General features: G+C 33.2%; 5 protein-coding genes across 12 annotated transcripts; 1 reads left to right on the top strand and 4 right to left on the bottom strand.

The window, feature by feature from the left end:
- The first annotated feature begins 10,295 nt into the window (after positions 1-10,295).
- LOC144573506 (adenine/guanine permease AZG1-like) lies at positions 10,296-13,554 on the top strand. Its single transcript, XM_078323290.1, has 4 exons — positions 10,296-10,955; positions 11,731-12,118; positions 12,447-12,697; positions 12,884-13,554. Exons 1-4 carry the CDS (start codon positions 10,370-10,372, stop codon positions 13,336-13,338), a joined length of 1,680 nt encoding a protein of 559 aa, XP_078179416.1. The 5' UTR covers positions 10,296-10,369; the 3' UTR covers positions 13,339-13,554.
- A 3,093-nt stretch (positions 13,555-16,647) lies between these two features.
- On the bottom strand, positions 16,648-23,425 carry LOC144573377 (DNA topoisomerase 2-like). Of its 8 annotated transcripts, XM_078323149.1 has the most exons (22): positions 23,020-23,425; positions 22,521-22,730; positions 22,216-22,329; positions 22,015-22,128; positions 21,735-21,899; positions 21,472-21,657; positions 21,215-21,370; positions 20,982-21,115; positions 20,722-20,890; positions 20,447-20,635; positions 20,146-20,332; positions 20,000-20,049; positions 19,487-19,909; positions 18,938-19,082; positions 18,787-18,851; positions 18,555-18,651; positions 18,299-18,460; positions 18,026-18,199; positions 17,772-17,933; positions 17,519-17,680; positions 17,263-17,424; positions 16,648-17,167 (listed from the first exon to the last, which is right to left on the bottom strand). In XM_078323149.1, exons 1-22 carry the CDS (start codon positions 23,287-23,289, stop codon positions 16,839-16,841), a joined length of 3,825 nt encoding a protein of 1,274 aa, XP_078179275.1. In that variant the 5' UTR covers positions 23,290-23,425; the 3' UTR covers positions 16,648-16,838. The 8 variants fall into 8 exon arrangements, with proteins under 8 accessions (XP_078179275.1, XP_078179280.1, XP_078179276.1 ...); XM_078323154.1 differs by lacking the exon at positions 18,026-18,199; XM_078323150.1 differs by lacking the exon at positions 18,299-18,460.
- Positions 23,426-28,902: 5,477 nt separating this feature from the next.
- On the bottom strand, positions 28,903-31,851 carry LOC144573509 (proteasome assembly chaperone-like protein). Its single transcript, XM_078323292.1, has 7 exons — positions 31,687-31,851; positions 31,548-31,595; positions 31,417-31,463; positions 30,618-30,684; positions 30,492-30,535; positions 29,966-30,023; positions 28,903-29,182 (listed from the first exon to the last, which is right to left on the bottom strand). Exons 1-7 carry the CDS (start codon positions 31,735-31,737, stop codon positions 29,132-29,134), a joined length of 366 nt encoding a protein of 121 aa, XP_078179418.1. The 5' UTR covers positions 31,738-31,851; the 3' UTR covers positions 28,903-29,131.
- A 5,477-nt stretch (positions 31,852-37,328) lies between these two features.
- LOC144573513 (EPIDERMAL PATTERNING FACTOR-like protein 5) lies at positions 37,329-38,373 on the bottom strand. Its single transcript, XM_078323296.1, has 3 exons — positions 38,201-38,373; positions 37,919-37,953; positions 37,329-37,604 (listed from the first exon to the last, which is right to left on the bottom strand). The coding sequence occupies exons 1-3, from the start codon at positions 38,307-38,309 to the stop codon at positions 37,389-37,391; spliced, it is 360 nt and encodes a 119-aa protein (XP_078179422.1). The 5' UTR covers positions 38,310-38,373; the 3' UTR covers positions 37,329-37,388.
- Positions 38,374-51,982: 13,609 nt separating this feature from the next.
- On the bottom strand, positions 51,983-52,570 carry LOC144573616 (transcription repressor OFP17-like). Its single transcript, XM_078323394.1, has one exon. The coding sequence runs from the start codon at positions 52,568-52,570 to the stop codon at positions 51,983-51,985; it is 588 nt and encodes a 195-aa protein (XP_078179520.1).
- Between the last annotated feature and the right edge of the window lie 1,633 nt (positions 52,571-54,203).

Here is a 54,203-nt window from a genome sequence, read left to right as displayed (position 1 = left end):
TAAATATAACCTATGTAAATATTTCTTTGAGTAAATAATAATACATGGTGTTATATTGATAAAATAATTATTTAACGAACGTAATAATAATTGAAAAAACGGTTATTAAGTAAGAAACTAAAATTAATGCACACGTTTTTCTATAGTTTAGATGTGTTGTGTTTCAAACATGGTGTAATTTGAAATTGATTGTTACTCTAGAAAGTGATTTAAATAATTAATAGTTCAATTTTATCAAACAAAACAGTTCCTAATATATAATTTTCAATCTACTTTTTATTTATTTATTTATGTAAATATATGTTGTAATGGATAGTGAGGCTAACTCTCATGTTAAATAAACTTTGTTTTGATAGATAATAAGAAAAAAGATGAAAGGGAATGAAGAATAAGAAATTCAAGAATACTTTTAACTTAATTAAAATTAACAATCAAGCACACAAAAATAAAAATTAAATGCATTTCAACAGTACAATAATAATTGAACAAACACAAAACCAAAAATAATTAAACAAAACAGAATCTAAAAGTACAAAAAAAATTAAATGAACAAAACACAAGACTATTTTTTAAGTTAAGTTCATATGCTGATCAGATATGACCAGTAACCATTTGAAATATATATAATTAGTATGTTATACTTTCTCTCTTAAAAAATGTGTGTTGTTCATCTCTCAATCTTTTGAAGATTCACGCATTAATAATGTTTATAATTTTTATGATAAAGCTTAATTTTGATAGTTACTTTGAATATTGAGTATTCACCCAGCCGAAACCCAAACCGATTTTGACTAACTTTGAATAAATATATTCTAAAATCTAATTTATAAAATATAGATGCTTAGCTACTCTCCAGTTGCTTAGTTTCAATTGAAATAAATAAAGTTAATTGATCTGATTGGTCTTTACTACCTCCGCCTCTGGTTTTTCCTCATTAACACTTCTTTAGTTTTCTTTTATTTGTACTCAATATATAAATAAAGAGGAGGTTTCCAATGCCTCATTTTTTTTATACCTCATCATACTTCATATTTTATATCTTCATTTTTTTCATATTCAAAGTCTAAATTGTCGATCCGAACCGTTCAACATGATATCCATACTAAAATATAGTTAGGGATGAAATTTTATATTTTTTGAAATTTTTTTGCTATTTTTTAAGATGGGTAGAAAATCACTGTTTTTTGAACGTTTCAAAAACAGTGATTTTGTACCTATCTTAAAAAATAGCAAAAAAATTTCAAAAAATATAAAATTTCATCTCCATGCATATTTTAATATAAATATTTTGTTGAACGGTTCGGATCGACAATTTGAACTTTGAAAACGAAAATATAAAATATGAGGTATGAAAAAAATGAGGTACTGAAACCCTCCTCATAAATAAATATACAAACATATAAAAATTCTAGAATTTATAAGAAACTAGGAGATAAACCTTCCTCTGTTTATTAATGTATTAATGCACTCATAATTAATTATCAGGTTTGATGCGAATGAAAAAAATAGCTTGCTGAGAACCGAGGGTCACAATTCTTTGGTTCCACCGAAAATTGTTCATAAATAAATTGACAAATTTAAATCAAAGAATTTCGCGGGTAGAAAAACAAAATTAATGCGGGATTGGGTTCCATGTCTGCTGGTTTGCTGCGTGTCAGTTTGGACACGGTAGGATAGCATAATGCTAGACAGGTAAAAGTCAAAAGAAAAAGAAAAAGTTATGACACCGGTCGGATTGCACCGTTCTGATATTTTTAAAGTAAATAAGTCTTATCATTCAGTGACATGTCCTATGAAACGCTTCAACATGTCTTGAGAATATTCATGCACTTAAATAGAACAAAATTGTTCCAGAAGTGGTTGTTTTATTGTCTAGATTTGCAACTGTTTGACATGCTTCAGTATTTTGGTCATTTTTGGCTCATACGAACTCAGATTAAGGTGATTCAAAGTTCTATGAAAAGCTGACAACATTATCTACAACTTTGGTGTTTTATGTTTTTTCCATAATCACAAGTCATCATAGTAAAAAAAGCGTGTCAAGAGAGTTTATCAGTTTTGGGTTGTGTGTTATAATTAATTAATTGGTTGTGAGTTGATAGTGGGTTTTAAATATAGTCAAAAGTATGTTCGAATTATGTTTATTTGTGGGTTTCTAGGAGAGTTTTTTTAGAGTCTCTAAGAGATTATTAAGTGTATTTTGGTATTAGCAAAAGTAGTCGAGAGTTATAATAATTGTTAGATAGCTTCTAGATAAAGGAATATGACTATATACAGGAGCGGAATCAGGATTTGAATATAGATCATTTAAAAAAAATAATAAAAAATAAAAAATTTATAAGACAAAATCTTTCACTATTTGAGTTCATAAAAAGATAGAATAAATAACTAGCATCAATAAAATATCATGTCTATCAAAACTAAATTAAAAACATGAAATTCATATATTATTTAAATTTCGACCTATGATTTCCTAAAAAATCAAATTCAGCAATAATCTCATATGAAATCGGTAAGATCCCTTAAGTAAGTAAAATTTTCTAACTTTATCTCTTTCATTAGAAAGTGATAGGCCTAAATTATATACATATTTGATCTGATTTTTATCACGAAATAACACCAAATATCTTGTATTTTGAATATAAAGTGAATAGAATACACCTAAGATCAAGTTACTGCGTTTGTTTGTTTTAATTTGCAGAAAACGAAGAAAAATATCCAGTGCGGACGCACGGTTTGCGATACGGCTGCACTAAGTACTTAGATGGATTTCTGGACGCGCGCCAATTTTAAAAATATATAATAAGTTATGCATCAAAATCCGTGCGGACGCATGGATTTCGATGCAGCCAAAATCTGGTCGCACAGAAAAGGTCCGAGCCGCGGACGCACTGTAGCAGCCAGTGAGAATGGCCTGGCCGCACTGTAGCAAAACACATAACTGGAGCTTGAACTTAAAATAGTCATAACTTTTGACTCGTAACTCCGTTTTGGGCATATGACCACTTTTCGGAAAGCTAGCAAAAAGATCTACAACATGAGAAACTAAAAAAAGGAAATTTGGGATTAGTGCGGACGCACTGGACCCGCAGACAACCAAAATTACACGGTTTCTATTTTTAGCGCACCAAAGACGTGTTTTGACAGTCAAATGTGGACAAGACAATCTGGCAAACAATCCAAATATAGCACCCACTAACTTCACTTCCTAGTCTCTTAATTGGACATGGCCCTTGGCTATAAAAGATGAGGTTCATTTCCATTCAAACACAAAACTCTCATCTCTTTCTTTCCCCCTTGGTGCATGTCCAAGAGAACACACACTTATCCTAAAATTCTACAGCCAAGGAAAGTTTTTCAAGGAGGGAGAAGAAGGAGATTCGAGGAAGAAGTCGACAAGATTAAGGATTTTGATGCAAGAAAGGGTGTAATTATTTCTTTATTTCATTTCTTCTTATTTTTGCCAATTTTTGTAATGGATCTCTCCAATATGGAGTAGATCTCTCTCTAGGGGTCTAGGTTAATGCATGAACTTGTTTAAATCTATTTTATTGGGATATTTGTTTTTGTTATGATTGTTTTATGGGATTTGATTGTTAATTTTTGTGATTTATCATTTGTATTACATAATTAGTGTTTGAATTGTAGTTATCCCGTTTTGGATTCGAAAGAACCAAAATTGACTAGGATCAATAGGATAGTACCAAATTATGAATGCAAATACCTTAGGTTTGGATTAGGATCTAACCAATTTGTAATCTAAGCCGGAACTACATAAATTAAGGTTAGGGACTTGGTGTAGGACCTAACCGTGAAGTCAAACCCTAATTAGGACATCTCAAATCGAATCGGATATTGGTATGATGGACTTTATCATCAAGTACCAATATTTGAGGAGATGAGAGACTAACAAGAGCTTATGGTCTAGGTAGCTAGGGTGAAGGACCTAACCGTGAAGTCCGAATTACTTAGACACGTTATTAATTCACGAAAGTAACCCTTAATGACATATTAGGTTAGAAACCTCATCAAATCATACATGAACTTAAACAAATACCGAATAGATGGAATTAAAGGGATTGTAGACCGAATACCCCTCGATCTCCTCAACTTGAAAACAAACCAATCTTATTTTCTTTATTTTATTTTCATTTATTGTTTTAAACTCCTTTCTTCGGGTATTGAATCCAACTTTAGGATTGATAGAATAAAACCCCCCAATTTACTTTACTTTCTTTTATTTTCTGAAATTAATTATTAAAGTTTAAGCTAAGTATTTATCATACTATATGTGGTTCAGTACCCAAAGTACTACAAAAATAGGTTGTGCGCTTGCAACTATCCTTTCTTTGAGTATTTAGGTTTATAAATTTAAAAGTCTAAAGAGTATAAAAATAATCACAATTCCCTATCTCCAAAATACTCATCAGAAGGATAATCTGGCAGTTGGAGACGCTTACCTAGATCTCTTTCATATTTAAATGATCTTAAAAAACTATGTGAAGGCTGCTCTTGATCAATATTCATCACATGTAAAATTGGTTCAGAAATCTGATTATCAAAACTTGAAATTTTAGTCGGAATTTGAGAATTTGAATTGATTTTCTTTCCTTAAAATAAAAATTTAATGTCTTTCTCTTAGACATAATTTATTTACCTGTGTACAAATTATACATAAAAAAGTGAGACAGATAAATGTCTCACTTTTTATATTTGTACACAGATGAGATAAATTTGTACATAAAAATGTGAGGCATTGAATATAAACCTCCTCATCACTTGTCTGAATTTCTTCTTGAAGAGGAGGTGAGGCATTTAATTGAGGCAGTTTCTGGTGAAGACAAAAAGTAATAAGAAAGTAGAACAAATCACACAATCTTTTACCTCTGATCCGCCAGATTCCTCTGTGACATTTCTTTTCTTTTTTTATTTGGTTAACTTTCCAAATTCCAGTAACTGCAAGAAGTTTCCTATTTTTTAATATTGATGGTATGCAAATTTAGGAGTTAACAATGCAAATGGAAAATTTAAAGGTGGTCAAAAGTTGCTCCTCACAATTTAATTTTAGACCATATAAATTTACAATATTAGATAGGAGGGGCTATCATGTAAAAAAAATAAAATTTACTTGAACTTCTATGTACTTGATTAAAAAAAAATTGAAAGGGTGACTTAGTACCCTTTGCAATGAACTATGTTCCGCCACTGAATGGTGCACGGCCAAAATTTGATCCGGATTTTTATTAAGGAAAGAAAAAAAAATTATTAAGGAAAGAAAAAATATTAAACTGGTGATCTGCCGTGAATTAGACATTTCTTAAGGAAAGAAAACAAAATTTCTCATAGCAGAAGGAGATCAAATGTGAATAAAAATCAATCATATAAATTTTGTATGTTATAAAAGGGGTCAATTTTACAGTATAAATAACACTTTATTCCAAATTATATAAAAAAATCACATATAAATATACAAAACATTGAAAATAAATAAAGTTAATTAGCCCGATTGGTCTTTACTACCTCGGGCTCTGGTTTTTCCTCATTGACACTTCTTTATTTTATTTTTTTATTTGTACTTAATATATAAATAAATATACACATATAAAAATTCTAGAATTCGTGAGGCGCATAAAATGAATACTCAATTTGTTATTAATGTATTAATGCACTCATAATTAATTATCAGATTTGTGACGAATGAAAAAATAACTTGCTAACGGAGGCTTGACCTTCATCTTTCTTTCAAAAAAAGAAAAGAAAAAATAGCTTGCTGAGCACTGAGGGTCACAATTCTTTGGTTTCACCGAAGATTATTCATAAATAAATTGACAAATTTAAATCAAATAATTTCGCAGGTAGAAAAACAAAATTAATGCGGGATTGGGATCCATGTGTTCTGGTTTGCTGACGTGTCAGTTTGGACACTGTAGGATAGCATTATCACAGTTTTTAATGAAAACCTATTACATGGACCGTTACCAATAATTAATAAAAATATTATGCTCAACAGGTAAAAGTAAAAAAGAAAAAGAAAAGGTTATCACATCGGCCAAATTGCACTCTTCTGATATTCTTGAAGCAGATAGTTTTTATTATTCAGTGACAATGTGACATGTTATATGAAACACTTCAGGAGGTCATGAGAATATTCATGCACTTAAATAGAACAGAATTGTTTCAGAAGTGGTTGTTTTATTGTCTAGATCCGCAACTGTTTGACATGCTTCAGTATTTTGATCATTTCTGACTCATACGAACTCGGATTAAGGTGATTTAAAGTTATGTAAAAAGTTGACAACATTATCTACAACTTTGGTGTTTTTTTTAAATATGGTCAACAGTGTGTTTGAATTCTGTTTATTTGTGGGTTTCTATAAGAGTATTTTTAGAGTCTCTAGGAGGTTATTAAGTGTATTTTGGTATGAGATGGGCTATGGTGCATTGCAATGCATGAACCCCCTTATGCATTGCACTATAAATCACGGATTTAAAGTCCAAACGACCGATCCGAACCGTTAGATGTTTAATCCATATTAAAATGTGTTTGGAGACCAAATTTTATATTTTTTGGAATTTTTTTACTATTTATTAAGCATTTTTTAAAATTGCTGTTTTGCTTTGAACAGTAAAAAACAGTAAAATTTTCTGGACCATCAGATCAGCGACTTTCAAAATTGCTTAATAAATAGTAAACAAATTCCAAAAAATATAAAATTTGGTCCCCAAGTACATATTAATATGAAGAACAAGATGAACGGTTCGGATCGGTCGTTTGAACTTTAAATCCGTAATTTATAGTGCAATGCATAAGGGGATTCATGCATTGCAATGCACCATAGCCCATCTCTTTTGGTATTAGCAAAAGTAGTTGAGAGTTATAATAATTATTAAATAGCTTACAGAGGAAGACATATGACTATATAAGATCCCAAAGTCATTTTGTAAGAAGATTATTGAGTTATTACGAATTTTATCATTTGATTTTATCTCATTTTTTGTCATTCGTTGAGTTGAGCTTTATTTTTCTTTGAGTGATTTATTAGTTGAACCTATTCTTGTGAATCTCCGTAGCGACCATATTTGTACGGGGATAGAGAAAAAGAAAAAGAGAATGAAAGAAAAAAACACAAGGACGATGCTATCCAATTTGTAAATTATTAATTGCACTAATTAATTAATTAGTGAACGAAGTACCTTGTACTTTCTCTCTTAAAAAAATGTGTGTTGTTCATCTCTCAATCTTTTGAAGATTCACGCATCAATAATCTTTTTTTAGTATAATTGATAGTTACTTTGAAGATTGAGTAGATTTTTATAATTATTTTCTGAGAGAAAACAGAGAAATAAAAAATATGGATGGAATTTTAGAATGAGATATAGTTTTATAATTTTTAAATTTGAAGTACTTTTTATATATATTTTTTTCTAAAAAAACACATGAAAAAAAAACTTATTTTGAATTTTTTTTTTTTTTAGTCAGACAAGTGTCCATCTAGCTTCCGAAATTTTTAAATATACCATAAAGTATCAAAAAAGATAAACTAAACCACCATGTTTTCTAAAAATTTCAAATTTTGACACGGCCGCATCTCCTCGATGCTGCCACTTTTCTACGAGCAGCATCCCCTAGATGCGGCTACCTTTTTTTTTTCGTGCAGCAGTTTAATCTGAATGAAAAAGAAAAAGGGGTGGCCGCATATAGGAGATGCAGCTATGGCCTCATCCCCTAGATGCGGCCCGTAAAAGGGTGACTGCACTTAGGGGATGCGGCCGTGTCAAAATTCAAATTTTTCAGAAATCATAGTTGTTTGGTTTATCTTTTTTGAGAATATGGTATATTTAAAATTTTCGAATATAACTTCACGTGGCTCTTCTATCTCTAAAAACATACTCTGCACAATATGAGTAATAAATTCATCTTCTCTGTATTCTAATTTAGGAAAAAAAAAATCGTTAATTTATACATGATGTTCACTTCCTTCTATTTCTCCTTAAATTTTGTTGTTTTAAAATAAATAAACGAATCAAATTCAAATTCATTCATTCATTCATCCTTCTACTTCTCCTTAAATATCGGGTTTTATAATAATATTATAGTTATTAATATATGTTTTATCCAGTATTTATACGGGTATCGGGTTAGGTTCGGTTATGGATCATATAAGTAAATCAAACCCATATCCTATTACAATATCGATTTTGGTTCTGATCCGAATCGGATATTTAATTATTAATTTTGTAATCGTATTTATAATTTAAGCAGTTATATTTTCTAAACCATAATCTATCCAAATTAACCGGTTCGAGTTAGTTTCGAGTCAGATCCGGATCGGTTTTGAGTCGGATCCGGGTCAGTTCTGAATCAGATCTGGATAATCGAGTAAAATTAGCTCCTTTAAATATTCGTAATAAATTCATCTTCTCTGTATTTTATTTTAGAAATATAAAATTAGTTAAATTTATACCTGATGTTCATTTCCTTCTATTTCTCCTTAAAATTCTGTTGTCTTAAAATATAATAAACGAATCCAATCAAATTATCAAATTCTTTTTTTTTTTTTTTAGAAACCAAATTATCAAATTCATTCGTACATAGATCGTGCTGCGCTGCAGACAAGCAAGACTTCTGAAACCCGTACCAGAAAGGAGGGAATTTTTTTATAAACCATAAATAGAAAAACAATTTTTAGGGAACAGCATAATTGTTTTTTTTTTTTGAAAAACCACAAAGACCGAGTGGAGCATTCGGTCTCCACTTTTTTTTTTTCTCCAGACCGAATGCTCCACTCGGTCTCACTCTTTTTTCAACTTTTCCGTGCGGCAAACGATGTTTTATGTATATGTATAGAGAGTGACTTGAAATTTCAAAATCCAAAAAGTCGATCCGAACCGTTCATCTTGTTTTCCATATTAATATGTGCTTGGAGACCAAATTTTACATTTTTCTGAAATTTTTTACTATTTATTAAGTCACTTTGAAAATTGTTGATCCAACGGTGGCTTAACAAAACAGTAAAATTAGCAGCCACCGTTGGATCAACAATTTTCAAAGTGGCTTAATAAATAGTAAAAAAATTCAGAAAAATGTAAAATTTGGTCTCCAAGCACATATTAATATGGAAAACAAGATGAACGGTTTGGATCGACTTTTTGGATTTTAAAATTTCAAGTCACTCTCTATACATATACATAAAAGGATTATTCGGATCTTATGTGGCCGAATCTGTGAAAAATTGAAAAAAATGGTGAGACCGAGTGGAGTATTCGGTCTGGAAAAAAAAAAAAGTGGAGACCAAATGCTCCACTCGGTCTTTGTAGTTTTTCAAAAAAAAAAAAACAATCATGCTGGTTCCCTAAAAATTATTTTTCTATTTATGGTTTATAAAATTGATCCAGAAAGGAGCGAGCAACTGTAAAGTGCTCTAATATGACCAGGGAGCCCATATACCCCCAGGTACCTGAGGTACAATTTTCAAAAATAGACGGTCCAGATTAATCCAGTTGGACCAAACTCAATCCGGAGTCAGTTCAGACTTAGGGGGTCTGCTTTGAGATTCGTTCCGCACGAAAAGAACGGTTCAAATTTATGGCTTGCATCTCAGGTACCTGAGGTGATACGGATTCGGAGCGAAGACCCACCGCAGGGCGACAGATCAGCACTCTACAGCGCGCGAACAGAGAACTTAACAAAGAAGACAAAGATAGACAGCGACCAATCAAAATATCTATTTGAATATTCAAATTTTTCGTCCAATCTGAACCCGAACCCCAGCCGAAACCCAAACTGATTTTGATTTTTTGACTTTTGGATTAGAATCTCTTCTCTGAGTACGTATCCTCTGAGGTATCTCAACTTTTGCGTGACCAACGTGTCCGGTGCCTACTCGGGGAAAGCACAGGGACCAGTATTATTTGAGCTTCGAGATTCGTGTAGAACGTATTTGAACAGTTCAGATTTTTCAAAAAGTCATGCAAAATATGAGATATCTCAGAGGAAGCGAATTCCTCTTCTATTGCTTCTCATTTGAGAATTCGTATCCTCTGCATTAACCAAAAAAAAATCTGTTGAGTTAATGCATCTGAATCGTCCGATTCACTTTAAGATTCGTGCAGATTAGATCCGCACTGATATTAAAGAACCCCTAGAATTATTGGCTGTGGCCGAATTGCCTCCGTTTAAAATCAGACGGTCTAGATGCATCAACTTAAAAGATGCTTTTTTGAGTTAATGCAGACGATCCGGACTTGTTGTTTGACCCCAAATTCCGCACTCGCTAAGATCCCAAATAAGTCCTCACCCCCTCAGAATCTCTCTCTCTGTTTTCCTTCTTTTTAGAAAGAAAAGAGAAACAGAGGAAGACATCCATCAATGGAGGTTGAGGCAGGAACAAGGGGAGAGAGGTCACATAGCCGGCTGGGTCGGTTAAACATAGCTGTGAACCGGTCACCGGTCGGTAAATACTTCAAGCTAGCAGAAAGGGGCAGTAATTTCACCACCGAGCTCCGAGCCGGTACTGCCACCTTTCTCACCATGGCTTACATTCTAGCTGTGAATGCTTCCATTCTCACAGATTCTGGTGCCACTTGTACAATCAATGATTGCATTAACCCGTCAGAATCATGCAAGTTTCCTCCGGTAGACGCCGGTTATTCTCAGTGCCTTGACAAGGTTCGCCGGGACCTGATTGTTGCCACTGCCGTCTCGTCTCTTATCGGGTGCTTTATCATGGGTTTATTTGCAAACTTACCGCTTGCACTTGCGCCCGGTATGGGAACCAACGCATACTTTGCGTATTCGGTTGTTGGGTTTCACGGTTCAGGGGGCTTGAAATACAAAACCGCACTTGCAGCTGTGTTTCTTGAGGGAATCATATTTCTAATCATATCGATACTCGGGTTTCGTTCGAAGATAGCCAAGATGGTACCAAAACCCGTGCGTATAGCTTCATCAGCTGGTAACTATTTTGCTCTTTTAAATTTAGAATATCTGGCCTGAAGGTGAGCTGAATAAATTTGATTTTTATCTCATGTTAAAAAGGAGCCTAATAAACCTAAATTGGTACGCATCATATATAGTAAAAGGACGGGACGAGTAAGACATCTACGACTTTTCGTGCCTTCTTTTTTTATTATTTTGAAGAACTTATATTAAATGAATATGCCATAAAATAATTGTACACTTAGACTCTTTTTGTGTGTGTGTGTGTGTGTAATAATAAAGAAGGCTCTAAAGACCGAGTCATATTTGTATCCACGAGGATTTGAAGAATTTTTTTTATAAACCATAATTAGAAAAAAGATTTTTATGAAACCAATATTATTACTTTTGTTTTTTATTTTACAAAAACCATAAGAACCGGAATGGATTTTTATGCAACTAACATTTTTTTGTTTTTATAAAAATCATAAGAACCGAAATGCTATTTTGGTTCCGAAATTTTTTTTTTTTTGGACCGAAATGGCAATTCGATTCAATGTATTTTTATAATTTTTCAACGTATTTTTTTCTTGAAATCTGTGAAATTCAGTCCCAAAATAAAAAAGGGGACCGAAATGGCATCTCATTTCTTATGATTTTTGTAAAAAAACAAAGCAATCAAGTTGGTTTGATAAAATTTATTTTTTTATTTATGGTTTCTAAAAAAAAATCGATTTCAACCTCTATTTTCATTCAAGTGATTATAATGCATATTTAATCTAACTTGATAACATTTATATGTGACATGCTAGGTATTGGTCTCTTTCTGGCCTTCATCGGTTTACAAAACAACGAAGGAGTCGGCTTGGTTGGCTTCAGCTCATCCACACTAGTCACAATCGGTGCATGCCCTGCAGCCAACCGAGTAGCGGTGGCACCAGTCATAACATTTGACAACGGAACGGTTACACTCATGCCTGGTGGATCCGCATCGAGTGGTATAATGTGCGTTGGGGGAAAGATGGAAAGCGCGACATTCTGGCTCGGATTTGTTGGGTTTGTCATCATTGCATATTGTTTGATAAAAGGAATCAAAGGTGCCATGATTTATGGGATTGTGTTTGTCACGGCTGTGTCGTGGTTTCGCAATACTGATGTCACTGCCTTCCCTCACACTGCTACTGGGGATGAAAATTACAGGTACCAGATATACATCATGGCTTTTTTGCCTTTTTGTCATAGGATCCCTCCTAGGTACAGTTTAATTAGTTTGATATACATCAGTAGAGTAATTATAACAAACAAAAGCACTTTTTTATTTACTCAGAGTACTGGTATAGAGTAAGTTCAATCATACACCACTTTTAGGCCTTCTCTTTGATTAACAGCTTTTTTGCCTTTTTGTTGTTGCATTGAGTTTATGATTACTCTACTGACATGATTAGTTCAGAATTTTTTTTTCAAATTTGGTTTCGTAAGTACCAGATATACATCTTTTATAGATCAATTTCTGGTTTTCCTGAAACAGCTACTTTAAGAAAGTTGTAGACGTGCACAAAATTGAACACACTGCGGGAGCACTAAGTTTTGATGGAATAGGAAGAGGTTATTTCTGGGAAGCTCTTGTGACCTTCCTTTATGTAGACATTCTCGACACAACTGGCACGCTTTACTCTATGGCCCGTTTTGCCGGTTTCGTTGACAACAACGGCGATTTTGAAGGTCAATACTTTGCGTTCATGTCCGATGCTACTTCAATTGTCATAGGATCCCTCCTAGGTACAGTTTAATTAGTTTGATTTTGTTGTTTTATTATTTTTGTTACTCAAATTGAGGTGTCTACATTATTTAGGCACTGGTACATTGTGTGGAAAATGCTTAGGAGAGAAAAGTATTTTCTTAATAGTTTGATTTTGTATTTAATTGCAGTGGAAGGTTAATTTCATTGTTTTGTATTTTTGACAGGTACCTCCCCTGTTACTGCCTTCATCGAATCCTCAACTGGTATCCGTGAAGGCGGCCGTACCGGTCTGACTGCCTTGACTGTCTCAGGATACTTTTTCTTATCATTTTTCTTCACGCCTCTTCTTGCATCTATTCCGGTATGGGCAGTGGGGCCACCTCTGGTACTGGTTGGGGTTCTGATGATGAAGTCGGTGACGGAAATCGATTGGCATGACATGAAACAGGCAATACCAGCATTTATCACACTAATTGGGATGCCGCTAACTTACTCGATTGCATACGGTTTAATCGGAGGCATTGGAACTTACATTGTTCTCAATTTATGGGATTGGGCTCAGGCCGCTTGGATTTGGATTAAGAAAGAGAAAACGGTTGCAGTGGTGGCCAACGATGGTACCAACAATGGTACAAGTGATACCGGAATCGAACCAGAAAAAGATGATGTGGTTGTTTGATAATTTATGCCAGACTTAGTTTATCTTCTTCTATCTTTTTTCTTCTTTTTTTTTCTTTTTGTAAATTCATTCAAACTTTATAGTTAAAAAAGAAAAAATAGAATGCTGAAAACATGCATAACAGGTGAATATCCTAAATTGCATAGCATGTTATGATCCAATCAAGTTGTTGACAAGTATAACTCAATAAAACATGTGAGGACTCAATTTGTTACATGTGTGAATTGTGATGATGTGTTCGGTTCATGGGAGAGGGGTAAAGAATTTAACAGAGCAATTTTTAGCTTCATGCATCGTACTAACCATATGCACTGTTTTGATTGTATACTATGTGCGCTGCATAAAGCCAAAAATGCTCTGTTAAAATCTTTACCCTGGGAGAGATGATGGACGTAAGAAAAAGGAAATTAATTTTTGTGAATGAAAATAGGCGAAAAAAAATGATGTGCGGAGAAAGTACAACTTGATATACTGATATAGACTTAACTTGTCTTGTCTGAATTTGTGGAAATTATTGCTTTTTTGTTTTAGTTATTGGTTGCTTGTTTGTGGATGTGAAAGTGGACAAAGAAAGGATTGGATTTTTCATTTGTAGGTGGTTTGTCTTTGTATTGACCCAATAATTTAGGAGTGTTGGTACGTGGTGGGGACCTCTGTTGTTTTATTATTTTGCTTTGTCACAATATTATATTTTCTTTGTGTTTCAGACTTTCAGCATTTTAATTTTGTAAATGTTGAGTGCTACTTTTAATGTTATCGCCTGATTCATAGTAAATCATTTTTTCAAAGTAAAGTTAGAGGTCACGCAACTCAACTATTTAATACTCTTGTTATTATAACAAAAGATTTTTTTCAATTTTGAACTTATGATCTCTCACATAAAAACTATATGTCTTTGTCACTAAACCAAATACTAGTTTTTATAGTAAATTATTTTAATGAACTAATAATAAAAAAAAATTGAATGGTAATACTGATAAATTGAATTTGAAGTACGCGAATTAATTAATTTCAGACGGAATTAAAAAAAAAATGAGATTAAGAGAGCTGAATAAAAGTCATATAATTTTATTTTGTAAGGAGACTAATAGTCATCCGAACCACTCAACAAAGATAAGAAATTTAAAATATGATTGGATAACAAATTTTATATTTTTTAAAGAAAATTAGTATTTTTTTTAAATAGATACAAAATTATTGTTTTGAATGGTCCAAGATATTTTGAAGTCACTTTCTAATAAAAAGTTTTCAAAAATATAAAATTTGATCTCCAAACACATTTTAGTATGGAAATCATTTTAGCAGTTCATAACATCTGTTTGAATTTTAGAAACAAAGATAAATATAAGACATAATTGGAACAAGAAAACAATGACGAATTAAGCCGCCTCCTTATATATAACAAATATTCAGATTTGGCAAGTTATATATTAATTACCTATTCACATGACGTTAACATCAAATGGTATGAACTTATTAATTATCGGTAAGAATTAACAACCTCTAATTTGATATATATTTTCAAATAATTATTTGTACATTTATCTTTTGAAACGAAACGTTTTTAATTGACACGACGGTATATATATATATATATATATATAGAGAGAGAGAGAGAATGGCTAAGCTCAAATCGTTTGTTCCTAGGCTCAGGAACAAACGATTGGGTTCTCCAATTTTCGAAGTTCAAACGGCCGATCCAAACCGTTAGATGTTTAATCTATATTAAAATGTGCTTGGAGACAAAATTTTATATTTTTTGGAATTTTTTTACTATTCATTAAGATGGTTTGAAAGTCGCTGTTTTTTTATGGTGCAGAATTTTAATAAAAACAGCAACTTTCAAACCCTCTTAATAAATAGTAAAAAAAATTCAAAAAATATGAAATTTTGTCTCCAAGTACATTTTAATATAGATTAAACATCTAATGGTTTGAATCGGCCGTTTGAACTTCGGAAATTGGAGAACCCAATCGTTTGTTCCTGAGCCCAGGAACAAACGATTTGAGCTTAGCCACTCTCTCTCTCTCTCTATATATATATATATTGTTTGGATTGTCAGATACGTTTTCACTGAAAACTGTTTTCTTTTAATTAAATTCATCTTTAGTTATCTTTTGTCATATTAGGATCTAGTGTATTGATTTTGCCCGCCTAGGGCAGCCCGTGCCCTGCCCGCCCGTACCCTATGCCCGGGGTATCCGTGCCCGAGTCCGGGTATAGGTCGGGTAAACGGGTACGGGCAAAAAACGGACCGATCACGCTTTTTTGGGCAAATACCCGACCCTATCCGGACCGACCATACCCGTACCCGACCTTACCGGGACCCGACATTACCCCTACCCGCGTACCCCTGTACCCGTACCCGTGCCCTGCCCCTATACCCGACCCACTTTAATTTAAAAATCAAAATTCAAAATTCCCCCCTTCCCTCCACTTTAATTTAAAAATAAAAATAAAAACAGAAAAAAAAATAGAAAAAAAAAATAAACCGAACCGGACTGCCCTGCCTCTCAAGGGTACAACAGGCACGGGTATAGAACGGGCAGGGCATGATTTTTGAAAAAAATACCCGAGATACCCGTGCCCGACCTCTACCGTATCCGTGTCCGGGTATGCCCGGTCCGCCCTGCCCCTGCCCGAGATTAATACACTATTAGGATCGCATATATGGGCCCCCAAATCTCCAAATTGGAAAAGAAACACGAAAATATATTAAGTGACCTCTTTTTGCAATTCTTGACCTTTTAATAGTCTCGGAACCTCTTTCTGAGGTCAATATATATATTAAGTGATGATGTGCGCTTCTTGCGCATTACCCTTTCTATTGCTGTTATCAACCCTAGAGCATTATCTAAAGCCAATAGCACGAACAAAAAAAAGGGACATTCTTAGTTTGAAAGATTTAGATAAAGGCATGAAGCCACCCCCCACCCAAAAAAATAAAAATAATACCATTTAAGGAATTAAGCTAGCAGTCCAAGTAAAGAGGGTTAATCTGACTTTAAAGCATCTGGAAGCAAATTCCAAATTTGAGTGAGGCTATAATATCTGAATACATAAATGTCGGATTTTAAATTTATTTTGTAAGATTATTAAAATGATCAAATAATTATAATCTATTCAACATTCAAATGGAGTTGCGCCTTGAAAGTATGAAAGGCTTGCTCCAATTTACGCCTTGCCACGCTTGTTTTCCATGATGACTTTAAATAATTCTGTTTATCTTTTTATGACTACTCATTTCATTTTTATGCAATTTAAATAATTCTGTCCATTCTATATCCACAAGTGAATTCATTAAATAGAATTTACATCCATTATCACCAGAAAATCTTATGCGAAGTAAGATCAATTTTTTTTTGCTCACATATCAGCATTTAGCTTACGAAAAAGTACAAGCAGTGCACTGAAGCACAAGCAGTGCAATCGAACCCCCCACCCCAACTAAAACAAAAACAAAAAATAGAAGATTATATTCCTTGTTCAAAGTCAGAAGATCAATTGTTATCTTCCTCTGAATCGCTCTCCACATAAACTGCTTTCTTTCCATTGCCTCTCCTTGGCCTCTCCCTTGGAGCAATAACAGCAACCTCCTCGGCCTCATCCATATTACCAGAGGAACCTTCCACACTGCGTCGCTTCTTCTTTACTGGGGATGCCATCTCTTTCTGCGATGAGGGCCCTCTCTTTCTACCGGCAGCAGCAGCCTTGGGCTTGGCATTGGTTTCCACTGCAGTTTTTCTTACTCTTTTCTTTTTCTCTGGTGGTTGGGGTTCTTCTATTGGAATTTGCTTGGCCTGGTCAGCAGAGGATTTTGCCTCCGTTTCTATAATTGTTTAAAAGAAAATTAGATATGCAAAATCTAGGAGTGTTGGTCATATTATGCTTTGATAAAATTAATTCTTGTCTTTTGCAAATAACCTGTGTGATCTGGAGAATGGTTTTCAAGGTTGGAAGCAGCTAGGCTTTCTGTTTCATTGGTTTTGGCAGCAGGTTTTCTAACCCTTCTCCTTTTCTCTTGCGGTTCAGGTGCTTCTATTGGGATTTGCTTTGCCTGGCCAGCAGAGGATTCTGCTTCCATTTCTATAATTGTTTAAAAGAAAATTAGATATGCAAAATATAGGAGTGTTGGTCATATTATGCTTGATAAAATTAATTCTCATCTTTTGCAAATAACCTGTGTGATCCGGAGAATGGTTTTCAAGGTTGGAAGCAGCTAGGCATTCTTTTCCATTGGTTCTGGCAGCAGGTTGTCTTCCCCTCCTCTTTTTCTCTTGTGGTTGGGGTGCTTCTACTGGGAATTGCTTTGCCTGGCCAGCCGAGGATTCTGCCTCCATTTCTATAATTGTTTAAAAGAAAATTAGATATGCAAAATCTAGGAGTGTTGGTCATATTGTACTTGATGAATGAGTTAGTCTTTCGCAAATAACCTGTATGATCCGCAGAAATGTTTTCAAGGTTGAAAGCAGCTAGGCATTCTTTTTCATTGGTTTTGGCAGCAGGTTGTCTTCCCCTCCTCTTTTTCTCTTGTAGTTGGGGTGCTTCTACTAGGATTTGCTTTGCCTTGTCAGCAGAGGATTTTGCCTCCATTTCTATAATTGTTTAAAGGAAATTAGATATACAAAATCTAAGAGTGTTGGTAATATTATCATTGCTGAAATGATTTAGTCTTTTTGCAAATAACCTGTATGATCTGCAGAAAGGTTTTCAAGGTTGGAAGCAGCAGCTAGGCATTTTTTTTCTTCTTTTTCATTGCTTTTGGCTGCACGTTTTCTTCCCCTTTTATTTTTCTCTTGCGGTTCCGGTGCTTCAATTGGGATTTGCTTTCCCTGGCCAGCAGAGGATTCTGCCTCCATTTCTATAATTGTTTAAAAGAAAATTAGACATGCAAAATCTAAATTGTGCTTCATAACCTGTAGGATCCGCAGAAATTTTAGTTTCTGCTTTTGCAAATAACCTGTAGGATCCGCAGAAAGGTTTTCAAGGTTGTAAGCAGCTAGACAATCTTTTTCAATTTTGGCAGCTGCAGGTTTCCTTCCCCTTCTCCTTTTCTCTTGCGGTTGGGGTGCCTCTATCGGGATTTGCTTTGCATGGCCAGAAGATGATATTGCCTCCATTTCTATAATTGTTTCAAAGAAAATTAGATAAGCAAAATCTATGAATGTTGGTCATATTATGCTTGATGAAATGAGTTATTGTCTAGTGCAAATAACCTGTATGATCCAGAGAAAGGTTTTCAAGGTTGGAAGTAGCTAGGCATTCTTTTAGCTCAAGCACCTCATCTTCATTATCATTCATAACCTCTTCAGACTGGAATTGGGATGAAAAGAAATTATTTAGTAACTCAATTGATGGAGAATATTTAAAATTAACTAAAGGTCAAGTTAATGAATCACTAAATTAATAATTGTAATAATATTACTAGGAGATGATGACAATCTGTACCTTGTTAGCAGCAGCTCTCTTTTGTGCTCCTTCAGCCATAGGTTTTGATGAGTCAGACATATAATCTACAAAAACAACACTATTTCTGAGCAAATATACACGCAAGTGAACAGTGAAAATAAATTATTAGAACATTGAACTTAGTACATACTGGCATCATCAATGTTGGCTTTTGTTAGAACTGTATTGTTCTTTCTCGGCTCCCTCGCGGATTTCTGTGCAGCTCCACCTGCTGCATGGGCCTTGTCCCACATTGCCTTACTCACACCTGTTTCCACATCCTTCTCTTCTTGGACCTGTTCCACAAAATTACGTCAGATGTGAATGTAAAAAAAGATTACAGTACCAGCCAGTACATAATGAACTACTTGTGGTGGCAAAAGGTGCACCCAAGATGTGTGTAAATTGCACCCTTATAGAATGTCAATTGCTTAAAACAAAGTACAGAAAAACTCAATGCATATACTGCCACAATTACAAACCAATGAGTCCTGTGTTGGCATGACAACTAGTTAAGTGTGACTTCCAAAATACGGTATCTGATGCAGCAACACAACAATACTACAGAGAACTAGACAAAAATAATAAATGAAATCATCGAAATGCAAGTAATCAACTAACTTAGAATTAACTAGCGATGAAGGAAATTTAAGTAGAACAATAGACAAATACTAATTAAGATTTTTATTCTAACACTTACATCAAGTTTCTCATCAAGAGCATCTAGATCTTTCATCCAAAGAGATTTAGGCGAGGCCTTTCTCAACTCTTCAACCGCGACCTCCAACCTGTCCCTCTCAGCACACAACTGCTGAACCTTTTCAAGTGTTAGTGTACCAATGGGCATTGACAAGAGATATTCATAGTCGTTAGCTCTAATCACACCTCCTGCAACAGCCTCAGGAGACATGTCTTCATTATCCTCTTCTGCACTTGGGAACCCAGCAACCATTCCTTTTGTCTTTTTTGTGAAAGGGGTGAAACCCTTCTGTTTTAGCTTGAGGAGAAGTTCGGCTCTTTTTCTATTGCTCACTATTATCTCTCCTTCAACCACACCAAGTATGAACCGGACCTTGTTATCTAGCTTCAGCAAGTCTAGCTCTAGGTTATCCAGCAGTACTCCCTAAAATAATGAAAACCAAATTATTAGCATTTCAAAAGTTTATTATTTGAACAGTATCTACTATAGGAGATTTATGCTGGTAAAATCAACCTTCCGCTTTGCATAAAAGTCAAGCCTCTTGTGGAAGAACTCTTCAAGAACTGAAATGCACAAAGAACAATATTTAAAGAACTACAAAACAAAAAATATAAATAACAAAAATTTACAGGGGGCAGAAAAAAGAATTCCTATCATACTTTGCTCTGGGGTATCATACTTCTTGATGACACCCTTGGAATCAATAAGGTGCATATTGGTCGTGGCAATTGTGGTGGTGAGCTTGAATTTCTTCTCCAACCCCTCTTGGATCGCAATATTCATGTTTTCTTCAGTTAAAGTAACTTCAAAGTGGACTGTCGCATCATCATTATGTTCTCGATAATCCTGTTTAGAAATAAATAGAGACATCACGTATAAAAAATTTCATGACCAGCTTTGCTTTCAAGCATAAAAACTCTTCTTACTAAACAAAATATGTCAAGTGACTATGAATATTACCTTCATAAATGGTTCCTTAATCTTGTCATTCCCAGTCATTAGGGACTCCAGGAATGCTTTGTAGTCTTGGGTCCATCTCCTAATAGGCAGTTCGGTAATTCTCAAAGTTGTACTGTCAACTTGTTCTATGACACCAGTGATAGTATACGTCGCACCACCCTCCTTAGTTGCTGATTTTTCAATAATGCCCTGGTAATATTCTTGAGATTAGTGTCTAGTAGACATAAATTAATGTTTTGGTTAAAACGTAGAGAAGTATAATTTGTTTCACACACCTTAAAGCCTCTATACCATGGATCCATTGGTTCCATGGGCTCGTTATTTAATAACCGTTTGACATTTGCAATTATGTCCCTAGGGTTGTAGTTCGGCACAGAAGTGCTCCATCCCGTCCCAATTCCCTCACTTCCATTGACCAGCACCATTGGTATTATTGGCATATACCTGACAATTTGAAAAATAAAAATATGCTTAATACAAATTAATTACACAGCAAACAAAGTTTAATTGGAAGAAAAGAAACATAGATTTGTACCAAACAGGTTCAATTGACTGGCCATCTTCAGTCTGGTATTCAAGGAGAATATCGTCGTCTTTTGGAAACAGAAACCGTGTTAAAGGTGACAGCTGAGTATAGATATACTTTGTACTTGCATGGTCTTTTCCACCCTGAAAAACAAAAGGGATATATTAAGAACAACATACTAGGAGAAAATAACCAGCCAAGTAAGAATAATTATTACAATTTGATTGCTCTCAATAGCATACCTGGTGTCTGGTACCGAATTGACCATTGGGCTGCAATAGATTAATATTGTTGCTTCCAACAAAGTTCTGAGCCATACCAATGATAGTACTATCTAAACTTTGTTCGCCGTGATGGTGTGCTGAATGCTCAGATACATAACCAGAAAATTGGGCCACCTACATAAAAGCAAATGAAAATGTTATTTTATACAGAACTGGTTTTTTTTTCCTTATTATCAGAAAAAGTCTAATTAGGGAGAAGGTGTTTTTTAACTTGCCTTAGCTTCCTTTATAAAGTTTCTCTTGAAAGAGCAAAGTAATACTTTTCTTTGATCTGGCTTGAGCCCATCCACCATTGATGGTATTGACCTTCGTAAATCAGCCATAGATAATAAAATCAACTCCTTGTTAACAAAGTCACTGTACTTGATACTCTTTTCCCTTTGGTCAAGATGAGTCCCAGGCTGCAAAGTAGTTCATTGAACATTAAATTAGTGACCTGCAAATAGTACAATTAAACCAATAAATAGAAACCAAGTACCTCAAATTGCCCAAGCCAATTCTTTCTAGCCTCTATTTTATTTTTACTGAATGCTAACTCTATTGTCTCTCCATCTTTTTCATCAATCCATACAAAATCCTTTTTGTGCTTCTCTATGTTTTGGAAGTACTCTTTCGCTTCTTTTGACGTGCTAGTCCCCAAACCCTGGCAACCAAACAACACAAAGATGTTGTATTTCAAATTTATGTCTGTTAGAGGTTTTCATGTGGAGACTCTACAACCTCCTCCTTTGGACAAAAAATTGCATAAAGTTATAAACCTTATAGTACTTAATAGCCCAGGCATTGGTATTTCCACCAAGGCTCTCTTTCCATGCTTCATATTCTGGCATGGAGTAGAAAGAAAGCACAGTTCTATTCTTGCTATGTGTTGCCTGCAAATAACAACTTCCATTCTTAATGAATAGGGATCAAATCTTAGTAATTTAAAAGGTTTGGTTTGGTTCAGAATGGGAGTGTACCTTCACAATGGGTGTGATAAAATCAACCATGAAAGAGGGGATCTTCAGCAAAGATGGCCAGAATGAATGGATGTAGTTAATCAGTAACCCTTTGATATGAGAACCATCGTGATCCTGAAAATTAGAAGCTAATTAAATAAATTCTTGTTTTCATGATCAATTAAATAAATTCTTGTTTTCATGATCTCTAGTACAAGTAAATGCCAAGCTATATATGAATGAAATCCTATTGTATTATCACACCCTTACACTTATAACTTATAAAAAAATAACATAACTGAAATTGTCCGGCACAGAATTTTTACCTGATCGGTCATAATCATGAGGTGACCATACCGGAGACCCATTGTGCTCTCATACTCCTTACCATGTTGCAAACCAAGAATCTGCTTTATATTTTGGATCTCAGTATTCTCCATTATAAGCTTATGATTTGCATCTCTCACGTTCATCAGCTTGCCGCTTAGTGGGTAGACGCCATAAAAGTTCCTCCCCACCACCGAAATACCAGCCATCTACGTACATATTGAACAAACCACATTTTAGTTCTCTTTCTCTCTTTGTTACAAGTTCTACAAAAGCACGTGCTACCATATTTATTAGTTTTTTTTTTTAATTTCTCAATTTGTGTTTATTTGAGCTTGGTTAAGGTTCTGGTACAAAATAAAACAGTCAATGGTATTTTGTGATAAAAATGGGGGTCAAGCCTCCCAACTTTATAAGTATCTACAAGGGATCTCTCAGCAGTGTTTTGAACTTGTAACCTCTCAAATCTTGGTATCTACAAGGGATCTCAAGACTTACAGCAAGAGCCTTGGCTGAGTCTCCTTGAGTCAAAATCAAGGTGCACCTCTCTGAATTCTTCCCACCGGCATCATATGCATCTTCTAGTTTTGGAATACCAGTGATTCTTTGCCTCTTTATACCATCTATTTTCTCCTTCTCAATACTTTTCTTCTTTAGCGTACCACACACCTCCTTGTCAATAGTTTTCTTCTTTAGCGTTAGCGTACCACCATTGAAGATGTTGTGGAGGGAGCTGGACTGGAGAGGAACCCTCTTTGTGGTGGCCATCTTGGATTGAAGTTTGACACAGAGATTGTGTCGAAGAGAAAGAATAAATAGATCTGGAAATTAGGGTTTTCGATTTGGAGAAGGGGGAGAAAGGGGGGATACCAAGGGGAAGGGTTGGGGTGGGTAACGGTCGACGGCTCCAAGATTTGAACTGGGCTGAAGCCGATTTGAAATTAAGATTCAAGGGTCTGATCGAAGGGAGTCAATATCCTCTGAGATATCTCATATTTTGCGTGACCGACGTGTCCCGTGCCTATTCGGGGGTGACGTGGGGGCCAGTATTATATTATCTTTGAGATTCGTGCAGAACGTATTACAACGGTTGAGATTTTCCAAAAAGTCACGCAAAATATGAGATATCTCAGAGGATGCGAATTCGATCGGAGTTGGAGAGAAGAAGGATTCAATAAAACACTGAAATTTCCTCTCTTTGTGTGTGTGTGTGGGTGGGTGTGTGTGTGTGGGTGGGGGGGTCTAATCAAATCCTTTCTAATGATATTGTCAGAATTTTAAAATAATATTTTTTTTTACTAAACAATGAAATAAAGGTCAAGCACACAAAAAATTGTAATTTTCCGTTTCTCTAAATTTGTAAAAGTAGAAGGTAAAACATAAAGTTAACATAAGTCGGATTGCTAACAAATGAAGCATCATAGTGACAAATGAATTATTTGGGTTCGGTTCGGCGAGAAAAAAAGTTTCTGATTTGGGAATAATTCGAGTATAATTCGGGAATGATTCAGAATTATCAGGATCAGAGATCTCAGTCATACACAGTGTTTTAAAATGCGGTTTTGTTCATGCATGCGGAAGGCCACCGCATACCGCATATGCGGATTTTCATGCGGATTTTAAAATAAAAATTCACGTATATATATATATATATATATATATATATATATAGTACGGCTAACGCGTTTCCTCTAGTATATGGGCCGAAATGCTTCCGGTAGAAATTTGAAATTTCAAAATCCAAAAAGTCGATCTGAACCGTTCATCTTCTTCTCCATATTAATATCTGCTTGGAGACCAAATTTTACATTTTTCTGAAATATTTTACTATTTATTAAGTCACTTTGAAAATCGCTGATCCAATGGTTTTACTGTTTTGTTAAGCCACCGTTGGATCAGCGATTTTCAAAGTGGCTTAATAAATAGTAAAAAATTTCAGAAAAATGTAAAATTTGGTCTCCAAGCAGATATTAATATGCAGAAGGAGATGAACGGTTCAGATTGACTTTTTGGATTTTGAAATTTCAAATTTCCACCGGAAGCATTTCGGCCCATATGCTAGAGGAAGCGCGTTAGCCGTACTCTATATATATATATATATATTCATATTCATATATTTGAATTTATTTTCACATATTAACATAACCAACAATAATTTTTTGATTTTTTTAATATAAATTTTAATTAAAATACAATCAAATTATCAAAACCGCATGGAAAAACTGCATGGCCACATATTTCAGTCCGCATGGCCGCATATTCAGACCGCATGGCCTCATATTCGGACCGCATGGCCGCATTTTTAATCCGCATGACTGCATATTCGGACCGCATATGCGGCCGCATGGAAAAACCGCATGGGCATTCTGAGCACGGCTGCCGACCGCATACGCATATGCGGCCACATATGCAGCCCATGCGGCCGCATTTTAAAACACTGGTCATATAAGAGACAAAAAAAATATATATGTTCTGGAAAAAATTTGCGAATAATTCATAAAATTCGGAAAATTTTCGTAAAATTCACAAATTATTTTGATTTAATTCGATCAAAATTCAGTCAACTGAATAATTCGGCATTCAGTTCGGCATCACCAAAAAAACAAATTATTCAGATTTAATTCGTGGATCTTGTAACTATGTAAAGCATTAGCAATCTAACGATTCTTTCCCTAGCAAGCGGCATAGAAAATCTAAACAAATGTTTAGGAGTCCATATCCTATGAGTAACAACATATTTTATGTTTCGATCCTGACCGATCAAAATACAGTTCAATCCGATCCAAGATGGAATGCTCATCGTCTTTTTAATATTTGTGCGGATTTTAAACGGACGGTCCGGATTTAAAGAGAAATATTTTGTTTAGTAAGTCTACAATTAAGTTCAGATAAAGTAAGTGTTGCGTCTCACGTCTTTTGATTGAACCAAGATTGATTATGGCAGAATATTTTTCATGAATGCACAACGAATAAATAAGAATTAAATATGTAAGCACATTATTTCTATTATGTTCAGTATTACTAGCGAAGCTGGGATGTAATTTGCTCACCAAGAGAATGAAAAATTGTCTTAGGATGTAATTTTCTCACCAAGAGAGTTAGGTTGTGCTCAGAGGAAGGAGAAGGAAGAGCTCGAGTGCAATTTCCCTCGCTACAGTAAATTTTTCACCCCGATTTGGGGTTTATGAATTTTGGAGCTTTGCACAGCGGCTTACCCCTCACTACAATACCGCGTTCCTCTCCTTCCCTCTCCGATTACTTTCCTCTGGAGAAGGGCCGCGACGTGGGCAACCCGCTATCTTCTCCTCTTCCCCTTCGTTCCCGTTCCTTCCCTTTAATGAAGGGATTTCTACTCCCGTTTGGAGCACGACCTTAAGTAATCATCTCAGTATATTTCCTATAGAATGTTACCTTATCATCCAAACTTGGCTTATAAGTTTTTCAGATTTATTTTTTTTAATTTTTATAGTTGAAATGCTTTTTTTCATAAATTTTTTATATTCGCTCCGTATCCGCATATAATTTCCGAATACGGATTTGGATAATTTTTGGATATCCATAGAAGATGCGGATACGGAGTCCTAAACGGAGCGGATATCCTGATTATCCGGAATCCAATAAAAGATAAATTATTATTTGCTATAGGTGGGATTTGAACCCATACACTCTCATCTCAAGATCTTTGAACTAAGCTTCAAACTACTAGATCACAACATCTTTTGTTATCATTCATTTATTTGATATATATATATATATAGAGAGAGAGAGAGAGAGAGAGAGAGAGAGAGGAGGGTTCAAATGCCTCCATTTTTTGTGCCTCCATCATGCCTCCATTTTTAAAAACTTAAATAACTCAAAGTTTAAAACTTAAACATCAAAATAAAACCGTTAGATGTAATCTATGTTATTTTCTGTATGTGCCCATAAAAAATTATCACATTTTGATTTTGCTTTTATATGAATTAATAAGTTGAAAAATCAACGTCTAGAAATTATCCATATTTGTATACATTTTTACAAGCTCAAGATGACAATCAAAACAAAGTTGAAATGCCATAATTTTTTACATGTGCATAGATAAAATGATATAGTTCATATCCAATGGTTTTATTTTGAATTTTAATATTTAAATTTTGGGTTATTAAAGTTTTTAAAAATGGAGGAATGATGGAGGCACAAACAATGGAGGCATTTGAACCCTCCTCATATATATATATATATATTGGGTCCGGCTAATTTGCTGCCGGCAGCATTTTAGCCGAAGGTACTGCCACTGTTTTTTCTATTTTTTGATGTTCAAATGACAAATCTAAACCGTTAGATGTTTAATCTATATTATAATCTACTTGGAGACCAAATTTTACATTTTTTTTGAATTTGTTTACTATTTATTAAGCTGGTTTGAAAACCGCTGATTTCAGTAAATTTCTGCAGCATTGAAATCAGCGGTTTTCAAACCAGCTTAATAAATAGTAAAAAAATTCCAAAAAATGTAAAATTTGGTCTCCAAGTAGGTTGTAGTATAGATTTAACATCTAACGGTTTGGATTTGTTATTTGGACATTACAAAATAAAAAAAGGCTGGCAGCACCGCTGGCAGCACCGCCGGCAGCAAATTAGCCACAACCTATATATATTATATGAATAGATTATCTCCCATCTCTCCATCCACTTATAGTTATCATTAATATTTATATTTAATTTTTTAATTAATATTTATATCTTAGAAGTTCATATATCTTAATTATCCGACCATTATTCGTTTTATATTCGTATCCGTAGACTATCCGTATTCGTTTAAGACGGATTTGATTTTGAATTTTCATATCTATTTACTATTTGTATCCATATTCGTATCCGCTCATTATCCGACGGATGCGGATATGATATCAGCATTATCCGCTCCGTTTTCACCCCTAGTTGTATCTCATTAGACAGTCAATCATTCATATTATAAGTTGTTTTTCATAAAATTTTCTTTTATAACTAATTTAATATTGGATTAAACACCATAATTTTTTTATTGTATGTCATCATTGATTCCGAATTAATTTACATTTAAATTTTTTAATAAGCACAGTATTCGAGACAATTCAATGAAAAATATTAAACAGAGCAATATTATGAATCCTTAATTATTGTTGTTGCAATCTTGTGCAGAACGAGTGCGTGTCCCCCCAGGTACCTGAGGTGCAATTGAAACAAATGGACGGCCTAGATTAATTTTATTCAGGTCAAACTCAATTCGGTGGCTGTTGAGGGCTTGAGGCTGTAGGGAATCTACTTTATAATCCGTGCCAAGTGAATGAACGGTCCAGATTCACCACTTGTACCTCAGGTACCTGGGGTGATACGGATTCATGCAGAACATGAGAACAGAAGGTTGCAATTCCATCATCCATTGAATACTGGACTTTACCCATTTGAACCAAAAATTTTACCCATTTGATCCAAAAATGTCAATATGACAGAAGACAAGATTACCTCTTATTTTCCACCAAAAGAACTCTTTTATCTCTCAAATGCTTTTATGTTTATTAAATAGAACTAAAATATCATTTAATGGTTAAGACAATGTTCTATGTGGAAAGTTCTATGTTTAATATCCAATTGAAAATCTTATAAAAGTATTAAAGTTGAGAGAATTTGACCCATCTTTATCTAAAAAATAATAACTAAACTAAAACATTTATGAAGTTTAATAAGAACTTCAGAAGTACCTTATTTTTTGGCTTTATCATTTTTTTTTATAAACAATGGAGAAGGCATTGCTACATTTGTATCAATAAGAAAACGAAATAAAACAAGCAAACAAGTACATTTGTATGCAATGATTCTAATTTTAGCAATAAATGGATGCAAAAGAATACATAATTTTAATTACATTGAACATAATTAAAGTTGCATAATTTATTGACTTGGCAACAGGTCAATTTATAGCATAATTTGTTGACTCTTCAACAGTTCTGAACAAAAATTATAATACGAGCAATCAATGATTCAAATTGTACATAATTTGAATTTAAATATAACATAAACTAAAGTTGTATAATTTAATGACTGCCCCCTTGGCCTCAGGTGGAAATCTAATTATGTAAAAAAAGGGGGATTCCATGTATCCCCTTCAAAAACTTCAATATTATGTATTTCCCCCCTCAAAAGTTTATAATTCATATTTACCCTTCAAAATTGCAAAAACTCACATATTTACCCATTTCATCATTAAAATATATTAACTATATATAGAAGTAATTAAATGATAATTTTCAGACTCTAAAATTCAGTTCAGACCATTATACCCTTACTCTATCTTTCTCTCTGATTCTCTCTTCGTTTGAGTGCAGTCAAATACTTCCAACAAATTTGCTAATGGAAAACCTATAGATGTGGTACAATAGATGTACCAAATGATTAGATCAAATAAAAATAATTCCCTCTAAAATATCAAGTGTAGTATGAGCCTTTTGGTTTTGATCAGATCCCTGCAAAATAATGGTCCCTGTTTCTACACATAAGTCAAGTTCATAGCCTCTTTACCATCACTATCTAGAAATATGCAACACTGCAACTTGCTAACAACAACCAAAGGATCTATGAATGAAGTTAGATTTCACCATAGCCGGTTCTCCATCACTGCATAAATGATTTCTTTCATAGTACCCTGCCAAATAGGAAGAAAATACATATGATCAGAAATTAACCAGTTTATATGCGCATCCAAATTGAGAATAATGAAAGAAAATCTTTAACAATTTAAGAGGAAAATAGGTTTTATACAAAACTATCATAATACGTTAATTCCGATACAACAATTGCAAATGTCTCCTACATCCTGGAAATTCCATTGTTTTTGAAATCAACCCTACTGTACTTCAAAAATAAGTATTTAACCCCTAGGATATTTCATTTAGGAAAAAGTAAACTAGAAAACGAGCAGTCAAACAACGGTCAAGGAAATATCTACCTCCAATTAATGCTGAAATACTTGTCTTATTAAGAGAGAAAAAATTTACTATTATTCTGAATCATTCTTCTTTCAATGTACTTAGATCCCATATTATGTAATAATATACTCTACAGTTATTCTCTGTATTTCACATATAGTTTTTTCTGTTCCCTTGAATCATTTAAGGTACATTTGGTACTCCACTAGGACATTTTAAAAAAAAAAAATTTAATTCCTTAAATGTATTTAAAGTTGATTAAGTTCTATCATAAAAAAAGGAATAAGTGCCAGAACAGAAGTGAAAGTTGAGCCTGAACAAGATGTTATCTGTAGTTGAGCCATTTCTCTCCTAATATGAAGTATATTAACAATACGTATTCCAATGATACATAGCACTGCCAAAACACTGTCAAGTCCATTAAACCCTCCTTTATCCACACAAAAAGTGAAAGTGTCAAATTCATTAAAAAGAAAAAAATCAGAAGGCAGTTTTATTACCGGGGAGTGATCCTTCAGGCCAAGAGACAACACCAGTGGCCTAGTTGAACCACAGCTACTGTTTATACAAAAAAGACAACTTGTGTTTAGTATTTACCAAAACAATGTAAAGTTTCTTTTTCTTTCTGCAAACAACAATTAAAATAAAACCCCACGGTTAGAAATTATAAATTAAACTTAACCAAAAGAGCCTAGAGCACCCAGATTCTTCTTATTGGCCAAATCAATCACTTCATGTCTTCATCAATCATAACAAACTAACACAAACTTAAAGCCTGACCTAAATCATTTTTTTATTTCAGTCTCATTTGGTCTTGGGGAGTAACAGTGTCCTTGTAAATTTAGGCAAAAATATCAACATATATAAGAATAAATATATCTATTCTTGGCACTAATCTCAATAATAAATGTTAATTATCTCCTAAAATATTAAAATGTAGGCAGTCATCACGATAATTGACAAAGAGCGAATAATGTTGTTTTTTGCATGATTTTGACACTGCAAGAACCAAAACAAAGTTCGTACCTTATATTCTCGATCAATTGCCGAGCACATGCCGCTAGAAAAGGCTGCATTAACATTATTAAATTCAAGATCACCATTTTGCTCAAAAAGTAGAAACCTGATACTACATAATTACAATGAGTATACCTCATCTCTTTTACCGAAGATGACTGCCACATGAAATGTTGGCTCTGTTGATACACCTTCCTCTTTTCTAACAAAATTTCAAAACCAAAAAGTCAAATCAGTAGAATATGTTGCTAGAAGTACTATCATTACAGTTATTGGCACACAGATCAACCAGCATAGTATTCATCATGCAGTCAAAACTGTGGATGTGCTTAGGGGTGTTCATCGGTTCGGTTCGGTTTCAAACCGAACCGAACTAGCCAAACCAAAGTTATAATTCGGTTTTAAAAATAGAACCGAACCGAATAGATTAACATTGCAGCCGAAACGAACCGAACCGAACCGAACCGAACCGAACCGAACTAAAGTTTTATTTCAGTTTGTTCGGTTCAAACTGAAATATATTAATTTGTTTATTTAAAGCAATTGATTTATAATAAACCGAAGTATATTAAGAAATAAATTGGGGTATTAAGAAATAAACTGGGATATTAAGAAATAAACCGAAGTATTTAAAGCAATTGATTAAGAAATAAACCGAGGTAGTCCGGACCAAATTCATAATATATAAAAGTTCGGTTGGTTCGGTTATTTCGGTTTTAAAAATTTCCAAACCAAACCGAACCGAAATTATAATTCGGTTTTAAAAAGCAAACTGAACCGAATCATTAAATTGAAAAAACCGAACCGTTTGGTCCAAACTAATTTGGTTCGGTTCAAAACCGACTAAACCGGATCCAATGAACACCCCTAGATGTGCTTTATTGAACAGAATAGTGAGAGAGTCTACTTAGATAGAAGCAGAAATAGCTTATACCTGGCATGCAATATGGTACCCATACATCCAATTTGGGTCACCATAACCTACAGTTTCAAATCTCACTTAAGAAGATGTATAGATTTTAAACCACACAATATAGAATTAAAGAGTACACAACAGCAACTAACCAGGAAATTATCATCGTACTTGCAAATCACTATATCAGTTTTATTACCCTACAATGAGAAAGCAAGCAAATTACAGAAATTGTTTCTTTATATCAAGAACGAACGATAAACATGCTTGGTGGATACGGGAGAGAAATACCTTGATGTCTAAGGAAAAGGATTTGTGTGCCACAGGAAACTGTGCAGCCATCGCGGATTTTGTCAGTTCAGATCTACAAAATCACAAACTCATTTCCATCCCCACCGTGAGAGAGGAAATAACAATGGCGGCGCGCGAAAGGGGGAGAAGGAGAGAAGGTTACCTGACTGGGTCAGTAGAATTGAATCGGACGGTCCGAAAATGAAAATTTTAACTTGGCCGAATCTCAAAGCACAAATAATACCGCCCCCTATTGCCATCCCGATCACCCACCGGCTGAAATTAAATCTGGACCGTTCAATTCAATTGTGTTGAGTCAGGTACCTGAGAGGAAAAGGTAGCTGCGCCGCTTTAGGCGAAACGCTGTCATGGGTTATTTGGTAAATGAAGAAGATGAGAAAAGATTAAAGAATTCTAAGAAGAGAGATGGGCCAAGAGACTCTGTTGTGGGCTGAGATGTTAATAAAAAGTAAATATGGGCTACGCATTTTGTGTAATTAAGCTGCTCTCGAACTTATCTTTACCAATAATTTTTGTTTTTAACTTTTTGTTTTTGAGTTAATTACATGTATTTTTACTGTGGACACGTGTTAGAAGTACCTCAATCTAGTAGAAAAGGAAAAGAAAAGATGTAAGGAACTAATCATAAATTATGAATTAAGTTGTTGTTTCTCTATTTTTTTTTCCTTTTCTTCTTTTCTTCTCAAGTTGCTTCCAGATTCATTTTAATTACTAAAAAATTGAAAAAAATATTCAAAACAACAGATTGGATTGTGACAAAACTCTGGCGGAAAAAAATATTTCCAGTTTGAGAGTCGGAAGAAATTTTCACCGCCCACACTCTCCATCTCCTCCTCCTACTACATCCATTTACACAAAGCAGACGATACATTTTTCTTTTCACCACTTTGTCTCCGATTAGCTAGCGCTTCCACTTCGGATTTAATCGGTATTCTTCAACACTTTGTCTCTATTTGATTGGCGCTTCTGTTTTGAATCTGGTCGCCAATCGCCATCACCATCACCTCGTCTCCATCAAGCCAGCGCTTCCATCTCGGATCTGGTCACAACTCGTTCACTACGCCTCGTCTCAATTAAATGGGTTCAGATGGGAGTTTTGTTGATTCGCCCCACAGTAGTATCCACTGTATCTACGATTAAATAAGGTATGTTTATTGTTAATGATGATGATACGTTGACGGTGACAATGACCCTCTCCTCCTCCTCCTCTTCTCCTTCCCTCTTCGTATTTCCTTTCTCTGTGTTTTCTTTTAAATAACTCAAGCACAAACCTTATCTGAGCACAAAAGCGTAAAGATAAGGTTTGTGCTCTAGTACAAAACGATATGTAATTGATTTTGTCATGATTAATGAAATATCACTTACGAGCTTTCAACCAAAAAAAACAAAATCTGACCCTCATGAGTCAGGATTCATCTGGCGCAGTTGCTGACCCGAATAGCTTTACTTTTTGGAAAGTAATAGATATTTTTTAAGGAATTAGAAAGATAGAAATTTTTCGATTCCATAGAAGGAACATATGAGTTATACACATGGTTTGCAAAATTAGCCATCCAGTAATAGATATTTCCGCCCTAAAGTAATTTGAGTTTATCTCAGTGTAATTTTGAAATGTAGTTGATCTTTAAAAACCTAGATATACAATTTTATAGTTTAAATAGATCAAATTTACAGTATTTGTTTAATTTAACGATAGTGAATACTTTATATTTATCAAATAAAACATTTCAACAGATGTTTTAAATATTTAGTATTTACATTTGAAGTGACATTTCACATTTTGCAAGTTGTTTGTATCACATATTAAATACTAACATGATCATTTTTTTCACGTAAATATTATAAATATCAATTTTATATGGTTAAATAATTCATTGGATGATGTGAAATGTTGTATGGTTAAATACTTCATTGGGGAATATGAAATGTTACTTGAAACATTATAAAAGAAGATGTGTTATCTTCGTTTCAGAGTGAAATTTTTATAAAGAAAATTTATTTGTAATGGATAATAGAAAGAAGAACCTACTCAATATTGTTTTTTTAAAATGGAAAAAAGGGTTATAATTTAAGCAAGCTTTGTGTAACTATTTACTTTAATAAGGTCTGACAATATAAGTCAAAGCCTTTCTCTAACAAGATATAAATTAAGTGCATTAATTCTCACAAAGGAAAGGAATGGGATTAATAGATATCCTCGCACGGTCACACCGAGACAAGATAATTTTTTTGTACTTTTATGTACTTGTTTATTATTTATTTGTCACCTGTGGGGAGGTGGTGCAGCCTCCATTGAGTCGTATATATATTATATGATTTCAGGTACAGAGGACGCATTAGGTTCACTAGGGAATAGCCGAATAGGGATTAATATGGGTCTTAATTCCTCATATTTATATGTTTACCTCCAAGAACGAAATCAAAAAATTAAGATTGATAGAGCTGAATAAATAAGTGGGGCTTATAATTTCATTTTATAAGGTTAATTTACTTCATAGGGATTAATAATTTTTGTAAAATTGAAAAATTTAAAAGAAAAAATTGTTCTCGCATTAAGCTCAAGCAATTTGAATAAGAGAGGGACCTACTAAGATCTAACGATAGAGATGTAACAAAAAGAAAAAAAAAAAAGGTTACCAGTTGTCAGTTGAGCTTAAATAGCTAGCTATTGGTTTCTTCCCCTAACAAGTTCTGATGGTTGTTATAGGCTTTTGCAATGAGCATTGAGAATATTCTTTCCTTCAATAATTGGTCACCTCTGCATATATAAGCACTTTATAATTAGTGTTTTTTATGTATCCTAAATTACATATCCATACTGGTACAGATATTATTCACAGAGGTAGCTGAAATATTACTTCTGGTATTCGTAGAATTGGGTCTGGGATCTTAATCTCAGCATGTAGGTGTATATATATATATATATATAGAGTTAGGCTGGGGTGCTATGGATAGCATAGAGGCCTCTATGCTACGGCTCAATATTCGAGTTTTCAAAATCCAAACGGTCGATCCGAACCGTTCATCTTATTCTCCATATTAATATCTGCTTGGAGACCAAATTTTACATTTTTCTGAATTTTTTTACTATTTATTAAGTATTTTACAAAATTATTAATCCAACGGTGGCTGCACAAAACAGTAAAACCGTTGGATTAGCGATTTTCAAAGTGGCTTAATAAATAGTAAAAAAATTCAGAAAATTATAAAATTTGGTCTCCAAGCAGATATTAATATGGAGAATAAGATGAACGGTTCGGATCGACCGTTTGGATTTTGAAAACTGGAATATTGAGCCGTAGCACGGGAGGCCACTATGCTATCCATAGCACCCCAGCCTAACTCTATATATATATATATATGACTTGGCTACGGTGCTATGGGTAGCTAAGAGGCCTCCCGTGCTACGGCTCAATATTTGACTTTTCAAAATTCTAACGGTCAATCCGAACCGTTCATCTTTTTCTCCATATTAATATGTGCTTGGAGACCAAATTTTACATTTTTTGGAAATTTTTTACTATTTTTTTAGATTTATTGAAAATCGCTGTTTTTCAGACAAATCTGGACCATAAAAAACAGCGATATTCAATAAATCTAAAAAAATAATAAATATTTCCAAAAAATATAAAATTTGGTCTCCAAACACATATTAATATGGAGAACAAGATGAACAGTTCGGATCGACCGTTAGGATTTTGAAAAGTCAAATATTGAGCCGTAGCACGGGAGGCCTCTTAGCTACCCATAGCATATTAGCCAAATCCTATATATATATATATATAGAGTAGAACTAGGGTCCTCTTAAGCTCACCAAAGTTTTGGTAAGCTTAACTCTAAAACTTATAAAATTGATTTCAAATGACAAATCTGAACCGTTGAAACCCGCCTACCTTATGTGTGATGCATCTACATGTAAAATTTTTAAACATTTGAATTAATTTAGTATAAAGTCAAGCGGTCAAAATTAGAAGGTTAATAAATTAATTTTAGTGCATTCATTTTTTGAACGTTTTTTGACCGCTTGACTTTATACTAAATTAATTCGAATGTTTAAAAATTTCACATGTAGATGCGTCACACGTAAGGTAGGTGGGTTTCAACGGTTCGGATTCGTCATTTAAAATTGATTTGATGAGTTTTAGAGTTAAGCTCACCAAAACTTTGGTGAGCTTAAGAGCACCCTAGTTCTACTCATATATATATATAGATTTCTATAGTGCCTATCGCTAAAAACATAACTTTTAGTCTCTCACGTTAATTTATTCAACAAATAAGAAATGTTCTATAGGCCGAATGATTTGGGCTGAATTAATATATTAAGATATTGAGTTGGACATATATTTTGGGCCTAGTGATATGCTATAATCTCTGGATAAGTCTCTCTGAAGTGGTGTGATTGAACAGTGCATCTGAATTGGTCCATATATTTTATAACTATGTAGTGATCTGTTCATTTCCGAATACAATTCTGTTCACTTCATTTCATAAAGCGAGAGAGAGAAAGAGAGTAAAGAAGGGGCTCTCAGTTCAGTACTAGCATATCGAATTACAGTAGTTTGTTAACCTGTTTGTGTGGATACTAATAGAGACGCAACTGCTGTCGCTGGTGCGTATATCTGACACGGAAAAGAAGTAGAAGAGAGAAACTGCTGGAACGACTAGATGAAGATATCCATTGCGCGTCTAGTGGTAAATTCTATATTAATCTTGGAATTTAATTTACACATAGATTCTGTTTTCGAGTAGTGAACAAACTATTGAAATAAATCAAATTGTTGCACTATAATCTATCTGAAACTTTTCAGTTGTCTCCATTCCAACCCCTCATCTGTTTTCGAATAGTGAACTAACTATTGAAATGAATCAAATTGTTGCACTATTACCTATCTGAAACCTTTTAGTTGTCTCCATTCCAACCCCTCATGACAACTTTCTTTATTATCATGAACTAAAAGAGAGCAATCATGAATAAAATAAATCTTCACTGAATCAATCTTTCTGAAAAACATGAGATGAACTATATGTATGTCAATATTTATCTCAAAGTTGAAAATTGCTTTAATGAACATTAAACTTGTCTATATTTTTTTGTGTGAGTCACTTCACAACGGCTATATATTTGTAGGTGGTGTCAGCTCTTACAATTTCACCCATCACTTTTTTGTCAAAACGAAAGTGGAAGCCCTTCCTTTTTTTTTGGGGTCTCAATTTGACTTTTTAGACTAGGTTTCCCAAATTCACAAATTCTGGGAATAATTTTTTTTATCTGGGTCCCAATTTGCAATTATTGTTCATATTAGAAAATGTTATAGAGACTAAAAGTTAAGATGATATTAGTGATCTTGTTTGATGCTATATAGACTCCACTGCATGGAACTTGAACCAATTAAATCATCAATTTCAATAGATTCCATATTTTAATTTGTAGTGCAGCTCCTAGATAGTTAAATAAAATGATAAATCAATTCATAACCTTCAAAAGCAGCTCTCAAATGCTTGCTTATGTTGCATTTTACATCATACAACTCAGCATTTTTTGCAGAACATGCCTCAAACTGCACTTTTCATCTCTAATCCTGGTCACAATCCTTAATTGATTTTTTCTGTACACAACATAGCAAAGCAAATGAGAATTCTTATATTTTCCGGATCTATATTGAACGTAAAAATATACATTATCATGGAATATAAAGACGATCTCCACACTTGCATCGCCATGCCTCGGGATAGTATTCCATGATTACATTTGAACCTGGTGAGACCGGTAGATGAACCGGTTGGCATGGCAAGCAATGACCGCATTTTGTGGTGCATCTCGGAGGGTGCGAGCCTGGTCCAAGAAGCATTCTTCGAGTTGTCAGCATGCTTTCTCTGCCTAATCTCTGCAGCTCAACCTGTGTGCATTTCAAGGGGTTGATTTAATTACCAGTACTATGGTTCTGCTCCTTTTCTTTTTTCAACTCAAAAAATATAATTTTACAAATATCATCCTAAAAGAATACAAAAAAAAGGGTATATTGTATAAAAGTGCAGAGAAGGGAACTGGACGGAGGAACTAAGTAGGCCCAATTTGAAATAGAGATGATTGCTGTTACAGGCCTTATTTTATAATTAGGCCTAATTTTTTGTGGGTATTTTTCTCAGTTCCAATCTGGAAAGAGATATATAGTTTACTGTCTACTAGTTTGATTGATAATTTAATTAGTACCTGTGCACGGTGCTTTAATCTAAAACCTCTGGGTTCTGCAAAGATGGGGAAAAAATAAGGATCATTTCAGTCTCATAGCCAGTTGCATTACAAAAAAGGCTTCCAGGAAATTCCTTCTCCAAAGAAGAGAATATCACAAAACAAAAATATCCATGTTGAACATTTAATTGTGATATCAAAACTTCACAATACTGCCAAAAACAAATTAATCACGATGAATTAAATAAAATAAGAAACCAATTGAACTATAAAAAATTAAGCAACAAAGAAGAATGGTATGACCTGATGAAGAGTCATAGGCGAAAACAACAAACAAGCAGAAAGGAATTCCACAAAGGATGAACATCTTCATAAATAATGCACCATACAAAACACTTCTCCTTAACCCCATTTCTCCTAATTTCCTCTTTTCTTTTTCCTTTCTATGATTTCCTCTCTCAATCGTCTTTAATTTTCTTCTCTCCTTCTAGGATTGGTTAGTTCCAGAGTTTGAGTGAACCAGTACTAGTAGTAGCTAGTAGGGAATGTAATGGGAGAGAGAAAGAGAGATTACAGCAGCCAGCTAACAAATACAAGCTCCGTCACATCACCATGCAAAGAGCCTTTGGACTCATCTGGAAAATGGACAGACCTAACCTACTGTTATTCTGGTAATGTTACTGTGTTTAACTTATTATACTTTCTGGCATGGCATAACTAGAAAATGTAGATAAGAGTCATGAGACCAGTGTTGTAAATAACTGTATGCATTTGTCGGACGGACATAGTATCATCAAGCGATTAATCGAGAATAATTGAAAATAGTCGGTTATAATTGAGAATAATCAGCCAATTAATTGAGAAAATCCGTGACGGTTTGGTCGTCGCCAACGACTAATCGGCTTAAACAGCCGTTTTTTACAATACTGGATAAGACAAGGGAGTTTAAAATTTAAAATGTTACAAGTGCATATGTGATAATTTTTTTTTTTTTTAGTAAAGGTTGGGAATCAAAGCCATTCAGCTATTTAATACTTTTATAATACAACAAGAGATTTTCTTCATTTGGGTTTCGAACCCATAACCTCTCGTATAGAGACCTTTACTACTAGACCAAATACTACTTCTTTGTGATAATTTTATAAAGATAACTGAACTGTATAAATTTCTTAAAAAAAATCAATACACATAATTAAAATTTTGAAATTATAAGATATGTGAGATCTCCTAAGGTATGCATAGATATGTGCAATTTAAATATTTGTTTAATAAAAAAAGTTATCGTAAAAATGTAGAATATTATGAAATACAGCCAGTAAGCTTCTAGCTCTGAGCAGTGACGGATATTGGAAGGATTGGAGTGATAATCATGTAATGGGCCGTATTGAAGTAAAGAAAAAAAAAAGTTACATTTACTGACCGACCCACTAATTTTAGTCATTGAAATTAATTTGCATTTTACTTAGTAGCTTCTACTAAGATTTTCAAAAAAAAAAGAAATTAATTTGCATTTGCTGACACACAAATTTTAATTATCGTTGATGGATTGATCCATCATTTTTGACACATCATGTTTTATCATGTCGTCACATGTAAAGTAAAAATCAATTGGTGGCTGTTGAGGTTGTAGGATGTCTGCTTTGAGATTCGTATCAAGTGAAATGAACGGTCTAAATTCACCACTTACACCTTTTTTATTTTATTTTTTTAGTTTAATTTTTGGGAATGTGCCCGTTGCCAAAAATTACTAAACTGTTTTGGTACATAATTATTGATAATGTTGACTTTCATCAAAGACCTCTTAATTATATCTGCGCAGATTTGAAATCTGAATAAAAAAAAATTATGAATATAAATATTTAAGTGTTTTGATCTTCAATCTTTACTAAAAAAAATACTGTGCAGATGTCTATAAAAAATAACTGAGTTGTAAAATATGAACAAACTTAAAAAATGAAAATAAACATGATAGAAAAGATGAGAAATAAATAAAACACGAGTACAAATTTGAAGCATGGTTTCTTGTATTTCATATATAATTTCTCCAATATAATTTTGCCTCTATTTAATTAATAAATTTGGTAAATTTGAGTTCTCAAATACAAAAAATTTCTCTGTATTTAACACAATTGACAAATTCCGAATGTAATTGATATCGTAATATGTAACTATGACTTACAGCTTATTACATATTCACCAGAAAAGACAAAAAAATTGTAACTTCATATACGAGTCAAATAATAGTTATTCTGACAATTATATGGGGTAATTATTTGTGGAGTAAGACTTAGGTATTATAGATAGTATAAAGTTTTATGTGCTACAGTATCAAAAATTTATCGTATAAATTTTAAATTTTGATCAAAGTAATTCAGTAAATTAGTTATATTATGAATTTGTAGAATACCAATGTTTACTATTTTTGAAATTTTTTTTTTACTATTTTTATGATTTATGAAAGACGGCAAGATGACTTAAAATATTGGTTATATATTTTTTTAAGTATTTTTTGTAATTTTTCATAAATAATAAAAAATATAAAAATTAGTATTATACAAGTTCATTGTATAATCAATTTACTTAGTTACACAATAGATTTTTAAAACGGTAACACAGAAAAACTTATTCTATTCATATTTCATAGCAGCTAAGTTGTACTCTTATCTGTGATAATTACGAAAAGAGTAGGCAATCTATATATGAATGTAGGTAACAAGAAGTGACTTGTGGTGGGTCACACAATCACACTGCTGCGTCGTATGCGGGTTCAAATTCCGTTGTTCAACATGTATTAAATGAACCAAACCTGAAACTCCCCCACAAATCCACAATATAACAAGTCGGTCTAATTAGTTGAACTGCTCCCATCAAATCATCATTAAATAAATAGTGATACATCCAACCTGACTTCGTGTTCACTCCATGTTCTCTCCATGAATTTCTAACCCATGGTGTCTTTGCCGAATTTTTTATTAATATCCAAATTTAATTTTAAATTTCAAAAACTAACCGTATCAGCAGTAAATCTCGAAATATACCCTTTCCGTAAAATTTTTTTCCGGAAACAGGCCCCATTTCCGGAAAATTTTTTTACGGAAACCGCCTCTGTTTCCGGAAAATTTTTTTTACGGAAACAAGCTATTTCCGGAAATTTTTTTTACGGAAACAGAGTTAACTACAAATGCCGCTGGCTCCCCCGTCCCCATCACACTCCATCACTTTCTCCCTTCCGATTTTCAAGGTAATTTTTTTTTTATTTAATTTATTTAATTTATTTAATTTATTTAATTTATTTAATTTATTTAATTTATTTAATTTATTTAATTTATTTAATTTATTTAATTTATTTAATTTATTTAATTTATTTAATTTATTTAATTTATTTAATTTATTTAATTTATTTAATTTATTTAATTTATTTAATTTATTTAATTTATTTAATTTATTTAATTTATTTAATTTATTTAATTTATTTAATTTATTTAATTTATTTAATTTATTTAATTTATTTAATTTATTTAATTTATTTAATTTATTTAATTTATTTAATTTATTTAATTTTAAATGGTTGAAAATAATGTCCAAATAATTTAGAAAATACCGAATGGTCTAGAATAATTTAGAAAATACCAAAATGGTTTAGAATAATTTAGAAAATACCGAAATAGTCTAGAATTGTTTAGAAATTACCGAAATGGTGTAGAATAATTTAAAAAATACCGAAATGGTATAGAATAATTTAGAAAAATACCGAAAAAATGTAGAATAATTTAGAAAAATACCCAAATAGTGTAGAATAATTTAGAAAATACCCAAATAGTGTAGAATAATTTAGAAAATACCGAAATAGTCTAGAATTGTTTAGAAATTATCGAAATAGTGTAAAATAATTTAAAAAATACCAACATAGTCTAGAATAATTTAGAAAATACCAAATGGTGTAGAAAATTACCTTAGTAATATAGAAAATTGTTCGATTAATTTAAATTTTTTTTAGGAATCTCTTTTCCTTTCGGGTCCCGTTCGGAGCTCTGATTGTCTGATCGATCGGATCTGCGATTCAGGTTTTTACATTTGAATTTTTTTTATTTTAATTTAAAATGTAATTAATGAGTTCATTTTAATGGTTTAGAATATTGTCTGATTAATTTAGAAAATACCAAAATGATGTATAATAATTTAGAAAAATACCAAAATAGTGTAGAATAATTTAGAAAATTCCTAAATGGTGTAGAATAATTTAGAAAATACCAAATGGTGTAGAATAATTTAGCAAATACCGAAATAGTCTAGAATTGTTTAGAAATTACCGAAATGGTGTAGAATAATTTTAAAAATATCAAAATGTTGGGAGAAATTTAAAAAATACCAAATGGTGTAGAAAATTATCTTAGTAATGTAGAAAATTGTTTGATTAATTTAAATTTTTTTTAGGAATCTCTTTTCCTTTCGGGTCCCTTTCGGAGCTCTGATTGTCTGATCGATCGGATCTGCGATTCAGGTTTTTATATTTGTATTTTTTTTAATTTTAATTTAAAATATAATTAATTAGTTCATTTTAATGGTTAAGAATATTGTCTGATTAATTTAGAAAATGCCAAAATGATGTACAATAATTTAGAAAAATAACAAAATGATGTAGAATAATTTGAAAAAATTTAAGGTGATTTACAATATTGTTCGAATTTTGTAGTATGGCAGATCCAGTACTTAAGCATAGATTTAGCCCCCTGTTGTGGATAGTTCACGGTAATCACAGGATATCTGAGGCGTCTAAGGAGGTAAACATTTACTTATTTTTTTTTCATAACTCTGTAAGTAATCAAATAAATATTGTAATTAATTTTTTTCTTATTGTAGAGTACATAAATTTTATCCGTGAGACATTATCGGCACAAATGCGAGTATAATGAGAGGTACGCACCGTTTTTAATTCGAATGGGCTTATATCAGCTCGCGACATTGCCCGATATCGCCCTCGATGCGGCCCTCATTCATGGACTTGTCGAGCGGTGGCGTCCGGAGACGCACACTTTTCATCTTCCATTCGGAGAGATGACAGGTATTAACTAATTTAAATAATTTTTTTTTTGATTCGTTCCTGACAAGTCAAATATATTACAGTTTCTCTGGAGGATGTGAGTTGTCTCTGGGGTTTGCCTATTACGGGGGAGCCGATAACGGGATTTACAAACTCGGCGAGTTTTCAAGGCCGACTGTATGAGTTGCTGGGGGTGAAAGATGATGAAGTGAAGGGGTTCATGAAGAAGAGGGGGAATGATACGTACGACATGCTTATCGCCAAAAAAGCTGTCCGTGAGCGCTTCAAAACATTACCAACAGATGCGAACGAAGAACAATTGAAATGGTTAGTATTTTTTTATTTACAATCTTATTCGTATTTGATATTTTTTAATAATGTACTCACATTTTAAAATTGACGGTTAGGTATGTCCGTGGATTTCTCCTCGACATGCTAGGGAATACCATGTTTGCTGACAGTAGCGGGGACAGAATACCGCTGTGGTATCTCGGCATGGTTGAAAACTTGGACGAGCCGAGAAAGTACAACTGGGGCGGAGCTGTTCTCGCTTATTTATATAGAAATCTATGCCTCGCATCCAGTCCTTCATGCAAAAGCATGCATGGTCCCACCATGCTTCTGCAACACTGGTCGTGGACCCGATTTCAAATTCACCGGCTGTTACCGGGATCTCAACCGAATTGGGGCGCAGAAACAGAAGATACATGTCCATCATTTGCTGACATGTGGAAAGGCCCACACAATTGGGAAAACTCGTCCCATGGTGCAACCTCCGGTCCAGGTATCCCTCGCGACCAGATTCAGAAACTGACGGATAACATGGTCAATTGGCAGCCATATGCATCTGTTTACCACAACCTTTCGAGAACAACCCGGGCGGACCAGGTACATTGTAATAAAGTCATATTCTTTCTTTCATTTATGTCATCACATTTATAATTTGTACCTAACATTGCAACTCTAAATTTGTCAGCCGTTCTACTTGTACCGCAGTCCTCTTATTTTTTATTGGATTGTTGAGCATCACAATCCTGATCGCTGCATGCGACAGTTCGGAAGATGGCAACAGATAGAGCCACCGCTTCCCCAGGATCCAGTCGAGCACCAAGAGCTGCACAAGTAATATTCGCAAATCATATGTGGCTTACTTATTTTAAAGTACTTATTTACTTACTTACTTATTTATTCTACTAACCTTATAAACAGGTTGAAATCGGGCTCAAAGAAAAATGCCAACTGGGCGCAAGTGCACCGTCGGCATGTAAACGATGCAACACATTATGCACATCATGTGTACGAAGTAGGTCGTCCGTGGGATATAAATGACCTCCAAGATATCGTAAATGGTACCAGGAGACCTGCATGGCATCCGTTTACCTGTTTGGCCAGCACGTGGTGGGGACCGGTACTAGGTCGGGATCTAACTGGTATTGGGTCTTGATCCACATGATTCTGACTGCTACTGGGTCGGGATATAACTGGTTGATCCACAGAGTTGCTACCGGTACTGGGTCCGGGTCTCATTCTTACATCCACAGAGTACCGACCGGTGCTAGGTCGAGATCTAACTGGTATTGGGTCCGGTTCCACAGGATTCTGACTGGTACTGGGTCGGGATCGAGGTTCAGGAATCTGACTAGTACAGTTCGGTTCCAATTCTACATATAACTCCATAATCTTGAACCTTTGTGAAAAAGACGACACAATTCCTAAAATCATTTCGAATGATTGTTGGTCCATTACCGGTACTAATTGATAGTCACGTTGTCCATCGGTGGACATATTAAACCTGACTTGAATTTCCAGATTTGCTTGACTGGCATTGTACCCAACAAATTTATAAATCTCATTCTGAAGATAATCAAAATTGTGGTTCACGGTTAGCGGTAATGAGTATTTAGCTCGGGTACTGTAATAGACCCCGTCATCATTATATTGGATTTCCCCTCCAGTATAAATTTTCGCACAAATAGTTGTCATTTTTAATTTCGATTGGTCTGACAATTTCAAAAATAACAACATATAATTAATTAAAAATTGTGTTGCCATTGGTAAAAATATTCTAGACAATTTTCAATAATTATTCTACACTATTTTGGAATTTCATAAATTAATATGGCAACATTCTAAACTATATTGGAATTTTTTAAATTATTATAAACCATTTTGGAAGGTTGTAAACAATTCTAAATTTTCTGGACAATATTATGAAAAATAAAAAAAAAATTTGGAATGAAGTAATTAATTATAAATTAAATTAAAAATAACATAAAGAAAATAAAATTACCTCAATCGAAAACCGGTCGATCTGACTGTCAGAGCTCCGTAAGGAATCCGAAAAGCAAAAAGTTCCTAAAACAATTCTAAATCATTTTAGAATTAATCAAAATTATTTCAGAATTAATAAAATTATTTTAGAATTACAAAAACTTTTAAATTTATTCTGCACCATTTTTTATTTTTTTCAATTAATATGACAATATTCAGAATTTAAATAATTTCAAATTAAATAGTTACATATTTAAATAATTACAAATTAAATACTTCTAAATTAAATTTAAATTATAAATAAATGAAATTAAAATTATAAATTAATGAAATTAAAATTATAAATTACTTAAATTTAATATAAATAAATTAAATTAAAAATAATAAATTAATTAAATTTAAATTATAAATAATAAATAATAAATAATAAATTAATTAAATTAAAACTTACTGTGAGAGAGAGAGCGGATGATATGAAAGCGAACCGTAAACACTCTGCGAATTTATAACGAAATTTAATGCATTTCCGGAAAAAAAAATTCCGGAAATTTCTCCTGGTTCCGTAAAAAAAATTTCCGGATTCCCATTTCCGGAAATTTTTTTTCCGGAAACAGAGATCCTTTCCGAAGGAATGTTTTCCGGAATTTATCTGTTTCCGGAAAAAAAATTTCCGGAAATGGGGCCTGTTTCCGGAAAAAAATTTTACGGAAAGGGTAAAATTCGAATTGCACTAGTCAAGCGGTTAGTTTTTGAAATTTAATATTAAATTTGGATATTAATAAAAAATTCGGGTGTCTTTGTCTACAGCAGCTTAATTGCATATGAACAAGAAAGGGAATAGAAAGAGTATATTAAGATTTTAATTGATAGAAAGATCGGTAGGAATTTTACCGATTAAAAAGTTTATAACAATATAAAATTCACCGATCTTAATTCAGATCGGAAAAAAAAAATGACCGATATAAACAATATAAATATTTTAATCAAATTATATATTATATTAATATGAATCATGTTTTGATTCAAATTAAAAATTGCTTCAAAGTTTTGATCGGTAATTTCCTTACCGATCTAAACTTCAATTTTTTTTGTTTTGGCTAGTGTTGTCGTGAAAAAACTGAAATGAAAATAAGAAATGAGTTAGGATCCGTATATTTTATACTGTTCTAAATTTTTTGATTTTTAAGATCGGTATAATTCCTATTGATCTTTCTACCAATTAAAATCATGATATACTCTTTCTATCTTTTTATTAATTTCTACGGAAAAAAAAAATTCCGAACAAATATACCTTAATTTATGGATTTCATGGGAAACTAATATTTTCAAATGCAGTTCTGTTCATGCATACGAAACATCATTGCATACTGCACATGCAGAATTATATATGTAATTTTATTATAATTTGTTTAAAAAAATTATACATAATATAAAATTAATTTACAATACAAGTATCTTCTAACTTAGGGTTTTGTGCTCTTTACCACACTTTTAGGCCATGTTCGATGGCCTGCTAAGGAATAGGAATAAAACATTTTAAACTAATTTTACTGTTCACCGTGAAAAAAAGAACTTTGATCTGAGTGAATATTTTTTTCCCCACATAAACAGTAATCTGCCGAATAGGACCTTATATGTTTTTTTCCAATGCAATTTTTTTATGGGCCTTTTTTCGAATTAGTGAAAACCTGCATGCATTGTATTTTCAAATCTACATAGGAATGCATGAACCGCATATGTGTCATTAAGGTCACATATTTAAATCCGCATAAAAGAGACTGCATGACATTTTTCAAACTATAGCTGTTCACATACGTATATACTGTGTATGCAGCCACATTTATATTTAAAAACATTGGCGGGGACAATTTCAAATAAGACAATCATCGTATGTGCCGAAATGACATCCCAATGATTTAATCTACAATGACGAGTTCAAATGTGCTTAAGTTGCTTAACACATCTATTGAAAAGAAGCAAAAAAAAAATCTATTGATTTCCAACAAATATGTGCCGGAAGGAATTGATATATATCGACAATTGATGGAGTTCAGATCCAGTGAAGTAATTTAATTTTTGGGTTTTAAATTGGAACTGTCCGATTCAAATACGTGATGATCTATACGAAGTAGAGCGCACACATCTCGAGAGATGATTTCGAATTGCGAAGCAATCTCAAGCGACGGATTTGAATCGTACGGTCTTGATCCAAAACCCAAAGATTGAGTTACTTTAGGGGATCACGACCCGTAATTGTACAAAAGTATGACACCTGTCAAATCTCCCCTTTATTTTAGAAACCCTCCATTATTTTTAAACATAATAATTATCGATCTAATTAGTATTTAATTTTAATGGTGATCTATCCCTGATAGACTTTGCTCTCTTTTGGAAAAAAATTTTACCCCCTCTGAATATTTGATTTGTAATTCGGGGTAAATTTAGTATTACAATCAAAATAAATTTCTTGAATTATGATTGGTAATTAAAATTATAAGTTAAAGCATCAAAAATTACAAGTCAGAATATTAAAAAATATAAGTCAAAGTATTGTTTTTTTTATTGAGTTCCCAATTAGTTAATGAATTTAAAGCCGATTAGCTATTTAAACCCTATTCGAATTTTTTTTACCTCTTCAGACGAAAATTCTAAATCCACTCCTGATTTACTTGCCATTAGTGTTTGGTAAAAACCCGTGGGGGCTCAACCCGGACCGGTTCGCTCGTGCCCGTGCCACGGGTATGCACGGGTACACAGGTACACGGGCACGGGTATTAAACGGGCCGGACCCGGTTTTTTGAAAAAAAAACCCGTGAGAACCCGGACCCCCATACCCTTGAACCCATACCCGTGAGTCCGTGCCCGTGAACCCGTGACAATTTTTTTTTTTTTTTTACTTTTGGTTTAAAATTCAAATTTTAAACCAAAATTCCCCCCATTTCCTCCATTCCCTACCCGAACCCCTACCCGGATCTGGACCCCTACCTGTTTTTTTTAAAATACTGTTTTTTTATTTATGTTTTAAAAATTATGTTTTTTTATTTCTGTTTTTTAAATTCTGTTTTTTTATTTCTGTTTTTTTATTTCTGTTTTTTAAATTATGTTTTTTAAGTTCTGTTTTTTTATTTCTGTTTTTTAAAGAGAGATTATATTTCTCTTCTTTTTCCTATACTGTACAACCTTTTCTCAACTGAATATGTTGTGTATTATTCTTAATTACTCTGCTAATGTGAACTAACCTAACAGTAGATACTTCCCTTAAAAAAAATTATGGTTGGGAGATTCCTTGACAACATATTAATTTGACAATGTTCACAATTATAGAATATTATTTATAGTTTTCAAATCTGACAAATACAATATAATATGTACTTAATACATATCACATATATGAAAATGATGACATTTAATATAAGTTTTGCAGATCATCAAATAAATATAAAATTAACAATGATTCATATATATATATATATATATATATATATATGAAGATTTATTGAGGTGATTTCAAATGATAATGAAATAGTATATAAATTGATACACTAGTAATCTATTATGAAAATAGCATGTTAACTTATTCTATTTTTTTTTGTTATCTGATTTAAGATAGTGTTGTTAAGAATATTGTCAAGATAAACCGTTGTTAGTGGATATCCACCTTTATTTTTTTTTTTAATTTGATATTATTTGTAATAAGTTGGAATTGTGGTCTTTGTTGTAATTAAAAGATATGCAAAGTCTTTGTCAAATGTTTCAAAAATTGAATACCTTTGGAAAATTAATGCTATGAAGGAAGTACTTTCTGAAGGAAAATTAATGCTCTGTGGATTAGGCTATGCTTGGCTTGTATGTATGATACTTATTTGAGAGATTCAAACAGATCAAGACTGCTTATTTAAATAAAACAACATCCAATCTCATATCCTATTATTAAGGAATAATGATGGATATATAATTGTTAGTGTGCTATTTATTAATATTATTTGAAGCTACATATAAATTGTGAGTTCGTGTGCTATTTATATTAGTTGAAGCTATAGATAAAATGTTAGAAGATCCGTATTGTGTTATTTAAATTAATCAACACAAAAGTGAGCAAATGATATTCAAATTGCTTAATTTATTAATAAAGACCATAATCAAGTTTACATGTTTGTCAAATTAAATTAATTATATTTGTTAAACAGATATAATTACCATGTCAAATGAATTTTAATTGGTTGAATTTGGATTTACAATTTATTGGTTTTCAAAGAAAAACAACAGAAAAAAAAACAGGAAAAAAAACAGAAAAAAATAGAAAAAAAACCCGGATCGGACCGTCCTGCCCCCGAACCCATGACGGGCACGGGTATTAAACGGGCAGGGCAGGATTTTTGAAAAAAAAAAACCGTGATGCCCAATCCGTTGTACCCGTGTGCCCGTGACGCCCGTGACCGCGTCTACCCGTACCTGTGCCCGGGTTTTGCCCGGACCGCCCGGCCCGGACCGTTTACCAAACACTACTTGCCATATGGTTAATTATGTGAGTTGTGTCTGATCCAATTAAGCAGAAGTCATAGGCGATTAATCCATGTCATATAATTCTGACTTTCATCGTTGTTTTCTTATATGACTGTTAATAAAAGTACAAATGTTTGCCGACGGGTCGATTTGACTAAAAAAAAGTACAAATGTTGCTCATTTATTTCTTTAACATGATGTACTTCAATAATAGAGTTTGACCCAAACTTTACTGCGAACACATTACACATAAATGCACATAAATGCATGTTGATGTAGCATCATAATATTACTCATTACATATCAATATCATACATTAAGGCCGTACTTGCATGACAAGGCCCACCACGTGGCACCACACTACCATGGATAGGAATTTTATTAGAGTATTAATTATACCCGTTAAGGGTATACCCTACCCTACCCGCCCGTGCCCGCCGCCTGGGTATGGGTCGGGTACTCGGGTACACGGGTACGGGCAAAAAAAGAACCGGACCGATTTTTTTGGACAAATACCTGACCATACCCTACCCGACCATACCCGTACCCGACCTTACCCGTACCCGACTTTACCCTACCCGGGTACCCGTCTACCCTTACCCGTACCCGTACCCTTATACCCGACCCAATAATTCAAACCCCAAATTCAAATTTCCCCCCCAAATTCAATTTAATTTCTGTTTTTAAAATTCTGTTTTTTAATTTCTGTTTTTAAAATTCTGTTTTTATTTCTGTTTTTTAATTTCTGTTTTTAAAATTTTGTTTTTATTTCTGTTTTTTAATTTCTATTTTTTAATTTCTGTGTTTTAATTTCTGTTTTTTAATTTCTGTTTTTAAAATTCTGTTTTTATTTCTTTTTTTAAAATTCTGTTTTTAATTTTTGTTTTGTAATTTCTGTTTTGTAATTTCTGTTTTTAAAATTATGTTTTAATTTCTATTTTTTAATTTATGTTTTTTTTATTTATATTTTATTGTTTTAAAGTAAAAAAAAACATAACAAAAACAGAAAAAAAAAATAACAGGAAAAAAAACGAAAAAAAAAAAACAAAAAAACAAAAAAAAAACAGCAAAAAAATAAAAATAAAAATACCCGTACCCGCCATACCCGTCAAGGGTACATGGGTACGGGTATAGGACAGGTAGGGTATGGTTTTTGAAAAAAATACCCGACATACCCATACCCGTGCCCGGGTATACCCGGGGTACCCGTACCCGCCCGACCATTAATACACTAGATAGGATTATGGGAAGGTGACAATATTCTGTAACCTTCCCGTATCTATGAAGTATTGCGGGTTAAGCACTTATTCATTGTCCTTCCGATACCGATTCGTTGCATTGTAGGATGCAAAAATCATGTGACTGATATATATTGTGAGCCAAGTAGTCAGAGTTGTATCGGGTCATGTTGAGAGAAAAAGGAAATTAACGAACAGAATGGATGGAAGCCAGATTATCTATTCCTCCAATTTGATCCATCGTACGGATTATACTGCGTCATGTTCTCTCTAAAATAGCCCTCTATTCTAGCTATTCTCAGTTCATCCAAACATACCCTTAATTAAATGCTGCTGAATTTATGCATTCGTTTTATTTTCTTAAACCACGAGATCGTAATCATTCACATATATAGGTTTCTTTCAGACACTAATTAAGAGCGTTTAGAGGTACATAATATAAATTGAAAATGCAGGAAAAGGTAAATTAAACACAAAGAGCAAATAAAACCATTAGAAAGTGTGTTAATGAAGTAATTAATTATTGATAGAGGATACTGATGGATAAAGGAATCATACTGTAAAAAAAAATATCAGATCTTGATCCCTACTCCGGTAAGAATTGGTATAATCCCAAGTTTTTTGAGAAAAGTACTGGCAATCCCAATATATTAGGCCCTGTTTGGCGGCCTGCTAAGGAATGAGAATGAGAATCAATAATTTTGAACTAATTTTTACTGTTCATCGTGGAAAAAATAACTTGGCTCTGAGTTAATTTTTTTTTCCCACGATGAACAGTAGGGAGCCGAACGGGCCCTGAAGATTAACATAAGCCAACACATGTATTTTTTTTGAAGGTTTACAGCGAAGTGCCGTAAACAATTGTATTAAGAAGAAAAGTAATTACAACCCAGGAGTACCTGGTTTAGCCTCGCGACAGATTCGCACCTAGATTAAATGTTAAATAACACATGTATTTATAACATGCCTTTACTTTTTAAACATTACAAGTATTAATTTAACTTGTCATCACAAAGTAACCTAACAATGTATCTAACCTAAGCTGCTTCTGAATTCACTAGCCGACTCGATCGACTGCTCGTCACCGGGAAACAAGTCCTTGCACAATTCACCGTAAAACCGGCATACTAACTCGACGAAAACCGGCGATTTGAGCTTCTCCCAACAATGCATCAACTCTTCAACATCCATCAGATCCCTTACCTTCCTCTCCTCCACAAGCATCTCCATCAAGTAACTCTCGAAAGTCTTACACGACCCGTTGACCCCGCTATTTTCTTCCTCATGCACGGTCTCTTCGCTCCTCATCTTCACCATCATTTTCATGTAAGATGGTGTAACTGGTGAAGGAAGTGGGACTGACGGGACCCGCTCGGGTAGGCTTGGCAGGTCTCTCACATGTTCAGTGTCTTCAGACTTGGTGATCAGAGGCCAAAATACCGCACGTACCGACTTGAAGCGGGACTGACGGCGCCTTCTGGGGCTCATTTTATCCATCGCCTTGCGAAGGTTGCGAAAACGAAAAGATCGGATTGAAATGGGTCTCTTGATCAACCTTAGAAGCCTTTTGCATGGCTTGAAGAGAGTGTTGCAAGTAAAGGAGGTAGAGGGATTAGACATATTGTTGAAAATCTTTTTTCTTATTAATAATGTCATGTGTTTTAGGCCGTGTTATATAAGGATAATATGATCATATTAAAGTGAATATATTAATGCATTGTGCACGAGTGGTGGTTGCCATGACCAGAGACGTGGCTCCTGATCATGGTAGTTCGCTTTGTTTAAAAAAAAAAAAAAAATGAATTTCTTGTATAAATTAATTATAACTACGTACACATGAAGTAATGGAAACAAAGAAAAGAAGAAGAAGCATTCTTAGAGAAAAAGGTCTACAATTTGTGTAAGAAACAAAGTCTATATATGATGTTGCATTTTCTGTGATATAGAAAAAAAAACAACTCTACTTAGTTTGGAGAAATAAAAATTAATTATATGATAGGCCAGCTAATACGGATAGTTCACCATTTATTAATGTATTTTCAAATTAATTGAATGTGCCCCTTTTAAGTAATCCAGCTTATAGAGAAAACCTTGTTTATTGATGCCCCCACAACCCCAGCTTGACAATTAGGAAAATAATCTTATATTAGGGGTAGTCAGGTTTAAAATATTTTGTCATATTTGAAAAATATACATATATTCAGTTTCTAAAGAGAATAAGAATTTTATTGTACGGGCCTTGACATGAGAATAACCAAAAGAATGCGTTTTTGGGCCTAATTGCTAATCCAAAATTATATTTCACACTAAAAGCAATATATAGAAATTATGAAATTAAATTGGGCTTGTTCATTCGCATACAACATGATGGGCCGTATGAAGTTTTCATATAATTTATAAACATATTAATCACATATAATTATTTTATTACGGTATACAATCACAATAAGGAGCAAATATTTTATGAAATAGAAGAAGAAAAATTGCACTAATATATGCTGAAATGATACTGATGTTATATTAGCCATACTCCTTATAAGATTGATATTAAGGTGATTTATATTTTAATCCTAATTTAATAAAAAAAAATTAAAATTTTAGGCGTACAATTCGAAAAAAATACACTATCAAAATAGCACTGAAATATATTTCATATCACTATATCAGGTTCAGGCTCGCTATACCTGAAATGACAAATCAAATATTTTGAAAAAAGAATACGTCAATACAAAGTTTCGTAAGATAATACATGTTTTAATTATAATTGAAGTCAAATAAAATTTGTAATTTGCTAAGATTTATTTTGAAAAAGATAAAAAAAAAGAAAAGAAATATACCATTACAATGGTCTCAGTTGCTGTCGAATAATTTGTAACTTATTATCTGTTCAAGAACTAACCTTTGATCTAAAATAGTAATGGCACATGGTTTTTAACATAGAAGATTTTGAATTCAATACTCAAATGAGAAAAATATTTTATCATAATAATAAAAATATTAAATAAATTAAGTGGCTTGACATTCAATCTTTATTCAAAAAAAGTATTATCCATTATGGTCGTTCAAACATAATGAACATATAAAAAAATGTATACCGTAATAAAATATAAATAACCAATTCTCTTTTCAAAATATAAATAAACATAATTGAGTATGCTAAAAGATGCATATATACACATTTAGAAACATAACCAATTCTCTACACAAATATAAATAATTTGAACAATTTATGTGTGTGTGTGTGTGTGTGGGG

The sequence above is a fragment of the Carex rostrata genome, chromosome 21 (assembly GCF_964058835.1).
Source record: "Carex rostrata chromosome 21, lpCarRost1.2, whole genome shotgun sequence".
In the NCBI taxonomy this organism is placed as follows: Eukaryota; Viridiplantae; Streptophyta; class Magnoliopsida; order Poales; family Cyperaceae; genus Carex; species Carex rostrata.
Note: the sequence above shows the minus strand (reverse complement) of the source record. Positions and strands in the feature narration are given on the sequence as shown.

Bases quoted from the DNA above. Each gene is read 5' to 3' on its own strand.
- LOC144573506 (XM_078323290.1), top strand. From the start codon at position 10,370: ATGGAGGTTGAGGCAGGAACAAGGGGAGAGAGGTCACATAGCCGGCTG. The intron at 12,119-12,446 runs GTACCAGATATA...TTCCTGAAACAG, and splicing joins ACTGGGGATGAAAATTACAG to CTACTTTAAGAAAGTTGTAG. The intron at 12,698-12,883 runs GTACAGTTTAAT...TATTTTTGACAG, and splicing joins TGTCATAGGATCCCTCCTAG to GTACCTCCCCTGTTACTGCC.
- LOC144573616 (XM_078323394.1), bottom strand. From the start codon at position 52,570: ATGTCTAATCCCTCTACCTCCTTTACTTGCAACACTCTCTTCAAGCCA.
- LOC144573513 (XM_078323296.1), bottom strand. From the start codon at position 38,309: ATGGGGTTAAGGAGAAGTGTTTTGTATGGTGCATTATTTATGAAGATG. The intron at 37,954-38,200 runs GTCATACCATTC...CCATCTTTGCAG, and splicing joins CGCCTATGACTCTTCATCAG to AACCCAGAGGTTTTAGATTA. The intron at 37,605-37,918 runs GTACTAATTAAA...AAATGCACACAG, and splicing joins GATTAAAGCACCGTGCACAG to GTTGAGCTGCAGAGATTAGG.
- LOC144573509 (XM_078323292.1), bottom strand. From the start codon at position 31,737: ATGGCTGCACAGTTTCCTGTGGCACACAAATCCTTTTCCTTAGACATC. The intron at 31,596-31,686 runs GTATTTCTCTCC...TTCTCATTGTAG, and splicing joins CCTTTTCCTTAGACATCAAG to GGTAATAAAACTGATATAGT. The intron at 30,024-30,491 runs GTACGAACTTTG...TTGTATAAACAG, and splicing joins CAATTGATCGAGAATATAAG to TAGCTGTGGTTCAACTAGGC.
- LOC144573377 (XM_078323149.1), bottom strand. From the start codon at position 23,289: ATGGCCACCACAAAGAGGGTTCCTCTCCAGTCCAGCTCCCTCCACAAC. The intron at 19,910-19,999 runs GTTGATTTTACC...TCATTATTTTAG, and splicing joins ACTTTTATGCAAAGCGGAAG to GGAGTACTGCTGGATAACCT. The intron at 19,083-19,486 runs GTAAGTGTTAGA...TTTGTGGAACAG, and splicing joins CTCTTGATGAGAAACTTGAT to GTCCAAGAAGAGAAGGATGT.